We start from the raw sequence: 72,089 nt of genomic DNA, 5'->3' as shown, positions 1-72,089 counted from the left end.
CGTGAAATAATCTCACGTCATATTGACCGTTGTAGTTGATGTGACGAAGGAAATTATTTTATTTTTTAAAAGACAGTTCAGAACATATAGAAATGTTTAAGCACATTTAAAAAGTATTTAGTTTTATATTTACCCTTAAAAAGTATAGACACAGAATGCTTACTCTATGTCTGGTAAAGTCACACAAGATACGGAGCATTAAAATTTTTGCATTCATAATACTTACTACATAATAGGGTATACTATATTGTATAAAATCAACAGAAATATACAAAAATGTTTATAGAATAGTAATGTTCACTCGGATTTACTTACCGATTCGGTAAAACTATATTTCCTTGAACATTATGACGTTACGTAATCTAAAAAGACTTAGTAGAGTCCAAAAAATATTCATCCTGCATTTATTAATATTGATTGTCTTAAAAATTACAATAATTGAGATACACAATCATAGACCGCTTCATAAAAAAAAATTTGCGAGCTATATTTTAAGAGATGCATTTCAAGTATTTAAAGGTACCGCTTTTAAATGTCATATAGTCTTAAGGTACATGTCAGAGGGTTGCACCTGGTATAGGAAGAGATATTCGATTAACTTCTTTAGACATAAAATATTAAATATTAATTTGCTTTATTAAAAAGAACGTTCCGATGAATCTACATTCATTTACACATTATTTTGACGATTCAAAATTTCTTTGTCAACGATATTAACTTTTCACTCCATTAAACTGAATATTGTTCGAGTTACGAAATAATAAAATCTTACCGCTGAATAAAAATGTATAAAGATTTTTTCATATTTTTATATTAATGACATCTTAACAGCAGATTTCGTTCTTTAAGGATTATTTCACTATAATATTAATAACAATACATTAGGTACTCAAAGAATTTTCTCACTCAACGATTATCTATAATAGAGAGGCCAACTTATAGTGGTCACCGAAGATATAAGCTCCAAGATGTAAAAAAGTTTTATAATGAGAACCTACTTCAAGGGGAGCCGTCGTTTCCTTATTAAATGTATTAGTATGTTAAATAATTGTTAATTCTGTATAAACATTAGTATTTTTTCGAAGAATAAAAAAGCATAAATAAGTTAGAGTTACTAAAAATATAAAATAATTATTTATTAAATATACAAATAGCAACAATTTGTTGAGTAATCTGCTTACTGACGAGCTGAGACGAAATTTCAAGATAAAGGTAATTGACTTTACTTTCATTACCAAAACAGAGTAAAGTGTAAACGGTTTACTTAAGCGACTTAGTAAAATCTGATTTAACAATTTCTATTCATATTTTTATGGCCGGTTTAATTCGACACCAAAAATGTGGTAACTTTTGTTCGATATGACAAAATAAATGTTTACTTGCCTGGTGACGTATCCTGCCGCTATGTTTGACGTCTTCTTTAGATGTATTAGATGTATTTTTGTCACATGTTGGAATGATGTCACGATCCTGACATCTCTTCAGGAAATTCAAAGATGGTAATAATTTAGCCTTTTTCGTCTTGAGGTACTCCAACCGGGGAATTTTCTTAGCGATTTCCAGTTCGCACTGGTTCACTAAGACATCTAAGACTTTCGTGTGTATTCAATAAAAAAAAAACTAATATTTTCGGATGTTCTATGCGTATTTTATTATTTTAAACTAAATACTTCCGACGGTTCGGTTGCTTTGCAGCGACCGTGAACACGGACAGACTAGATTAAAATAATAAAAGACGCGTAGTGTATTCGAGAATATCAGTTTTGTTTACTTTGATTAAACTTGCAATGAAATTTATTGGGAAATTAAAATTTTATATGAAAACCTACATCGGATTAATAACCAACAAACGAGAAAATGTTACAAATTTTTCGCTATACTTACTTCTTATTTTCGTCGCTTTTGACAAATATTTGGATTATTCATGGTAACACAATTCAGAAGCTTGATGCTTGCCGTTTACTTTGTCAGTAAACGGCAGCTACTATACAAAAAAAAAATTAATTCTAGCATTAACAGTTTCAAAATACAATATAATTATTCGGTCATCTTGTATCTATTCCGCCCACATGTGGTTTTTTGATAAACAGCTCTCTACTCATGTTAAGGTACTGCCATCTGAAGGAGCAAAATAAAATACACAGTACATTTGTCGTAGTTGAATTATCTGAGGGGTATGTTTTCAAGGATACCTGTCCTAACAGTTAAGACAAATATATATGCAGAACAAAACAAACAACTAATGAAAGATCGTCGCAAATCGTATCTCACAGCTACATAAAATTGCACGTAATTTTTTTTTGCTAACGCTTTATAATGTGGCAACAACTGTAAAATTTACATATTAACACAGAACAGTATACATACACGACTAATATACATAAAAAGAGTTCTTTAAGTAAAAGAAGATTTGTATAAAAAAACGACAATTCGACGACGACTGGAAGCTTCCAAACAAAAAGCCTAAGCAGGTGTTACTAAACCAGGTCGAAAACATTAAACAATTTAATCTTTCGACCTGAAAAGAATTCTTATTTTTTCAGAACATCATATTTATGCGCAAGCTATTCCTAATTCCAATTTTTATTGAGTGAAAAATTAAATAATGTCTTTTCAGTTGTATGTATGAACATTGCACATATGTACCTACAACTTTTATAACATTTATATATTTGTTTCAGTGACGTCAATTTTCTAACGAGTTTAAATTTATTATCAAGCATCGTATTGGAATATAAATATGTGCAACAAAAAGTAGCCTATATTTTGTCAAAGCTGTACCAACTTATATATAATTTGATCTACTCGTTTTTGTAATATTTAATTTAATTAAGTTAAAAAACCGTATAAAATTTTGCGTTTGTGATAAAAAAATTGTAAATTTAGTATTCTAGGGCTCTGTGGGTCACGGCCTGTCAATTCCATGGAAAACTACTAAACTACGAACACAAATGTATATTATAAGAGAAATTATATTTCCAAAAGTTTCATCTGTACCTAAGAATATGTCTGGTGCATGTTCGATGTTAAGATTACAATACCTTTAGAATTCTCGTGCGATATTAAATCCTTTATTTAACGCGGGGATCTGATCGTCCCGCGGAGTCAGCGGCGTCACTCCTTATATGATATTTTATCGTAAGACTGTATGATCCGGTTATGTTCGTTATTTTTTTTATAAATATTAAACTTCCATACAAAGTATCTTGACTGTGTTTGTTGTGATCAATAATAGTTCTCATTCGGCCCAGTATGTTATGAAGGACTACTAGTGATGACTTGTCCTTCGGCTTTATGATATCCAATTAGCGTCCTCGAGACACGTCGCTGTATTCGACACGTGTTGTCCTTATTAATCCACTAATAATTGGGTTACTTTCTGCTCACTTAAAATATAATTTATATTTTTCTTTCCACTGTCAATGTTTTATAAATATATGGTTTATGACATAAATTATCACATCACTCTGTTATAAAGCTATTATTCTTATGTTTTTATTCATATAACAACTGATTAAGTAATGACCAAATATTGTATTTAAAAATTTATCTACGTCACACTCAAGAACTATGCTTTAGTACAATTTATATATTGAAGAAAATTCAACATAGTAGAAAATTCAACGTAGCTCGTATTAGAGACACAGTTTATTTAATTTAAAAAGTATTACATTGTAGTCACATGAAAGAATATTACTTTATATAAAAGTCTTGTAGCGAGTCGACTCACAATGTTATAAATCCTCGTTGTTTATGGGAAATTAAAAGGCGTGGGTGGGACGCCGTGTGCTTGAAGTTTTCAGGCCTTTGTTATGTTTTCAAAACTTTGTATTTCAAAAGAGTATTTTGCATCGATTTGAATGTATTCATAGTTATAAAATCAAATATTATTTTTAATATTCCATAGCTGTTCAATCCATCCATTAATGTTTTATGAAATAGATTCAATATGATCTGTGAATATGTGAGTTGAAAAAAATATTTTAATAAAACAAATCTAATAGGTTGGTACATTCAATGGAATCATATTGTAAAAAAAAATAACCAACATAGTTTTTTAAATAATTCAAACATGTGTTAGAAACACAAACTGTATTTAAAGTATAATTTTTTTTTATCAGATGCTTATATCTAATAAAAAAATACTTCCTTTGTGAATATGATATTCATAAGTATATATAAATGTTGCCATATTTTTCCTTAACATTAGATTCACTCGGGGAAAGTAAATGCCGTCATAATTCCCTGAAAGTGCTAAAACCTGAATAGAGATAAAATTGAATTTGAAGCCTTCCACCAGTTTCACACATCACAATTTACTAAATTAAAATGTCGAAAGCACGCCGCTTTTAGTTTTTTAGATATAAAATTATAAAATATTTTCAAGAGAATTCCGGAAAAGTGCTCTTTCGCGTAACAAAGTATAAATGAATGCTTGTATTTAGCTAATCTCCTATTTATAAAATATTAACATAGAGAACGTATGTTGTGTTTTGCAAATTGTTTTTTTTAGAATTAAATATCCACGTCAACTAAATATCAGACATATCATATAAAGACGTATAAATTGAATGTATGTATGTTCAATGCATGATAAAGCCTGCGTAGGAATATCCGCGCTAGTAGCTGTGAAACAAGAAGAATTACCAAAGTTATTGGCTAGTAATAAACGATCCTAAGTTACGGTTTCATTTTTTAGTACAGTATTAATGTTATATCCGTTAGGCCATATTTATATAACTTTTATCCTGTTTATAACCTGAAACCATGTATCGTTTTTAGTGTTAAACATGGACTACGTCGTATACAAGATACAAACTGTAAATGCATGTATACGCAGGTCTATTCTCATTGTAAAGGCGATTTAAGTAACATATTTAGATATGCCTTAAGATAAATTAACAATAAAAAAATATACTGTAAAATTATTTAAATAATAAAACTTTACATTTCGATATATTGAATTTTTTTTGTTATAGCTAATTAACTTCGAGCCACATCTTGGAAGCTTGTAGGAACGATGACGTGGTGGGTCACAATAAGGTATTTGATAAACAAATATGTTGATGTAGGGCGACCACAAAACGTCATTAGCAGACTGTTCAATATGGACACTTGATCAAAACGTGACAAAGGTTAGGTCGTAGCCAAATAAACGATGATATGAGACCACAACTTGTGTTTACTATTTATTTAACTTGAATCAATTTGTTACATATTAAAAATAAACTATTTTCATTTGTTTTTGTCTTTGAGCAGAATAGTAAGAATTCTTGTTTACGTGTATTAAAAAGTTTTATTTTTTTTTTGCTTTGGAATAAAACAGTATTAGAAGGGGCCTTTAAATATTAATGAATTGTATTACATGCACCATATACATTCCACAACTCTCTCAAGCGTTAAATCTGGTTTTCAGTTTATGAATTCAACCATTTTCATGTATTTAAGAAGATAAAAATTGATTCGGATGATTTTAGCATTTTGAAACTAGGTTACGTGGAACGACAATAAATTAATTTTTGCCCTTTGATTTGGACGTGAGATCGAAGGATGCCTTAGGTAAAGTGAGTAATTTACAAGCCTAACGTACATTTACAAAGTACTCTTTATAAATTTTCATTTGACTTTATCGCATAAAAGTCGTACATATAAAGCATATATAAGCAGTTCGATTTCTAATTATGAAAATAATACAGACATTATATAATTAAAGGAGTGTTGTTTTTATTTGCTTTAATTTTTTCATAATTAAGTGAAAGTAATATATAATTACAAATGAAGGTATAGAACGGGTTTATTTGGTTAGGTTAAGCTAGACGTTCGTCCAGAAGCATTGCAATAGTACTCTACATAATCCAGAGAAGAACTAAGGGTCACGAATAGGGATAATACGATAAGCTTATTTAATGGCTTCAAGTAGAGTAATTGAACCAATTGTCTTTAAATTTTGCATATTATGTGGCGAGCAAAGTTATGTTATTGAATAAATAGACATCAAAAATAGCCGTCCTCAAGCAAGCGACGAAAGTTTAAAGATGCAAGTCAAAATTAGAAATACGGCCTCTCTCGTGTAAAGCAGCATTACTTAAAATAAACAGATATTTAGAACAGCTGTTGCAGTACCACTCTAACGTTTTCACATATACATATGTCTATATAGGTATGTGTTTCTGGGTATCGAAAATTGCAAAAGTCATATTTGCGAGTTGGCACCGTACCTAACGTTCATTTATATTGAAAGCGGTAATTTGCAACAACTTGACGATCAACTAACGACTTTGGTTGAAGTGTAAATAATAAAGAATCTACAAGAACAGAAATTTTTACTTATAATAAAATCTGTGATTTATACATTACTGGAAAATGAAGTTTTCTTTAATTCTGTAATGTAGAAATGTAAATTAAAAATGACTTTTTTTGAATGTCATTATGGTGTTTCGAAATATAGAAACGGAACAGCACGGTCTGTCTGCGGGATTTATAAGACGAAAAACCAAAATCACTGTCTTCTGTACATGAAATAATCTATCAAATATAACTTTTCTGCAATCCCTAAATCGTCGGTTGTATATAATAAAATGTAATCGGAAAAAAATAATTAAATCTTGCTTGATGTGTAAATGCAATAACAAAAAAGAAGCGAGTTTTTCCAAAATATTGTAGTTTAAATGACACCTAACTAAAATAAAAGATAATTACAATTTATTAGATACGATTTAATGTCTGTCAGAACATATCTTGTCTTTGTGTTTAAAAGTTATTATAACTTCAAGGGACATCAAGGGACTCAGCCATATTTAAAATTGTATAAAATGTCACATAACCATAGAATTCAGGACGTTATAAACCTTTTACATAGTTGAGCAAAACACGAAACTTTTAAACTACATATTATTAAAGCTTGAAATAAGATATGACAAAAAGACTTTTGTGAGAGTAAAAAAAAATTAAACAGGATTTTAAAATTCAGTACAAACAAATACTTTATTCATATAAAAATATGTTCCACCAAAAATCCATCGTCATTGTCTAAGCAACCGAAATTATGTATCATTTTTTAATAAATAAATATTCCGACCTATCTCACAATTCAAACTGAGACAATATCTGACTTCAGTGAGACTCCCAATTTAGGAAGGAGGGAATTTAGAAGATTGTTCTGATATAGGAAATAAATATTTGTAGAGATTATCTTAAATTCATATCGTCAAAGCACTATTATTTATAATTTATCAATTCAAAATTTAATTTTCCAGTAAAAACCATCTAATAAATTAAAACCATTATCTCATTTTCTCGCTATAAACCAGGTCCATTAAGTGAATTAAAAGTGAACAAATGTGTCGCTAAAATAATAATTAATATATTTTTCATAGAAACTTTTTTCTATTTAAAAAATAAATATATAACCTATAAAGAATAATGAGATCTAAGATTTTCGCGAGTTTTATTCATTTAAATGAAACTAATATTTTTCGGAAATACTGCGCGGATTTTATTAATTTAAATAACTACATAATCACGACGTTTCGGTTACTTTTCAGCAACCGTGATCACGGGCAGACGTGTAGTTATGTAGTTTTTTAAAATAATAAAATCCGCGCAGTATTTTTATTTAAACCTATAAAGAATAATAAACAAATATAGAATAAAATACTAAGAGCAGCAACATTATAATTAATTAAAATCCGCGCCTACAGCCATTCGTTATATCGCTGTCGTTAGATTGTTTATATAAGATCCTTAAGGTGCTGAAAAACTGCCATTGTTTACCTTTTCAATCAACAATCGCATCGACAAATGACAACAATATTTTGTCCTTTGTGAGTTATTTAAGGGCTATTTTACAAAATAGATGTTAATTCAGCCAACATGTTGACACAATTATAATATACTCTCTGATTTTCACTCTGAGTGTTATCAGTGAGTGATTGGAATGGGTGATTGAAAACGAATGATGAAAGCAAAATTGATTAGAAACTTACAGTCAATATGACTATAACTTCAACGAAGCGTACAAACGATAACAGACGTAAGATCTGATTTAAAGATTATCCTCATCCGATGGAAATAATTATAACGCAAATTAATCTTGACATAAATTAATGTATCTAGTAAAAAAAGATTTATTTACCAGGGACTTTTAAACTTAACTTCAAATTTGTGTTTTTAGTTGTTTTCAAAATGTATTTTTCTATTCTTTATGAATTTTAACAGTGTGAAAAATAATCTGATTTATAAATAATAGTTATAGCGCTGCGAAGGCAATAAGGATCTTCCTTTTGTTGTAGTGAGTTTTTCCTCTAAACAAAACACACAGACGGCTGAAGCCAAGGACCTTAATTTAAAGTGGTGGTAGGGAATCCATCATAAAGTTAATCCAGAGTTTGTAGCAGACTCAAATGTAAATGGCTATAGGGATTAAGTAACTTAAAAAAAATTGGGCGAACAAACATCAAAAGACGCATCAAATTGTGCGATTCATTGCACAATCAAAACACTTTGCTACTGATAAGAAGTTAAGTTTTTCTATATCCGATATACTACATTAGAGCTTGTTCCAACAGACTACCACTTCCCTAGAGAATTCCGACAACGTATTGTAGGGAGAAACATTAACATGAGGCAATTTAAACCACTTTTAGAGCTTTTATCGATTCTCAATTTATATATTTTAAAGTAAAAAAAATATCAACTGTCTATTAAGATGGTAGTAACGCTGTATGAATTATAATTATTAAGATTATTTTTTATACCATTTCAATAGCAACGCACAGCCCGCAAGATTTGTAGCGATCAGTACCACCAATAGTTCTATGCAATATCATCGCTATCACGTGAGCGTTCACTCTTTTTTTTTGAAGAGCTTCATATAGCAGATTCTTATAGAAACCTGAGTTAATTCAATAGTGCAAGTTTTTCTGGTAGTAAATTCCTCCCAATCGCACTGTACGCGATCATTGAACAGCTCAAGTGTGAGGATTGTCTGTCAGCCGGTAGCGACTGTCGAGATGACAAAAAGTAGCCATTGTCTTTATAGAAGAAGTTACACAGGGAAACAAGACTTTAACTTAAGCTTAAAGGTACCACCTGTGATCCGCCTGTGAGAGCCAGATTATTACAAATTGTAACAGCTACTTTTAGAATGGAGTTAAAAAACAATTTTAGGCTTTTTTATTCATTTTTTGCTATGTAAAGTCCGATTTAAAGCAAAATTAACTATACTAATTTGAAAAGTCGATAAAATACCATTGAATGAAATTGAGAAATGGTAATACCACGTTATTAATATTAATTCTCAGGACTTCATATTGACATTAGAAAATTGATTAATTTCGTTATCAGAATTCCGTTATTAAATTAATTAGAGGCTTAAGGTAAAGCCAAAATTTATTACAATGGAATAACGAATATTTGCTGAAACAAACCATTTGATTATTATAAAATTATTCATTTCATTAATAGTTAATAGAATAAATCATTTTATATCAGAGAGATCCCTTACTTTTAATCCTATTAATATATATTTTATTTATTGTCATTTATACAATTGAGTTTATATCTTGCTCTCTCAGCAATTTAAAATCGAACAGAAGTCATGTACATATCATATATATCTGTTCAATAAAACTTCTTTAACTATTTACTGAAGACATTTTGTTATTCTTTTAAATATTTTATGGATGTTTTGAAATTTATTTATTTACTGTTACTGGGCAACTCATTTTCAATTTTTTTATATATTTTTCTGCTCACAAAAGAACAAAAGATAACATTTCTTTGATAACCAACCTCGGCAAAAGTTTTTTTTTTATTTTTTCGTTTTTCAATTTAATAATATGACGGTGTGTAGTTTTAATATGAGATATTTAATACGCACTTTATATAAAGGCAAAACGAAGCCTTGGCCCTGTTTTACATATTGAACATATATTCCATAGACGAGAAAAAATGTTAGTCATCTAAATAGTCTATTTACTTCCTGATAGTCTGCTGTCGTAAGATATGTTAGACCTTACTCAAATGAAGTTGATTCCTCATTATCTAGATCTCTAATGAAATGTTGAACGTAGAAAAATTGTACCAAAGTTTTTAACATTTACAGCAATTCCTACCGTACGGCTTTGTAATGCAAGTCATATTAGAGTGACCACTTCGGAACTAAGCAATTTCAAAGTCTATGATGTATGATAGAAGTTTATCCCGGATCACATAATCCAAGAATGAACATGAATTGAGTATAAAAGATAATGCTACGGAAAGGATGAGCTTGTTATGTCTGTCCTAAATATAAATTCTTTTACGTATTTAAAACAATGTTTTCATGCTTCTATTCCAGATTTATTAAAAGCTTTTAGATTTTTCTACAATCACAAGACTTAATCAGGGTAATAATTGAAGTTTACACTAACATCTTTATACAAAAAAGTAATTAAGCAGACATGGTTTTACATTGCTTGGTAAAATTTTCTTATATTATATTATAAAAGTGTTTTGAGACTAAGAAACCATAAACTGAGAACATTAGTAGAACAAATAAAATTTACACGTCCATATTCAAACGTAACTCATATTTTAGTAACGTATTTAGTATTTATTAATAATCCCTGAATTAAAGTCGGTTTGGATTGGTGTTTATTTAGCGATTATTTGGTGCTATGTATAAATAAGGTTTAGTTAGATATAAAATTGTAATGTTTTAATTTAACGTTTCCCTTTAAGTGATAATGTATGTTGTTTTATTATTTTATGATTATGTATAAAAATGTAACTATTTTTATAAACGCATTAGATAAGGACGCGCGCATGCGGACATATCTATGCATAGAGGTGGAACTTTAGCAATTATACACTATTTGAAAGAGCCAGGTCTCTTTATAGTTACGCTGAGTAGCTAACCGATCTACGCCAACTATTTAAATAAAGATTATTTTAATATGATAAAAACTTATATGTTTTTTTTTTCGTGTCGTTTTGTAGTTTCACTTTCTTAGATTGTAACTTACAGAAGCAGGAACATGTTCTTAAAACTGCAACTAAGGTCGCCTTATTCAGCTTCAATGTGTCATGTCCAATCAATAAATTATTCACTTATTAAAAAATATTTTCTAAAGCATAGAAAGCGTATATTTAAAGAAATATTTTATACATCCAACTGTCTTAGAACTGTCATGTTAGACTTTTAACTTGAAACTTCAAGGTATCGCAACTTCAGTAATATATCGATAAGTGTGCTACAACTTTGTGAAGGTAAAAGAATTTTTATTTCTCATCTATTTTTAATAATTTTTGTGGTAATATAATAAAGCTTTATATATTTTGAAACTATCATTTCTAAAATAATTAAGTAAGAGACATTTCGACATGATAGGACATGAAAAATAGCACTGCACGGCGTCAATAAACTGTCGATTGTTTCTGAAAGTCCATATTCATAATTAATTTACAAATCAAATTATTAACAAAATGCACTGTAAGATATTAAATGAACATGAGAAAAAATTTTTAATGACACATAACCTGTATTTAATAGAACCGGTGCAAACGGCATCAAGTATCGGCATATGTCCAAAGAAATAAATAAAGCAAATGAGTCTTGACCTAAATTGTCAAATTAAAATTATCTAATGAAAGTCGAAATTCAGCAGTAAAGTGAGAACTTAAAATTTATTTTTTGAGGAATATATTAGCTATTCATCACGTTTACAGTAGATATCTTGTTTGAGGTTATGGCGTTCAACGTGGGATTTTAACTTTCTTGGGTCGTAGTTTTATAAAAAAGAATATATTATTGTAGATAATAAGAATTATTGTTGGTTTAATTAATAAAATCTTGTTTTGACACTAACGTTATATCGTGTTTTGATAAAGAAACCAGTAACCGGTTCTCTCACTCATCGGACGAAACGCAGCCATTAAAGGCTATTTCACTCTGATCTTCTGTAAGAGCGTGGTATTTTCACGGTCGAGGCAGCCCATGTTCGAACTGTAGTTACTAGACCACAGGCTCTGAACTACCTTCTAAACTTTAGAAGGATGTAGAGCCCAGTTTTTACTTTATGTAGTTTTATGTAATAAAAAATACATTATAGAAATAGTATTTTAGTTTAATCACCATACTACTATAAGTGTTAGTAAAACAGTAAGATTAGATGCTGTTAATTGAATCGACTAATATTTTGTATGAAACTTGAATTTTGTAAATTGTTTTCGGTGCGGTAAATTGGGATATTTTTGTTGGATGCAATATTGTTTTTGGGTTGGCCGGTATGTTTACAGTATGATAGAGTAGTAAACTCAACAATAATAGGTAATGTAATTATTATAGTAAAATTACCTGGAAGACAGTCCATAACTTAAGTTAAATTTAATTGACTTGTGTTTCCCTCTGATTTATTTATGGCATCCTATATATAAATGGTCTGCGTTCTACATTTAAAACTTTTGATAAAACCATCAAGATGATACTTATAATGTAAATAAAAGAGTTTTTAACACAACCTTAGTATTAGTCTCGAAAAACTGAGCGATGAAAATTAAGTGATTACTTAATAATCTGCAAAATAATTATGTTAATAAATGTTTCTGGATATTTAATCAGTTTTTCTTATAATAAGACAGTCCCACGAAAATATCAATTTTTATGTAATTATACGTTAGTAACGGGAATTTATAAAAGAAATAAACGCGCCGGAGAAAAATTATTAACATAATTGAAATATTTTTTCTAGTTGATTCTTGCGTTTAGTCCTACATCAATTTGGCGTGAAAGCAACAAATCACTCCACTTCAGTATATTCCTACATTCAAGTAATGTCGCACTACTGCAGGCATTAGTGACGCAATGTGCAATGCGACATCAATTACAGTGACTGAGAGGTTTGGTTTACTCATGAATATTAAAAAGATAGTCTAAACTATAGAGAACTCCACTTTTAGATTAAAAAAAGAATGGGACACATCAATATGACTTCTATAAAAAAGGCCCTACTCATACAAAAGAGGAAGAAAATAAGCTATGAGGCACGATGAACTCATAAGCGTAACTATCAATATTTCAATTTTGGTATCTCAGTCATTAATATATTGATAAATTCTAATAAAGTAGCAGGCCACGATGCATCTCGTATAATTGCTCAATGACAGAAGGATCCTTTAAGTAACTTAAGATTTCAATTCCAACATTTTTTTCCTACGTTTTGTTGATAATAAATAACTTATTTCTCTAAAAAACACATCTATTTACGCAACGAATGAAATTACGGCTAATGTTTTAAAACCGTGAAAAAATAGTACTTCATTCCGATGAGAAAAAAGCAAAATTATATAAAAACAAATTATAAAAGCTTTAAAACCCTCAAGTTAATTATTTCGAGCTATTGAAATTCATAAGATAAATGTATAGCCCTAAACATAGACAATAGAATATTGTCTTAGTACCTACTTTATACTAGATCAGTATGTTAAACGAAATAATATTATAATTTGAAATTTCAGGTGGAGAAGGCACGCTCTTAGGCTAACAGTATATCTGTATATCTTAAAAAGTAACTGATGACAGTGGAAAATTCTAATTAAAGTTGACTTTACTCCCTCCCTTAACTGAGGTGTATTAAGTGAAGTGGTGGACAGAGAAGAGATGTTCGAAACTTTAAAATGGTTAAATATTCCTAATATTCTTATTGGTCTTTGTTATAATATGGGATAATGTTTAGCAACATTTTCCATAATTATAAATAGTTAAGCAGAACATTACATATAATGCTGTAAAAGCAAAACATTTTTTCCGGTAGGTTTTTCGAATGTGTTCAAATAATCAATAATATAATTACTCTAAAATGTTTGTTTCGTATCAAAATGAACTAATGCATGGTTTGGTTTTATTAATTTCTTTTGAATAGCCAAGGCTTATTATTTATCTGCGATTTCATTTTATGTACATATGTATTTTAGGTTGATACAAAGATACTTAAAAACTCAAGCCCTTCAAAATATATACCAATGAAAAGTATTTTTAATTATAAATAAAAATTGGTATTATGTCATAATTTATAACTATTTTTCTATACAGTAGTAACACAAAATGCTTTGTATACAGTTATCAGCAAATACATTTCAACTTCCGGACAATGGTCTAACTCAAACATTTCCCAACGATATTGTACAATCGCGTCAAGTGCATTCAAACAACTTTGACTATATCATCAATTCATCTGATGAGAGGGACAGGTTACTACCCACCTCTACCTATATATTGCTCCTCAAAAACATTTTGAGAACCTTTGGCCCCATTCAGCTCTCAATTTCTACGAGCCAGGTGCCTTTTATTACTTAATGAGCTTGTATTGTTTGAACTGACTTGTGATTCAGATTCTAACGAACATTTACTAACGATAACAAAGACGATGGAGGACAATGGTCAGCTGATTTAGAAAAGATATGCACTTGGAATCAGATCGACTATTTTATTATTATTCAAGCTAGGGCAGAATAAATCTAGGGTTCTGACTGTATTAAAGTGTGGTTCAATTCATGAATATGAATGTATACTGGTACTGTGATTTTGAAGATGCAAAGTATTCATGGCGAAAATAATCGTAGGTATGAAATTCCTTCATCATAATTGATCATCATCGTTTCCACAAACTCTTAATGACGTTAAGACTATTACCCTCAAAATACATTTTTTTATGTACAATGATAGTTTAAATTTATTCAATACGCGTTTTGATAAACTGTTTTACTTCTAGATTTAGTTCTGGAGCTACTGCTTTTTTAAAAACCTTATTAAAATAAAGTAAAAGGTATAACGTTTAGTTCCTCGGTTTGAGAACATTTTGTGTGTTTTTGGTAACTAAGGTTAAATAATTATTTTATTAAAAATATAATGGACTGATTAACATAGATTAATTTCTTTATTTCATTTTCGAGCAATTTTTGACAATCTACGTTTAAAAAGATATTTATCTAAAGAAAAAGTTGTTCGTTATAATAGTCTTTTTGTCATTATTCCATGCACATTTAAAATAATTTAATAGATCAATGAAAGATAAGTGATGATTATAACACACATTTGTATAATTCGTATTAAAACAACCCTTCCCAAATGTCTATTTCTGACTTTTTTTTAAAAAACTATCTATTTAAAAAAAATATCTCTTCTATGTAAGACACACTTATAACTTCAATAAAACAAACACTATTTGAAAATATGATTCTCAGAAAATACTACCTAAAGTAATAACATTAAAAATTACTAAAAGAATGGGACTTCAATATTTCTGATTTATTTTCGTAGTCATCCTTTATGTTTCTTTAAATAAACTACAGCGAAGAAAATAATTGAACTTAACACGAAACAAATTAATTCATCATCACCATTCAACATCAGCCTATCGGAGCCCACTGCTGAGCAAAGGCTTCATATCACATGGAGAAAAGGTTAGAGTATTAATCACCACGCTTGCTCAAGACGGGTTGGCGATTTCAATATTATAATTTAAAACTATAAGACCAGCTTTCCTCACGATGTTTTCCTTCACTGTCCGTCAGTGGTATCTAAATAATCTTAGAAAGTACATATGACTCGAAAAAAAATCACATTGGTACTTGCCAGGTTTCGAACCCGGGCCCTCACATATAAGAGGCGGGCCTTTAACCTCCAGACCACCGCCACCACCAAAAAATGTATTATATATGTATATATCATTCATAAAAGTAGTTACGCTATATTTTTTATAAGAATCCTATAAGGATTCATATTGCTTTTGGCGATTGGAAGATTTAAATAAATTTCCTTGAATATTATATTAAAATAATCAATCATTGATTTTCTAATAATAGAAATACAATAAACAAAGTTCATTTGAATGAAATCTTATTTATAATGAATATTATCACAGCTATTAATTTAACTTTCATAATATTATTTTTGGTTTTGATATAATACTCTTGGAGACGTCATTAATACGATAGCTGATTCGATAAAGATTCAATATAGTCGTAAAATTGACATTTGAGAGAGTCTAGACTTATATACGTACGGACCTGGTATTAGTGTAAATATTTCGATAGCCATGAGCACTGGGCAGAGTTTCTCATCGCCGCACTGTACGTAGGACTGTACGTATTACATGCTTTATATGTACCTTATAATCTTATTTTTCTGCATATAACATAAATCCTTATCGGCCATGGCCAAAGCTTAAGAGAACTTATGTAGAGAACTGCAGTATTCAAGATCATTCTCGGGAAAGTGTTATGTTAATGTTCACGACGAACATACTACTCGGCCTTGGCAATAGCAATGTAGATGAAATTTTATGTTGGATTCAGAATTATTGTCACAGAGTAAAATAATACTTTGTGGTCGTATGTAAGTATGAAGTATTTTGTTTTAGAGCAGCAAACGAGAGCGTATGAAAACTAGATGGCTCTATTTGAGATGTCGTTAATACGGCAGCTGATTTAACAACGAGATGCAAATACGCTGTACGATTGGGTCATTGACAAAAACTAAATTCATCTTTGCACAGACCTGGTGTGCCCAGAAAAACTTCGATTTCCATGCGCACCTGAAAGAGCTTGCCGTTGAGTAGACGACTGTATCTATGAGATATTTTTAGCTTAATATATATGTATATATACTATAAATAACATTTGATGACATTATATAAATAACATAGTTTGGCAAATTTTCAAATGATGATTTCAAAATTCAGAAATTAAGTTTACAATTTTTAATGTCGTCGGGAACGTTGTGAGGAATAATTATGCTTTCATTACGAAATCACAACGACGACGACCAATTAAGTTATTTTATCTTTTTAATTCAAGAAGAGACAGTAATATTTTTATATTATGACACTTTTTACTGCCGCATCATAGATAAGACCAAACATTTTATAATTATTATTTGTTTGCGTCTGTCGCTATATTTTTATGAAATTAAGAAAGGATAACCTAGCAAAGCTTTGGCTTAGTCATTGTGAATAGGTTGACGTTTTGTTATTTTTTTTAACCACTGTTTAAACAGTCGTGTGTTGGACTCACGTCAGTACGTGTTGTGTATAAAGTCTTTGTTTGAAAAAATGTCCCTATCATCTAACCAGGTCCATTTAAAATAAAGTTACTTTTTTTATAAAATATAACACTTTGTAAGGGGTTTTCCAATAGGGACGCTTGAACTTTGACAGCTGATTGCGGCCATGTTGTTTGAGTGACAGCTGTCAAATGCAGTGTGTTATATTTATTCCGTCCTCCCAAACCACCATGGCAGGTTACAGTGTCGAGCAGCACGTGCAAATCATAAAATTGTTTTATGAAAATGGGTCTTCAGTTCGAGCAACGTTCCGCGCACTTCGCCCGTTTTACGGTCGCGATGATCGTCCTGCCGAGTCGACTATCCGTCGATTGGTGGACAAATTCGAGTCAACCGGGTCAGTTAACAATCAGCCGGTTCCCGTGCGTCAACGTAACGCGAGATCTGCCGAGAATATCGCCGCTGTGCGCGACAGTGTCCTCGAAAACCCGCGGCAGTCAATTCCGCGTCTCGCACAGGAACTCGGCCTTTCGCAGACGACAACTTGGCGAATTTTGCGTTGTGACTTGAGCCTGCACCCGTATAAGATCCAGCTGACCCAAGAGCTCAAGGTTAATGACCATAGACAGCGCCGTGTGTTCGCTGACTGGGCATTAGAGCAGTTGGAAGTTGACGCCGATTTTGGCAAAAAAATCATCTTCAGCGACGAGGCGCATTTTTGGATGAATGGCTATGTCAACAAGCAAAATTGCCGTATTTGGGACGAGACCAATCCACACGAGGTTCACCAAGTGGCAATGCACCCGCAGAAAGTGACTGTTTGGTGCGGATTTTGGGCCGGAGGCGTGATTGGTCCGTATTTTTTCGAAAACGATAATGGTGTGGCCTTCACCGTCAATGGTGAGCGATACCGGTCGATGATAACCAACTTCTTTTGGCCTGAAATCGAGAATATGGATCTGGACAACATGTGGTTTCAACAGGACGGCGCTACGTGCCACACAGCACACGCTACGATGGAAGTTCTGCACGAGCAATTTCTGGACATGGTCATCTCGCGCGGAGGCGACGTGAACTGGCCACCGAGATCGTGCGATTTGACGCCGCTGGACTTTTTCTTGTGGGGTTTTTTTAAGTCGCAGGTCTATGCCAACAAGCCGCAAACCACCGATGCCCTCAAAGTCAACATACGCCACGCCATCGATCAAATACAGCCCGATTTGTGCGCCAGAGTCATCGAAAATTGGACCTTTCGTGTGCGCGCCACCAACCGAAGCCGTGGCGGTCATTTGAATGATGTCATATTCCATACATAATGGGGTCGATAGACCTTCCAAATAAAAAAAAAATTTCGCAAATATCTTTCCTACATGTATTTTTTTTTGCATCTCAAAGATTAAGCGCCCTTAATGGAAAACCCGATAATTGAAATAGATAATAATTATATTACTAACAAGTAGCAATCTTTTCAATCAGTTTCAACTATAGTAATAAGTTTGTCTGAGAATGCTAACCTCGAATAATCATTGCGACAATTTTTTTCCTTTATATGTTTTAAAATCTCTTGTTTTGGAAATAATAAAACGCAATAAAATATATTTCAAACAACGTGTCGTTAACCGTGACATTCTTTTTGTTGCATCCTATGTTATATTTTATAAAAAATATCCATATAAAAAGCGTATCAAATCATTTCACTCAATTTAGTATCTATTTTTATTTTTTACAGCATTGTTCTAGTTTGTTTTGCCAAATATTCTTTTCCTTTTTTGAAATCACTGTTACTGTTGTATAAAATCGTGTTCAATTTGAAATAACCTACAGAGATAGAGCTTTGCGAACCCATTTTATCATTCTTTTTTTTTTCTAAGAGTATTCATACAATATATAGTTATATTATAAAGTCTTGTTGGCCTGGAGGTTAAAAGACCCGCTTCTCATACGCGAGGGCGCGGGTTCGAATCCTGGCAAGTACCAACGGTATCTTTTCCGAGTCATATGTACTTTCTAAGAGTATTTAGACACGACTGGCTGGAACAGACTACAGCAAGCCATCGGATCTTAATAGCCCCAAAAAAGTGCTGGTGCAGAAGGCAAGGGGAAACCACTGCAACTATCTTCCCATGAAAGTCATCATGTATACGGATCACTGATACGTGATGACCACGACGAGTCTGCAAAGACTCTTGCGACGATTAAGAAATATTATATATGTTTTAAAGTAATTCTGAAATGATATTTTTTCTTTATATTAATCCATGTTTTTTAAATCGCAGTTACAAATATAAGAAATACTACAAACATATGCTATGCTGAAGATATAGAGATGGCTCTTTAAACGTAATTTCATTTTGCATTATATTTTTAATCCTATTTTTTTATCGTCACATTCATATTTCAATGTCAAAAAAAAAATTCAGTTAATATATAAGGTTTCCATTACTTTTTTATATTCGAAATTATAAAGGTGTAATCAAATTAATCAATAACATATTCAAGGACACTTCATATGATTTTAATAAGTTACAATATCGCAATATGAAACCTTATAGACAACTATAACTTTAAGATTGACAGCGACTCTACATAATTTGTTAGTTAGCTAGTTAATTTATAGTCCTTTGCCAATTGTCACAAAAGTCTCTAAAAGATTTCTTTGTAAAATTTCAAAAATATTTCTTTGCCAACAAGTACGTGTCCTGTATTTATTTATTTTGTGAAGATGATTACTAACAAATTATCTTTTTAAAAATTGTTCTTTTAACGACTTTCAAACATCATTCTTAGGATCAATTTTTTTCACTTTATAACTTTACAAATTATAAAAATTGATTAGATTAAATACACTATATGGGTTTATAAACTGAGGAGATATTTCAAAATAACTTATTTCAAAAGTCCTTAAAAATAATGTTTATATAAACGCAATCAACTTCTCAAAACTTATATTAAAGAAATTGTTGAAAATGTTTATTCAAAATTAATAATAAATAAAGGAAATTTCTTTTCGCCCTAAAACTGTTTAGAATTTGCAACGGCATTTTAACGCCTAGTTGACGCCTATCGCCAACATTACTTAAATATTACTTAGGATTCTTGTTTTCCATTTAAACATTGAAGTGAAGAATGGAATTATAATAATACAAACTGATTTTTGTGAGCAAAAAGAGAATTTATAACTGAAAAGGAAATATTTATAAGGTACTGTAATTATTATGAAAGAGAATTACAATTAATATTATAATAATTTAAAAATTTATAACTTTTTCATAATTTACGTTATTCTATACTTTGTTTTGGCAAGAATGTAGATAGAGGTAGTAATTAGAAAATTAAAATCGAGCGTGCCAATGCTCGTTAGGGAGGGGGTGCGATCAACAACAACAAAAGCAGCAACAGGAGTGGTTATTGACCCGAACTTCACGAGCAGAAGCTTCTCTTATCTTACAGCTTCGTTAACTACTCGAAAATATTGTATGATGTTAATTGCCCTATGAGTTGTTACCCCAAGTAAAACCACTTGACGTATAAGGTTAAAGAAGTGGCGAGATTATGTAACTAATTTTTATGATATGTTAAAAGGTCCGATAATAGCCAGGTTATAAATCGTGAATCAATTCCAGGCAAGGCGCATCAGACCTTGTCTAGATTCTAAAAGGTTGTTGGAATGGCCTTCCGGAGTGTAGTTGCGGTCTTAATTCATACATCTCTCAAAGAAAAATCACTCACCTTCTCCCTTCAAACTCACGAGAAGTGATCCAGATAGTCATGAAATTAGCAATTCTTAATTTATTGAACAATACTTTGAATTTTATTCTTGTAAATGAAATTTCTGAAAGCTATAGGTTTTTATATGTCTCTTAAGATTTAACCTTTAATAAATACTTAAATTCGAAATAGTTAATATCCAAAAACATGTGTCATTATGTAAAATCACAGAAGCCTGAAGCATTTGTATCCGTTATTACTCCTAACTATTCATGGATCAAAGCGCCGTTGTGCAATGTTCCATGTACACCAATTTGTAGCACTCAGAAGTGTTTAATGATAATATTGATTAATGTTTTTGATATATTTTGTATTATCACTAATGTTTTCAACAGAATTAAAATAACATATTCTTTATAATAAATTTTTTTTGACCTTATTCTTTATTGGACTTGGATATCTGCGAAAATTGTGTTATAATAAAATTAAATTTGCCAAATATTTTTTATAAGCTACTATTGAAATAGTTTTTAAATATGAACATTTGGGAGTCTCTGTGTAGTCCCGTCAGGAAGAAACACCCGCATGTTTTTGCTGACATAATCCGTTAAATACTCAGTTTACCTGATTCACTCAACCCCTTTTATTAATTCAATGTTGATTATTATCATTTACCTTGTCACGTTAAACTAACAGGCCAAAACTTTACTACTATTGTTTAACTGAACTCAATTTTTACAATTTTTCAGCAGAACTATACACATATGAACTCCTAAATAGAAAATAAAACAAACTTATTCCTAATTTTTCTATGTAATTAGATCAGTAATTTTAAGATAACGAAAATATGTCTTACAAAATAACGTTTGCATGAACCAAAAGTATTTAAAAAAGTTACTAATTTTCATTCTGTTAGTGGTTTTATGTTTATGAACTAAAAAATAAATGGTTTTCCAGTGTCTCGAATAATATAAGGAACATATGGGTTTAAGATAAAATATTAAAATTTTGTTACGTAATTGTCTTAGGGTCAAAACCGTTTGTAAAACCAATATATTTTTGTTTATAAATATATTTTTTTTATTCGTCGCAGGTATTGATACGTATTTTCCAATCACAAATATCTTCTTCAAATTACTGGGTGTTTGAATCAGTGAAGCACGCCGGATCGATATCTCCACTGAAAAACTGTTCAAAATGCTGAAATCAGCAGACCTTGCAGTTTTACGGCAGAATAAAGCTAGAGTAGTTTATAAGATGGATATAGCTGTATTTTATCGAGTCGCCATTACTAAAAATCTGTTTCCAATAACTTTGTAAAATAAAGATTTTGGCCTTTTGTGAAAGAAGTACGTTATTAAAAAAAAACTCGCATTTATTCATAACTTTATCCTGTTCCAGGAAATGTAGGTATGTAGCCATTTCATTTAAATTTAAATGTTAACATTCAAAATAATCTTAATTATTGTAATCTTTAATTCTGAACATGACACTTTATAATTTATAACATTTGAATTATGAAATAAACGTTAAGCAGTTTTAGAAGAATAAAATCCTATGTACGTGTCCTAGAAAATGAGCTAAAAAATAGTGGGTAGGGAAAATACATGACCATGTCATCATAATATGTTGGCATCACGTCTGCGTTCTAGTAAAATTAAATTTTATATTAAAGCATATATCATCATTTAATGGCCACATACGCTTGTAGCAATGAAATACCGATTTAAAAATGTTATAACAGAATAAGAAAAAAAAAACATCTAAGTGGTTTCCTTTAAACCTTTTATAAAAGATTTACTAAATATAGTTCCATGTAAAAATTGCGTGAGTATTTCAGTTGTGACATTATTATTTTTGATATGACGTTATTTCAAAATCACAACACGAAGCAATAGAGCAACATTTTTGGTATAATATTATTAATTTCGAAATTGGTTTTGTTATACCGGTTCATATTGTGTTGATTTCGTTCGGAAGTAGTGTTTTTGTTATGGAATACTTTCAAAACAAAGATTGTTAAGGATCCTCCAAAAATACTTAATATTAAATCTCATTGATTGTATTGTTTACACCGCCTCATTTAATACAGACAGAAGTTCAAATATATAAAAACAGTTGTTACATAGCAAACACTTCGTGAATCGTTAAATTATGTAAACAGCCATTATACTACAGCGAGGGTTATCATTTTCTCGTCACTCCAGAGACTCTTTATTCCCTTGTAAAGTCCAAGTCTCTAAGTAGGTTTCAATATATGTTTGAAGCGAACATTTTATTCATAAAGATATAGTTATATGTAGAGAAAGCTTGTTTTTCTCTTAAAAATAAACTACCAATAGCTAATATAAAGAGGATTTAATATTATTTTTTTTTACATAAAACAAACATTCCTGTTTAATATTAGCAAAGCTGTTATTAGTATGAAGAGTTATGGATCTTTGAATACTCACTTTCTTCTTTAATTCTGTAAAGGATTATGAAACACAAAACAACTTAAGGAAAATAAAATTAAACCGAAAATTAAGATACGTTTTGGAAGATGTCTAATTACGTTTGCGTCAAAAACCTTTTAACAGCATATTAGGGACATCAAATACAAGCAAATAGGGTTGGCAGTATTACATATAAAAAAGAAATTGAGTGTTGGAAAAGATTGTGAGTAAAATAATATATATACATTTATAAATCACGTTCAATGTCATAAACTGTGGGCCAATGTTGTGATCAGTAGTCGATATAAATAAGACCAACCAAAAAAATTTCCTATAATGAAACCGTATCCGGTATTTTAATTTATTTTTTTTGATTTCTTACTTCATTAATTTCACAACATCTAGTTTCTTTAGATGTTTCACCCCTAGCTTGTTTAGATAAATTTCCTTGTGTCAAATTAGTAAATTTTACAAGCCTAAAATATTTCACATTTGAGGAAAGTCTAAAAGGTTAATACACATTATATTACAAATTAGCGTTATAAGTATAATAAGGTGATATCCAAAAGCAATTATTATAATGTTATTATTTTGAAATAATGAATCATCTTAAAGTGATGACCGAAAATATAAAAGAAGTACCCACGGTTCGAACTTTTATATTAATTGCGAAATACGCTTCGTAATTTCTTTAAACACCTACAGTATTATTTTTACAAGTGATTTTTCTCTCGCTTTTTCAATAAAAAATCTCATTTAGATAAAATGTTATCTATAATTCAGAACCATCATTTAGATCGTCTGGAGAACGGATTTTAATAAGATTTATTTAGAGTAAACTTTTAAGACCAAAATGTAAAGTTATTTATTAGGATTTTCCTTAAGCTCAGCTTGTAGTCTCATGGATTAAGTTTCATAGATTTTTGGAACTTTGTATTCAAACACTACCGCAACTTTATATACAATTAAAGTTGTTTTAGGAGATGTGATAAAAAATGAATAAAAAGGTTCAAAGTTAAATCATTCAGAAATATAATACTAAAAAAAGATGGAAACGATATTTGGTTTATTTTCTTGACCCCACCATGTAAATAAAACATTATTATATTTTACTAATTTAATAGAAAATTTCAGGAGTTTAAGTTATTACAATCACATTTTTAACCTTAAAAGAATGATTACAAACAAGAACTATAATAGTAAATCAACTGTAGAAAATTACTCAACTACATTTTAAATTGAACTGATCAAGGATAGGGATAGGGAGAATTAAGGGATACGTCGGTTATTACTCAAATCACTAATTAAAACACAAATACCGCAAACTGTTTGCGCAAATGAGCGAGAAACCAGATGAGGCAATCGTCCAGTTGTCCCGTAATGGCCGTGGCAGCTCAGCCGAGCGCCTCGAACTTCACCCCACTCCGAGACAGTAATGTCGTGTGACATGTGATAGATAGAATAAAAAAAAAATCGGTTTATGTCAGGAAAAATAGTGTACATCTACTTTTACTGTAATATTATGATAATCATATTGAAACAGCATTATTGCACCTATATTTATCGTGAAATTAACAAGCGTGAATAAACTAACAAAATCAAAATAATCAACTCCATATTGAATTGAGTGAATTAGTAAGCAAACCACACGGCGTCACCCTGTCGCTAGCGTGTGCTCATATTTGATGACAATCGTTAACGATTTATGTAATCAACATAGTTACCGCGGACGTAGATCAGAACATATTCTAAAATATTACGATAATATAAATACTAAACACATAATCAGTAATTTGTATGACTTCTAACCTTATGTATATAAAAGATACATTTGATTAAACTTGGCTCTTATAGGTCAATAGTTGTCTCCAATGTGATGGAGTACAAAATAGGTTTAATAATACTTGAATTATATTATGTGATAGTTATAACTATTAAAAAAAAATTGGACATATTTTTGCATCAACGACAAGGTGGGTCTTGAAAGCAAAGTATGTAGATGAACAAAGACTAGTATTTGTTCGTGAAGTATATGAAAGGGCAAGGCTCCTTGGGGCTTCCGGCAGACACAGTCGTCAATCTAATCGCGTTTATTCATATTCAGCACTAGTTACGCACTATATCACATTCACCTGTGTTGAGATGTTTTATTAGAATTTTAGTGTGAGAAAACCTTTGACTAAGTATTTTATTTTTAATATCATAAGTATTTACCAATGTTAAAACTGTCAATATCAATAAGGGACAGTATAATTATACGTAATCATACGTGATATACATCGCTTTTCTTAAATTAACCACATGAAGGTGGGCAGAAAAGAGGATAAGTGTTTTACCGCAGTAAAAGCCTTTTCAATCTTTCCATAAAGATATATAAAATATTATTTGGGAGGGACTATAGACAGGCAAACTATTCTAATTCTTTGATATGGTTTTGAAGAAAGAGATTTCGCACGTGTGTGAAGAAGATCTTTGACGAAAGGGTCCTTATTTATCTTTAAGTCAGCTGTTATTTAAGAATATATTTAAAGCACATATTCATTTATACTCAAGTAGCAGCTTAAAAACTTCTGCAAAATTATATTAAATAACTATCCATGAACTATAATGACACAGAAGAATAAGCTAAACTTTTAAAATATTTTCCTAACAGAAAACCTAGTCGTTATCATTGCTGTGATGTGAAAAACCACCAAATCCGATATCCCTATGTATCAACCATATTGGATGTAGATTGCTTTCACTTAGCTTACTATGTATTGATTGTCATTGTAAATATAAAAACAAAATGCAAAACTCAATCCGTTACGAATATTTGTTTTTGGAGTTCTGTAAAATTTCAATACAAATATAAAAATAATTAAAAAAATATTCTTCTTGTTTACGCTTTTTATAAAACATTGTTAATATATAAATAGTTATAATAAACTTTAGTAATTTACTGATGTATATGTTTATCAAAACCGCGATTGAAATGACACAGAATCTTCGTTTTACAATTATCAAATGATCAAAATTAATCTCATTTCATATTAGTTTTTTTTTTATACAGTTTTCACAAACATAAAAAAAAATACATACGAACATTTAAATAATTCCATTAAATTAACATATGAATTACAATACTATGTTTATTAATTTATAAATAACTATTTAAATGAATACGTGTTCCAAAATACTAATTTTCAGTATCAATATTGTCTTCACCAGCCGGTTCCAAAGCGACGTCGTACATATTTAAATAAAACAGCTAATATTTGTAGTAATATACCGCAAAACCATAATATTTTATAAACGCTTTATTCACTATTAAATCGCCAAAAATATTTTATATGTTTGACATATACATACGTCCATGCATATATGTTATGTAAATATACATAGCACATATTATGAAAAGATTCTTACAGGAAACATTTTAGTGTCTGTACATACATTGGCTTAGTTAAATACTATGATAAAGTTTAGTCAGCTTTTTGCAGTACTACACTGCACCTTACATTGGAAAACTGTAACAGATATTATATATATCAACAGAATTAATTAAAAACAATTAAATTTTTTTCGAAGACACGTTGAAATATATCTGATTAAGATTAAAACGCCTCTCCGAATATTAAAAATCACTTATCCGATGTGATATCTTAACGTTAATAATAAAACAAAGTTTCGCGGTAGTATACAAAGAATTAATTTATATACTATGATTTAAACCACGTCCGGTCGACTGTTTTCATTTTGGATGCTCCCAAGCTCTTATCATTCAGCGCTATCGCCAAATAAGACTTCTCGCTCTGTTCAGCGGTTCAGTGAAGCTTCAGCTCCCGAATGGTACGCACGCGACGCCGCTGGATCTGATATCTCACTGGCGTGTACTCCCAATACATTTATGAACTTTTTATAAACCGAATTCAGTCAAGTGATCTTTGAAAAATTATTTTAAAACTCTGCTCTCATTGTTAAATACTTAATATTTTTTTAATTTAATAATAAAAAGGATTTTTTTTATTATTTTATCCTATTATTTTTAATAATTACGGTAGTTGTGAGACTTTTAGTCGAAATTGATTTGTGTCTGTCAGGAAACGTGACACTCCAGCCGTTGTATGTGAAGTGTCCTGGGTCTTGAGGATGTCACGTTAATGGCATTTGACATCAACGAGTATTGAATGTGAGTATTATTTCTTTTACTTATATTATTTTTACATATGTTGTAATCTTTTAAATAAAATAAAAGAAAATGAAACAATCTATAAATAAAAAACAATTTTAGGTTTATTATAAATAAAAAAAATATTGTGGTCATTAAATAACATCCGTGAATAAGTTCATTAAATGAATTAAACCAATAATAACATCTCTACTAATTTTTATAATTTTACAACACAATTTTATTATTATTTTTTATTTTTATATGTTAAGTTTGTTAGATACTTGGTTTCAGTTATTAGAAATGAGGGATAAGTATGTTATATTCGCGTACAGTCCTTACGATCTCTATAATATAAGTCGTGAGTGTTGAGATGGCTCTTTTCAAACGTGAATATGATTTAGAACGTTCAATCGCTCGAAAAACGGTCAAATGATAAAGAAAATTTGAAGTGAAAAAAAACAATTTTTCTATTGTGAATTTGTCGTTAAAAAAAAACAGATCTTTATAATATGTATAATATATATATTATTAGCTGCAATTAAGAAGTTAATTTTGAAAAAAATAACTTAAAAGAAATGAAATAATGCTAAATCAAGTTTGGTTGTTAAGTTACTACTTATTCAAAAAAGCCGTTAATATCAAAATGACAAGATTTTTTTGCGATATTAATTAATAACCGCACAAAAAATTCTACAAAACTGTCACATCGGTAAGTATCATTTTTTCCAGTCTGGTTAACAAAGAGGCTGCGGATGTGTAGTAATTAGAGGAAAATAATTCACAGATCTGCTTCGAAATAGATTTTATAGAAGAATTTCTTAGTATTTATATAAACCAGAGAAGAAAAGGTTCTAATAAGAAATATAACTTAGTTTCTCCGAGATCATTTAAGTACAATTAAGTTACACTAAACCTTAGGCTTGGTAACAATATTACAAAACACAAGTTAGGGAGAACTCTGGAACTGTTACGAGAAGTTAAAACATACGGGTGTAGGTACATATGTATATATGTTCTTACATAACTTTAAAATGTGATTTATTTCGATGAAGGGCTTACGACTTGATACTGTCCAATAATTTTATGTAAAACAGCTTGATATGTTGATGTGAAATTAATAATATTCAAATGAGAGTTCAATTTTTCGTTTATTTTTTACTACTATCGAAAATACGTCGTATTTGATTTTGTTTTGACGATCATTTATAATTTGTCAGGCTTAGTGAATATATTTTAAATATTTGTTTTAGTTTACTTATGAAGGTTATATAACTTAATGTTTCAATCAATTCTCAGTAGATTCCGAACGTTCTATAACCATACAATACTTGAACCCTTTCAAGTGATAAATACTTTCGATATCAAATTCGCTATTATTTTTTTAATCACTTCAAAAGCGAGAAATGAGTAGAATTTTCTATATACCTAACTATGCTATTTTAATAGGCTTTTGTTGTTGTATGTTAAATATAACTATTAATTTGTATAAAATAATCTTAATTAACCTGAATATATGATGAAGGATCCGTTGTTAAATAACAAAAGTATTTACCATATGGTATAAATTATCAACGATTCATGATAGTGTGTTTATTATTTACGAACGTCAGTTGTGTAAATACATTAATTTTGCCTCATTTTAATAACACAATATATCTATACATGTATGTACATATATAGCTGGGCTTTATCCTTACTGACAATAACCTTCTAAACTCTAATGTTGGGTAATTATTTATATGATTGAAGAATATATTAATTTCATGCATACCTTCTCAATTAAATTACATTGCTATCTATATCTGAAGTGCAATCCACAGATTCGGAATCCTGATGATAATTGAAATACTGAATTGTATTAGATATTATAAATACAACATTTACATAAACTTTTCTTATAATATCGTGAGTAAATTACTAAGCATATTATCATTATTAGGGGAAAACAAATTCGTATTGAGGTTTTCAGTTGTCTCCTTTGACTGCTTCTATAAAGCGATCTGTTAGAGAGTGCTTTAAGAGTCCCCTTTGGTATTAGCTTACTATATATGTACGAGTATAATCATACTTTCACAAAGTGATTTTAATTTGGATGCAATATTTATTTATATTTAATGTATAAAAATATAAGATTTATAACTTTAATAATTTCTTATAGTGTACACCTACAAATAACTTTTCACTAACAATTTTCTGCTACGCTTTACTAAGCTTATATCATTTTTTGGAAGTTCCAGCATGTGATTTAAAAAATATCTATAGCGGTCTTGGTTTAGAAAATTTTAAGTAATATGTCATTGGTTAAATAAAATTTCCTTTGCTTTTCTTCCTTAGTAGTAGGAGTTGTTCTCTGGAAAACAAAATGGATGGGTACGGATATAAATCTCCACTTAATGCTGTCAAGTCCGGGCAGTGTAAACCAAACAGGAGATACAAAGGGAGCTTTAAAAACAGTAGCCATCACAACAAATATAGCTTTCTACAGTTTTGGTTGTTTCCATACGAAAGGAAACTCAAGATGTGGTTGGCCAAGTCTTTTATGAATCAGATATACGGACGTTGTTCTGGAGCTTATTTTGTTCTATATGAACTGTTCTGGCCAAGTGAAAATGATCATTTTAATGGCTTTTTTCATATTTCATTGAACCTATCACTTTAGCATATATTTTTCTATTCTTAAATCGACTTAATATAAATAAAAGCGCTGGTTAGAAATATTAATAAATGTTCGAAAGAAAATACGGTTATGGTTCAAGTTTTTTATTACAATGTACCAATATTTTCGTATGACAAAATATTTTTTATACAACTTATTTTTTTATTTGACAAATTTTCTAATTTTTCACATACGGTTCTTTATTAACACATTATGAAACACTTTTTTTTATATTTTCGATTGCTTACTACTAATATTTTTTACAAATTGGAAAAGAATTCATACAAATAGTTTTAAAAAGAAAAACTTTAAATTGTATAATTTAGACCCGAAACTCGATGGCATAATTTTGAGTTAGTATGTCGTTTTTGATTTAGTTGAATATCAACAATTTTTTTTTGTTATTACAATATATAAAAATTGTTTTCTATGGAAGTTGCTTTTTGTAAAAAAAGTATAACCTGACGTGGCCAACATTTTTTTGAGTCTAAAGGGTCTGATTTTATTGAAATATGCAGCAAATAAGTTGCTGATACAGTCGTTGTAAAAAAAGGATCCTCCCACTATTGTTCGAAGTTATTCTTATTTGGCTATTCATTACAGGGCAGGAGATATAACTACAAGTAATGTTCAGAATTGAATTTGATCCTGTAATCCGAGCACCTGTACGATGGTTTAATTTACTTTAACTTATGCGGGTCTATTTATATTAGTTATTGGATATTCCGAATTCCTAAAACATAGGGCAACCTCAATCAAGTTAAAATTATTTTATTTGATTATTTATTATAACATATTTTGAATTATAGATTTCCACTCTGCGTTTATATAATATGAACATTTGAAATTATTTAAAGAATATATATTTTTAAAGAGGGACATGAATCTGAATTCATAAAATTTTTATATTAGATGTCCCATGTAAATGAGTCCCTTTCACCTTTGGCTTTTACATCTGTCATAAAAAGTTTTGTATTTCATTATTCGCTTTTATATTTTTTTTTTTTTTTTTTGCGATATATTAGTCAATTTAAATATATTTGTGATGTGAAGAAAAAAAAATCGAAAATCATATATTTATATATAGAGTACAATCATATTTTACTGCTTTCAAAATATTCACTAAAGAAATAAATTCTTCAGTTCTTTTGTAAGTCATTCATATTGTATAAGATCTAAGATTGTTGTATTTTTGATCATTTTTTCTTTATATATTTTTTATGTTTGAAACAAGCACCGTTATATTAAACTTCGAACCCTCATCATTTATTTGAATGTTCTAAAAGTGCCACGTGTGTATACTTGATTTTCTCATTTCATACCCCATTTAAAATTCAATCGCCGTTTTGGATACACGCTTTGAATTAATGTTTGATTCTTTTAAACTAAGTGTATCATTGATTCACTTAATAGTGAAATTAATTCATTTTGTTTTGCTAGAAAACACAGAAATAATGGTGAAGAATATTTTAATGTTCAGATATCGACTATATTAAATAGTAAACGTCCCCTTTATAGCGAAATAGAGAAATAGCGAACAAAAGTCTTTGATAGTTAAGCTCAACGAAAAACATACAATTCTTTTAAAAAACCACCAAAAATAACACATCCTCTGCTCATTCAAATAGAATGGTTGGACAGAACGGCTTATACAAAAGAGAAAATAAGAAAATTTATTTTTATCGGAGGCACTTTGAGCTGCAATGAAACGAATAAGCATTATCAAATAGAAAGTTTTGTTTCATTTATTATCTGATTCATAATAAAAAAGTTTTATTAGCTTTATAAAATAAGAAATAAAAAAGTATTTTTTTATTTTTACGAGTTATCAAATAACTATGTGACAAGCAAAATAACACGAGAAATACATCGACCAATATATTTAGTAAATTAAAGTCAAAACTTTACGAACTTCTGACAGCTGTGATAGATGGAGCAATCGGAACTCAATACGAAGCAACAACAAATCAAAATCGACTTGCAGATTAATATTGATATATTTTTGAAACGGGATGATGTTTTAAGATTATTTTTATGAAAAAAAAAATATACATATACACTTTGTTTCTCTCATATTCGCTCTAAAAACAAAGCCGTCAAACGGTTTGACTTTAAAATATTGTAAACAGTTTTTTTTCATTGTACTGTGTACAATATTTCACTGTTGTAACTATTTTTATTTGTTTCAATTAAATTCACTAACTTGAGTTTACAACATTATATTGGTCCATTAATTGTCTTTGAAATAACATCATATAGATAATTAATCAAGTTAGTCGTTGGAAACGAACTTGAACGTGTGTCATAGACTTAGTGTAAATTTTATTACCATTGAAGATAGATTTTTTTTTATTTACGAGTTGATACAAAGCATATGCATGAAAATGGATTATGGATAAGTTAGAAATTTGTTATTCATCAAGGTTAAATGTTTCCACAGCATTTTTTTCATAGACCCCATAGTATATTATTATTAAAAGATTTGGACGATGATTTATGGCACTGGTTGTTAAATAGGGCAAGTTTAAGTGACATACGTATTATGTACACATTGTATCAAATTTTTATGTCACACCGGTCATAAAGACGTACGATTAACGACGTCGTTATAATTATAGATGAAGACGCCGGGACTTTTATGGGGAGAAATGAATTTATACACTCGGTAGGGAAGTCATGCAAGACGGAGGTTAAATTGGAATTAATTTGAGCTATGAAGTACAGACTTTTGATGCGTATCTATTTATAGATGATGTACTTATAATTGGAAAGTTATACGTTTATATCAAGATCTCAAACTACGTAAATAATGTTCTTGAACATTACGTATAACTTTAAAACTATTTTTTTGGTATAAAGATTTTTTACAAACATAGAATATTTTTTTATTTATAAAAATTTTACCAAAAATCTATTACATAAATCTCATATAAAATTGCTAATAATAAGCTGTCTATGATAAAGTATTCGATATCTAAATTGATTGTGTCAATACAAGTGGGATTGACACGTAAAAGCACCCGTTATAATGGCTTTTTTCATACTAATGGGTTTTGACATCATCGAAGACTGACAAAAGGAAATTGCATTGATACAACGAGGTTCTGATATAGTCACAAAGTTCGTAGATCCATTAAAAATGTGGGACGGCATGTAAAAATAATCTTTGTGCTCGTGCATACACAACCTTTTCATAAATGTAACGCTTTCGATGTTTAATGAGGCTAGCAAAGAATTTCAAAACAATAAAATGATTTTTAGTATTTCAGTTAATAGTACATATTTAAAGAATATTTAGATTTTATAGTGTTTAATGAGGAAATTGTAGATCTCATCTCATCTTTTCATTGATTTTCCTGGCAATGTATAGTAATCGAATCATTCAAAGCGTTGAATTAATTACCAAAATATAATATATTTTTTTGACAATACCTGAAAGTAAGAAGTAAAATAACTTGTTTGGATTAACAACTAATCTCCTTAGCATCACATTGTATTATGACGTCCACACTTTTACATGAAAATGTTTAATAGAGGAACTTAAACACAAAGACATAAATTTTAACAATATCTCTTATCTTTCATTATTTTATTTGTTTATCTTTAGCGTTAATTATCTGACTTTTATGGAGGGATTTTTTATTTTTCAATAATATTATTTTTTTATAAAAATACCACAGGTAACCTGGACGTTGCCACCATAACTTTATAATAGATTTTGACTTTCCATGGTCAGCTTTTACGTTTTTAATTTTAAAACTTAGTTTACATTACAACCAGTCTAATTTATTAATGAACAACATTAGAACTCTTGTTTATACGATTAAAACTCACACTAAGAATACAGACGACTTAATACTCATAAATTTATTTAATAAATTATATCGGATACATCTTTCTAACTTGTTTAATTTAATCTCGACACGTTTCGTCTCGTTTTCTTCAATAATCATTTGGGAATGAGATCTAAATGTTTGTAAATATTTGCTATTTCTTTATTACATCTTAATATCTCTAATTAGTTTACCACACGATTACTGTTAAAGGAAACTAAATCTGTGGTCTTACTTTAGTAATATTTATGATCTTGGAAATAAAGATTATCTTTCAGACAATATATTTTAGATTGTAGCAAATAATTGATCATAAAAATATCGAATTGATAAGTCGTATGTAGATTTTCAATAAGTGTATTTTTTATTCGTTTTTACATGGCTTTTATTCTATTTATAGCTTTAATTCTATTTGGGAAGTTATCCTTACAACCAAAATAAGTGCAGACTTTGTCATGCAAATATTTAGGAACTTAGGTATCTTTATTTAATATTAAATACACACTTAAATATTATTTTTTTTACATGAAATTCGGCATATTTTGTGTTAAAACAATTATATATGAAATTTAAGTTTATATTATGGTTTATACTTGCAATACATAAAAAGAGATGCATCAAAGATTTTTAATTTTATTTTTTGTGATTTTATTTTTGGGTGTAATTTTTACTTTGTACATAATGGATTTTATGGAGGAAATTATGAAAATTAAAGTCATGAAATAACATAAAAAGGCATTTAGTTAAAGTTAATAATCAGTATTTCCTCCCCTTACATTAATTAGATTTCGGCATTGGTTATTCATGCTCAAAATTAAGTTATCCAAATCGAGCTGTGGTATCAGGTCCCAGGTTCTTATCGAGTGCAGGAAAAGTTATTCTTCTGTTATCAAATTTGGAGAAAAATTTACCATAGGTCTTCGTTGTAACATGTCCCATGCGTGTTCAATGGAATTCATGTCGGGGGACTGAGCAGGCCAGTCCATAGCCCTGATTTCATTTTCCCCAAGCACAGTTGATACCAGCTCAGCCGTATGGGCATGGGCATTATCGTGCATGAGTTGGAACTCCTGACCCGTTTGTACCCTGTGTGGGATAATCACAGGTTCCACTACCTCATTGCGGCATTTCAGTGCATTCATGTTCCCTCTTATCCAAATGAGATCAGTTCGCGCTCCGATAAGAATACCAGCCCATACCATAATAGTGCCGCCTTGATATGAATGGACATCTTGTGGATGCTAGAGATGGCTTTGACTACCAGGAACTCGCCAAACCATTAATCTTCGTGAATCCGAATGAAATCCAAACTGAGACTCATCAGAAAAAAGCACCATGGACCAATGCTCGTCACTCCATGCGAAATGTTTTTGAGCCCGCAATAGTCTCCGTCCGCGTCGCCACGCCGCAAAGCTGGAACCCAAAGTGGTCTGCGAGAATGAAGACCACCTTCATGTAATCTTCTTCTTACAGTTTGGTCACTAACCATTAATTGGTGGTCAGATTGTAGCCTTTGAACCATTTGCATAGCTGTAATATTGGATTGCCTCCTAGCGATATTTAAAAAAAAAACGGTTCTGTCTAGGAGTGGCGATGCCATATCTGCCTGAATGCCGTTCAGCGACATCGCCTATAGTACGATATCGTGACCATAACCGGGAGATTACATTTTGGCCGGATTGCAGAGTTTCAGAAATCACGCTTCCAACATGCCTACAGCTATAATCTGCTCTTCCCTTGTTGACGTCACGTAACAATAAATGTAACACACGTTGAAATTAGGAAAATTGAAGAAAAGAAGATAATGTGTAATCGCTTTTAATTTTTCAGAACTTCACTGTTTTATGGTAACATGAACTAATTTTTCGATTGCCAAATTCGAATAATGGACATTCTTTTGTTTCAAAATGATCTTTTTTTTAAATTTGGAAAGAAGTGGTGGAGATGAAAATATTTTATATACAAACTTTTTTTATACAGTAAATAGTTTTTAAGTTTAGAAGTCTTCCATGTTATATCCCTAGACAATTTTGATGTGTATATATAACATGGTAAAATTAATTATAATTTCAATCTTTATAAATAAATGGGTTAATCAATTAATAAAACTATTACTTAAACACAATATTTATAATAATGTGTTTAAAGAATGTCTAAAATATTCCATAAAATATAGGTATTTGATTGTTCTGCAAAACATTAACTTATTTTTCATTATAATTAATCCTCAAACATACCAACTAAGGCAAAATTTAATCTATGAAATAAAACTAATATAAAAATTATAATATAAGATTACATAATTTCCCAATAAATTAAAATGCAAGTTTAACAGAAGTAAATAAAACTAATATTTTAGGATTAATATTTTCATCTCGTCTGCCCGTCGTCACGGTTGCTGCGAGGTAACCGAAACCTTGACAGTATGTAGTTATTAAATTATTAAAAAAACTATTAGTAATCCGAACATATTATGTCTATTAAAAGGAATACCCGCGAAAGTCTTAGGTCATATAAAAATTTGGTCATAAGGTTGACGATTTTGGAGATATAGTTTATCGTTTTCTTGCTCAGTAAGCAACATGGTCAAATTAAAATTAATGATCAAATCACCTATTTCACCAGCTACGGTTTAAGTATTCTAATTTATGATTTATGGAAATGTTTTGAAGCTTTCTTAATACATTTTTTTTTGGTCCCATTAACTAAGGTTACGTCACGGTTTTGTTATTGTACTAAATTAATACCCATTTGCGTAGTGAAATTCTTTTTTCATAAAAACAATCCTTATAAATAAATCATTCAAAGGAAAGTATCGGATTTCTGTTACCGTAAAAGCTAAGACCATCGCAAAATGTCAAAGTAGAAGAAGGTATAAATTTTAAAAATAAATACTGACATTTAATTTGATAAATCGCGAGGTGTTATTAAATTTTGCTGTAGTAATAGTAAAAAGATAATAAAAAACTGGTGTTCACTTGAAACATTATTAAAAGCAGTAATATAATTTACTGGCACTGAGAATAACACTAAGTTATAAATGTTACTGGGAACGTTCTGATTTCTAGCGGGATTATCTCAGCTGTGTGTTCCTTTATACCAAATACTATTCCTGCAACTAATTATCTCTCGTGCAGACTTTTAATTCTACAATTGTATGCTCTAAATAATACGACGCGAAATTTTAATAAAGGCAAACTTTACATTGTAGGTCACATTTTAAAGGGTGCTTGACTGAGAATTATCTTCCTTTTGCACTTGTGTAATTCAAAAGCCTCTTCTAACATAATGAAAATGTAAAGTTTCATTATAAAATTATAAATCAAACTAATATTTTTCGGATTACTACGCATATTTTATTAATGACTGACATTCACATCTCGTCTGCCCGTGATCACAGTTGCTGCAAAGTAACCGGAACGTCTTGAGTATGTAGTTTTTAAAATAATAAAATACGAAAATCCGAAAAATATAAGTTACATTTAAATGAATACTCGCGAAAGTCTTAGATCTCATAAAATTATAATAAAATATCTTAAAATATATAATAATCTTTTTATATTGATGGTTGGTATCGTGAAAATTTAATTTCATTATCCTTTAACTAACCACGAACATCTTTATTCATTTAACCTATTAAAAATTGCGACAGGATTTTAGTGTCAGTAAACTTTTTATTGTCAGTCCATGTGTTGGTTCTCTCGATAAATATTAGACCAAGTAATTTTGCTTGATGTCTTTTGCTACATTATGGATAATTGATGGCAACGTGGACGTTCCAATGACAGCAATCTCTATTTAATGTAAATTCTCGATTTCTTTTCATTTATTATGTTAAATATAAGTTTTTAAATTATTTAACATCTTTTATACTGTTTTTATCAAAATATATATCTCTAAGATCTAAAAATGAAAGCGTATAGTATGTTCTGATGGGTATAAACCACAGTTAATATTTCCATTCATAAATGCCATGAAAAATGTAATAGTAGAATTATTATTTGTGTAAACAATATGTTGTACTCGTAGCTTTTGACTTTGCTCCTTACAGAATTTTTCAGTGTTCCGCTTATTTTGAAATAAAGCTGGGAAGGGCGTAAGGAGAAAGTGCGCTAAAATCCGTAACAAACTGTGCTATGTTACTTTAAATGTGAAATGTTTTGTAACACTGTAACCGAATAACAACTCAGCAATTGTGCGGAGAGGGATACTTCACATGGAAGCGACTGTACAACTAATGGGACTCTTTAGTAAACGAAACAAGTCATTGCAGTTAAAAATGAGTTTTATGATACTGCTAGTAAACCTAGAATTTTACCAACTGAAAAAATTATCTCATTCATCGTGTTACATCACCCAAAATTTAAATGAAATCTGCAATTTTCAAGAGTAGGTGAATTTAAAAGAAAACAAGAAAAAGCGGAGAGTGCTTTATGAATCGAATTACAAATCTGTCCGAAATATTTTTAGCATCCGATGACATTTTAAAGAAAATCACATTGCGATTTTTTCGCAAGTAACTTAAAACACACAGTATAGCTTTTTTCGTAGATTTTTTTCGTAAAAATATAACATGTAGCTATTTTTCTTTAACAGCTACATATATTGTCAAGATGATTTATTAAATCCTTTTATTGCTAATTATCAATACATATAAATACCTTTATAGAAATCATAGTATTTTAATGTTTAAAGCTAAAAGGTTAACCTTTCATTTGATTATTTTTTTAATTATTTCATATTCTTACTCCGAAATTATGAATCAAAATAATACACACTTGCTTTTACATTATTTGTATTTTTGGCTATGAGTTAAATTTGCTGAATGTAAAAGAACTATATCGTGGTGTATTAATGAGATAATACTTATACTACTGAATAGTTTTGAGTTTATTTATGTACACTCGTACATCGAAAGTGAACATATTTTTTAAAAATACGATTTCATAAGCTGCAATCAGTGTGGATATTCTTCTTTCGCTTATGTTTTTCACTGACTCGGAAACATTTGATTACATTTATTAAAGCGTCCAAAACAGGGTTTGTAATTATCTTGGGCATTTTCATGGGGTCGAGAATTTTGGGTAGGACATGACTCAGTTGCAAACCAAAATTTAACCCTCGTGAACCCGCTACACACGCGATTAGGAATTAATAATAAAAAAAGTTATTTTAATTAATAGAACTCTTAGTCTCGTACGATATTATTACAATGAAATACAGGTTTGTAGAAATAAATTTGAATTGGTGCAGATTAGTAGATGCACCAAAATAATTCGTGGTAAATAAAACTCTAGATGACTGAATGTTGTCAATAAAATTTAAGTAATTAAATTCGAAATAGCAACTACAGCAGTTCAACTTCATTGCGCTCTAGTTGCTCCTCTTTTTGTAATGTTTCATATAACACATGGCCTTTTCTCACATTAAAGCAATACAAGAATTATAAATTAACGAACCTTGATATTATTAAATTAAGGTACAATTCCTTTAGATAGCTATATGTTGATGAAAGATTAAGTTTTTTTTTTATATGGATGCAAACCGACCCAAGTATATATTTTTTTATTTAATCTAGCATACACTCGCACTGCAAAAATGAAAGACAGTGACTTAAACGGTTACATACACGCCTAAATACAGATTTGGAACAATCAATTTTTGGCTATGCGACAGTCAGGTTAAAAATAATGAAGACGACTTATCTGTTATAACATATTAATTCAATGACTGCTAATATGAAGGCAGAATAGGAATACTATAACGTATTATAAATTAGAACGTTAGCAGCAAAACGCAGTAAAAGACGCATCATCCTAAAAGTTTACGCCATAAACTGAATTCCATTAAACTTTCTTTATGAGTCTGCAGTTCTTGACGTTTATATAACCCATATGGGGATGATATCCCATAAAAATATTGTTCATAATTATAGATATAAATAATAATTATTCTATTTACTTATTTTGTTAGAAGTAGATCGCAGTCAATTTTGTCCTATGAACGGACTTCTTCAACAAACACCATTTACATAACCTTTGTTCTTTACCGTTTTTCGAGCACTGATATGATTTTGATAAGTGAGATTAAAATACAAAATATATCCGTAGTAATTACTGTAATTAGCGGTATTAACGAACTTACTGCCATATAGTCGTAGTGATCTGGAGGTTAAAAGGCCCGCCTCTCAGAAGTATGGGCGCGGGTTCGAAACCTGGCAAGTACCAATGTGATCTTTTCCGAGTCATGTGTACTTTATAAGAGTATTTAGACACCATTGGCTGGAACAGGCAGCCAGCCAGCCTTGGGATCTAAATAGGCCCCAAAAAAGTGCTGGTGCAGAAGGCAAGAGGAAACCACTGCAACTATCTTCCCATGAAAGTCATCATGTATACGGATCACTGATACGTGATGACCACGACGAGTCTGCAAAGACTCTTGCGACGATGATGATGACTATGAACGGGGAGGTTCGTTTGAATGAAATCTCTGTTAATATATGTAAAGAATGAATAAGGGAGCCTAAAATTAATGGAGCAAGATGATGATTTCTCCAGTCCAACAATTTAATTAACCCAAATTACATAATTAATGGTTTAGAAGCTTTTTTTTAATGTGATATTATCTTATATAAAACTCAGTGAAGAATTTGGACCATTGTGGATTAAGAGTCAAATATTAAATAAAATTCATTTAAAAGTTTCATAGTTCAGTTGATATAAAAGTGTTTTCATTTCGCGAAGAAACCGTATAATTATTGTGATATTAAAAATTAATAAACTAACTTTACTACATTCTCTACAGGAAAAAATTGTTCCAGATCTAATACTCGGAGAAAAGTTTGAAAAACTTTGCGAATCATTACAAAGATTATAATTTTTTTTAAACTGTTCTCCAACTTTTATTAATGTTTAAAAATTATTTAATGTAAATTAATATATCGTAAAATTTTATCGTATAACTATTGTTAAATCTCTTAATGGATGTTTTTAAGTCTAGTTTATCATTATACTGATTTTATTATAAACTATCTGTCATTTTACAAATGGATTTTGTATTGTGCAACCCTCAGATACGTTTCATTCTATTTCAAAATGATACAGAATATTCTGTGACATATCAAAATATACGGCGATATTTTTCTTGATCGCGTCTATTTTTCACATCGCAAACACGTGTAAGTAGTGGCGTGCAATCTTCCATACTTTGAAGCTCTTAACCCATTTGAAAAGTGTCAAATATTGATTTTTCTTACCTCCAGTTGCTGTGAATAGGAGGCGTGCTTTATTAATGAGATAGCTTCAACATTTTCAGAGGCTGTTGTTGCCGTCATTTTGAGATTTATCAAGGTCATAGTAATTAAATGTGTTTGTTTTCATTTAGTTCAGATTTTATTACTGTATCTCGTCTTTTCACTGTTCGTTTTTTCTTTCTAACATCAGCAATTACCAAGGACTTATGTATTATTGAATATTTTTCGATTTGATAGATTAAGACAGGATTCATTTACTTTAAATTTAATGTATATAAAAATAGAATGTTAAGTGAAAAAAAAAAAATATTTCACGAAAATAATTTTTCAACAATGCATTAAGATCAGTAAGTGGCATTTTTTCATAAATAAATGTAGTTTTTTTAATACATCTTAAGATATATTTCTCATCATTTAACTAATGTGAAATAACAATGATTGAGTATTCTAAAGTCTATAAAACTGAAATAAAATCTCATTTCTAACCGACCACGCTCAGGTGGTTCTGCGAAATAATGATTTTCCGGTTAAAAAGTATCCTTTGTAATTTTCCTGCCTCCGAGCTTTAAGCAGGAAACATGCCGTGCCTTGTCTACATCCTTACAGAAGATAATAATGTTATTACATGAGAGTAGATTTATAAGTAAGTAAGTTTTGTATCGGCAGGGGTATTTTATTTTCATTTCGTGAAATCTTAACTAAGACGTAGAATATCATTTTAATATATTTCGGCTCTTTAAAAAATTTTCGTGATATCGTTTTTAAGAAAAGTTTCTTTATAGTTATGTACTGGTAGTCCGATATCTTGTCATTCTCGAATTAATCTTGATGCTTTTAGATAAGAAACCGATGATGGAAACGAGTGTTTGAAATCCAAATTTAACTGAGCTGCATTAAACGTTCTGCATAACAGATTCTGTAAACAATTGCTAGGAGTAGAGTATCCATATAGTGTGTGCTTCTGCCGACCTAACATAATAGGCATTTTGTATTATACAAATTTCTTTTACGTTATATTTCCCTTTTGTATTGACTGTAATTTACAGCCTCAATTTTGAATCATATTTGTCTATAATATTTATTTTAGCCAGAATCTGCAAACTAAAACTCACTTAGAAACAAATATCCATTGAAATAAATAGAAGTAAAGAACAGCTTCTTAAATTTGGTCATTTCTATCATATATTTTTATAAATGTTTTCAAAACAGTTTTTTATTCAGCCTCCTCTGATAGAATGTTGATATAATTTATCGAAACCCTCATGAAATTAAATAGAAACCTGAAAGCTTCTGTGTTTTTATTCCATTTAACTGCAAATAGATTTTCGATAGGACAATGAGGGTTCGTCTGTCTTTAATATTGGTAAATTGAATAGTATCCCAATACATAGTTTACTAGTAACTTATCTCTACTATTTGTATCGTGTTACACCACGCCCTACAATTATTTCAATTGTATTGGCAAATATTTTATAAAGAATTATTTTAAACCAATGGTAAGTGAACCGGAGAAGATAATATGAATTTAATAAATTTTAATAATATGGGAGTTGAATTATATATTTAATGTTCATAGTCTTTTAAACCAACAGAGAATTCAATATTCAATGCATTTTTATCTTATTGTGTAACAATAAAATAAAACGCATGAGAACCCTTATTTTAGATCGTGAAGGAAGATGTCTATATTAAGCTTTCACTAGTACCATACAAACATTCCGAGCTTAGAAGACTGCATAGTTTTTATAAATAGACCAACATTTTATGAAGACTACTGAAAATAACGATAGCTTAATGTCATAGTTCAAATGATTTATTAATTCCGTTAATGGCGCGAGCCGTCAACAATTATTATTAAAATTTAATCGACCCTTTTTAACCGTAAAAGCGTTCCTAAACTCAGGTCATTAAATATAACGTCATTCTATATAATTTAAGTCAAGCCGCCTCATGTCCATTATTATTGGAAGGTTATGCGATATTACAACCCAATTTGTATGTAAAATTTTTAGTAACAGTGAATTCTATATTAAAAATTCTAGCAATATTCGTCTAAATTTATTAGGATAGCGTCCCTATGTATTTAAAAATATACGAAACTCTCACAGCAATTTTCAGCTTACGACATTTTAATATTTTAATGGCATATTTTATAAGACTAATTACGGAAATTAATTTATTATACCTTAATTAGATTTAATGTCACAAGACGGACAATAAAACCGTCCGTCAGTTACACCGTATCATCAGTGTCTTATGAAAATATCTGTTAAAAATATACATAGCTCACTTTGCTATGCTGATACTTTCTTTACAAGCTTAGCATCGTCATTGAGCTGATGAACTCGTACTTAAGACCGTGTGCAACATCTTGTATAATTGTTTTCGTTAAACACTCTACGTCATTTAAATTAAATTTGGAGACGGAAATATATATTAAAAAATAAAATACAATAAGAAAGCTAAATAATAGCATGAAATAGAAATATCAGTTACGGTTTATCAGTCGGAGCTATACCGTTACTTATTAAATGTATTGATTTAATTAAAATCCAAACAAAATTTCTCTTATATACTTCAAAGAGACACTCACAAGACGTCAAGTACAGCTTAAACGTGAAGAGTTTAGCAAAATCATAATGTTCATTATTTTGAAAGCCCACTTGATGTTTTTGGAAGGCAATATAGAATTAACATTCTCTATAATTAAAATGTGCTTTCTTCGCATAATGTGTTTTATATTTGTATAATTTTGAGTGAATACTTGAGAGACGGAACCTGTCAGCATTCCATGGATTCATCGTGCGGGAGACGGGTCGCGTTGCAGAGAGAGGAGCTTCAACAGTGCCTGGGACTTGCGACCCAGGTGTAGGTTTAAGGGGCCCCTATCTAACGCGCGTTTAACGTCACCTCCACCGTCCAAGCTCCTCTAATATAATTCTAATATAAAATGTGAAATTCATTGACTCTCGTTCTGTGCACAAGAGCTTAAATGGTAAAGTGGAGATGATACTCAGGTGGTTTCTGGTTGCTGTTTCTATTGTATACTGCGAACCTTCCTGTGGTTTGTTTATATATAATTTTCTCGACAAGTCTTTAGAACCGATAGCCAATAAGATACAAATTTAAAATTCCTTGTATTACATGTAATATTCCTCATTCAGTATGCGTTATACATGCAATGTAGATGATATAAGTCAGTTATAAAATATTAGTTTTATATGTTTTATCATTCCTAATATGTGAAATACTATTGATTTTCGTTTATTATTCTAAAATATACTGCTATGAACATCTTTTGAGATGAACATAATTGATCATTCTTTAAAGCTGTGTTTGCAGTGAGAGGAACTAGCATCTCTCCTACTTCATATTAAAAATATATAATTATACGCTTGTATTTTACATATAAATATATCTCATACATAACTGTATCTTATAATGTAACAGTATTAAAATGTCTCACACAACTTAAGATATCAAAATGTTCAAATTAAAAGGAGCGACTCCGTGTACTTAGTACATATAATTTCACTAAACTGTCACGGTTTCCATCTACGGGTGAAATAGCTCAATTACAGACATTCAAATATATACAGACACACGATAGTTGTCCAAAATTATAGAAGCCTTTTAGGTTACTTTTTTGGATATATTAAATAGGGATATTGATATAAAAATATTATAATGATATTAATTCAACAAATCTAATAAATATATTTTGCTTAATGTTTCAATCAACTGTAAAGGCCACAGCTACGAGATCAGTTCTGGTATATACTCTGGGCCGTAATGTAAGTATACTTATAAAGCGGTTTTAATATGTTTGTCCCGTCCGGTGTTCCACATTGTCACGCTACAGGACGCAAACACTGACGTCACGACAAATGAACTTTTGTGGCCATTTTAGTGTTACGGTACATTCGATATTATTAAATGGCTTGTGTCATTGTTGTTTATCAGAAATAGAATAGCGGTTCAGTGGAGCTCCGAACAAAAATGTTATAACACGTATTTTAATACAGGTATATATAAACTTAATAATCTATTAATTCACTTACAATTAATACAGGTTTGCTAATAATTATAGTATATGTCTGTATTATTTTATATTCTAATTTCACTGCATGGTAATTATGTATGTCATGTATCAGGGAGACGTTTAAAATCATTTTATGGCTAACATTCTTTTATAACGCGCGATATTTGTAAAACTCATAATATATTTATTGTAAATGAAGATTGTTAGAATTCCTTTGGGAAGAATAATAAACTACAGACGATAAAAGATGTATAAACACTTGAGTGTTTGTCTTACTGTTCTTTTTAGTTCGGGAAAAGTGGATCATATTAACGGGAATCCATTTATATATAGGAATCTGTTGACGCAGTTACTTTGAACAAAAACTATTGTTTGTTTTAAAGAGCAAATAAATTGTTTTTATCTAAATGCCTGCGTCTTTTATATTGATACTTATTTGATCTTCGGAAACTGTAATCACATCATATGCCACTTGCAACGGGCTACATACAGTTATAACCTAGTTAGTAACATAATTACTGAACTAATGATGGGAGAGGACAATTTAAATTGAGTTTTGAGTGTCTTGCCCTTAGGAAGGTCAAGTTTGAAAGGCACAATAGGATTGAACACATTTAGATTTTATAGAAACATAATAATTGGACTGAGTATATTTCAAATTGTAGTTATATTTGCTTGTTTGGAAATAATAGTCACCTCATAAAATAGTTGACTTATTTATACGTCTATCGTACATTTCCTCGGGTGTCTTAAATCCAATTTTGTCGAACGGAGAATACGAAGTAAATAAAATTGAAGTTATATTAAATGTATTTCACGTCCGGAAAAATATAAGCCCACCAAATAAATACGATTGTGTCAATAAATACAGAGTCAGACGTGAAATATCCGGGATATTTAATAGGACAATCGAAGCATTTACAAAGCAATCATCTGTGAAGAGACTTATCATAAAATCTGAAAAATTTTATATATTTATTTTTAAGAATATTTCCCAAAATGGAGGTAAATTGTTAAGATACAATTAATCATAACAATTTTTATGACAATTATTTTATTTTAGGTGGCTTGTGTATTTTTTTTTAATACAGCTTTACATTAGTGAAAGTGACATATAGTTTTACGAACTATATTTTATTTTCTTGCTACGAGGAAATCTTAACTGTAAACCTGTCACGTCAATAACTGCATCGTTTTAAACTTACAACAAATATTTTGATTCAAAATGGACATTTTTTAATTAAATAGATTTTGGTGCTTTCAAACAAATTACGAAAATCAATTTAATAAAATACTAGATTTTTAAAGCATGACGCCGTCAGGTTCATAGCCAATGGCACGGAAAAAGGAAGGAAGGGAACTTAAAAGACAAAATCCGGGTCACTGATTTAAATTACAATGGCAAAAGACATGCACAATAAAGCATCACTCGCCTTGAAGACGTCAAAAATAAATTATTCTCGTATATTTTGAAATCAACTGATCTCGAACACATTGAATTTTGAAAAGACAGTACATATCACTATAAGGAATAAGGAATTTCTTACACTCAAATAGTAAACAGTGGAGCTGTAAAATTTTATTACGAAATACAAAAACACTAGAATTTATATTTGTTAGTGTAGCGTCAGCATCACAACTCCACCTTTAGCCAGGATCTTATATTTCTTCTTTGAATCTGAACACCTTTCTTTTCCTTTGATTTTTTAAGTGAAATAAGAAGTAGGTTACTTTGTAAGTAACACCACACATGAATTAAGACCTAAAAGACTACATGCATTCATTTATTCAATAAAGATGCCGCATTTATAATGAAAAAATAACAATGAGTGGAAACTATACGTGAGGGACAACATACTCTCCGTTATCTTCATACGACAGTCATCATTACTTACTCTTATCCTAATCTGTATTAGAGTGTGGCTTTATTTTGAGGGGTCAGGGTCAATTAAGTTTTCATTAATCACAATGGTATTGTTTTATTGATTATATTAATATATTACAGTCCAGTCAAACTTACCTGTATTTACTGTATTTATCTCATTTATGTATATTTCCTTTGTAGATTAAATTTAAGAAAATCCTTTCTTTTCCACGTAGACAGTTATCTTTATAACATAAATGTAATTTATGTTGTTGTTTTATTAATTTAAAAAACAAAGTAAAACAATATTTATGTCATATAAATTTCTACTTATGTTTTTCCTAAAATAAAAATTTCATTCGCTCGAGCTATGTAAGATGTGAAAACACTTAAAATGTCCTAGAGTATAATTGATATGATTTTTGACGTCATTTTATGATGGGGGAACTTTATAAATAAAGAGCTACCGTCGCTTTGCTCGTCGACCTTTCACTAACTCTTTATCATTGAACAATAAAGAACAAAAAGTTAGCAAAAAAAGGTTATTAGCAACTTTTTATTGTTCGCTTGTCTTTGACGCTGTTAAAACAAATTTGCTAAATTCTTTTACTTTTTTGTGAGATACATTTCACTTCGCCGTTTTCAAAGGCTATATTTCTTTTGACTTTTCAACAGCACACTGCATACAACTCGACTTTATTAAAGAAATAAAGAATTTTCATCTATGAAACAGTTTTCTATAACAGAACAAATTTACTGTTTGATAAAGTATCGACAGATATTGCATTATGGAGAATGTATGTAATGTTTCTTGCTCTTTGACGCAAAAACTGCAAAAGTGATTGGGGTGAGACGTTACTGCTATACGAGCATAGTATACATATCAGAATAACACATTTATCCCTTTCCTCCGAGTAATTCCTGCGGGAGAATGTCACAATATTTGTATTGCGAATGAAGTCACAATATATAGATATCACTGCGATTGCTTACCACATCTATTGTTTATACATTTGTCTCTGAGCCAAATTCCAAAGTCCACACGGACGAAGTCATGGGCAAAAACTACTAGCTCGGCTACTTTGTTTCGATATGCTCTTTCTACAATGTATGTAAAGCTATAAAAGTGACGTTATAGCTTAGGATTAACATTTTAAAAGCAATTCAGCAAGTATGTGTCGCAGATTTAAAGCCACCGGAGGTTTAATTTAATTTATATAAAAATCCTGAAGGTTTAATTCGACTGTAAAATATACAGGTATATATATTTTCAGAATCGTTTTGCACTTCGCCTCATACTTTTTATGATTAGATGAATGAATTAATAACGAAAAATATAAGTTAAATATAAATATCTGTCGTTTATTAACATCATTAAATTTTACACGAAGTTACAAGAGATATGTTTAAAATTTGAAGACGTTGCTTTTGACATCAACTTCTCAGGATGTTCTTATAAACAATTAATTTATTTCTTGTTCAAACTATATTTTTTTTAAAGACATTTCGGATTATAACAAAAGTTACACCAAACTTATTCCTCATTCCAGAAACTTTTTGTCTTAAATCTCAACTAAAAAAGACTGTCACTGCCGTCGGGAAAAGAGATACTTGCTTGTATTTATCATACAATATAAACATATGTGAAGAGAAATCCTGTTCAAGATTAAAATACTTTTCCAAGATAAAGAAAAAGTTCTTAAGCTTTTATTTTGATTCGTTTACTTGTTCGCCTTCAAACTTCAACGATTAATAACCGTAAGACCCAGCAGACTACCCGCGTTTAAATTTTATTGCAATTTATCATATTATTATTATAAATGAGACATTCTTTTTTTTTCTACATATTATGTTTTTATAACTGATCCAGTGTACGGAGTTTGATACAATTTTATTAAAATCAAAAATTATTTCGAAATGAGACGAAACCTCTCAGCATTCCATGGATTCACCGTGCGGGCGCCGAGTCCATCGCGTTGCAGGGAGAGAGATTTAATTTTAATTAAAATTTAATATATGAATTTTAATCGGTTCTGATTAATTATAAAGCTTTCGTTTCGAGACTATAATGTAACAGTTTTATAACATTCCTTTTTATAAAGCCTCAATTATTTTAACAATTTTGATAATTTTTTATTCACCATCCTTGACGATAACCCTTCTTTTAAATACAAAAAAACATGAAACTAATTAATACTTATTTGAATAAGCTTTGCATTTAACTTCATGAATACAAATAATTTAATAGGACAAAAAGGAAAAAATAGTTTTCAATAGGATGAAAGTGTCGATACATTCTTGGGAATGCATTATGTGAATAATATTATTAAAACTATTTTAAGTGCTTATAGCATTAGTCGGTTTTAAAGAAATCTGTGTTGAAAATCAATTTATTAGAAGCAGACGTCTTTTTTACGTGAAAACGAAAAAATTTTTAATCTGATCTCTATTAATTATTTGCTTCTTATTTTGTCTTTCATTGGTCTCCACATTGTTTTAAGTTGCTGATTGTGTTGTTTGTTCGAATAAAACTTAAACTGAAATATGAGTTTTCAGAATCCTTCACAGTGATAACATGAATATTTAAGTAAAAAAGTCTCATAATCCCAAGTTTTAGGTTCAAATTTAATTGTAACAAAAATCGTTTTACAAGTATTTAACATTTTGATCTTGAATTAAGAATTATTATTTCTTACAATGTCTGAGGGATTCGAAGTTATCTCTTTTAAATTATTTAAAAGTTTTTTAGCTTTTATTAAATTCCAAGAATTCATTCAGACAGTACTAACGAAAGTATTGTTTTGTTCCTTAAGAACTTTGCTATAATGACATTGTAGTGGTTTTAATACCAGTTTTCTTTTAAAAGGTGTTTCGAACAATTTCCGAGTATTTTAACTTATACCCAAAATCTTAAAAGTCGGAAAAGAAACCATTTACCTGATATAATTCACTTTTATTCTGTTTTTATTATTATTTTTATTGTGTTTTTATTAATTACCAAAATTAATAATATCCTGAATGATAAGGATTATAAAGATGTTACAGTATTCAACTGAAAGAGACGAAACCTCTTAGCATTCAATGGATTCACCGTGCGGGTGCCGGGTCCATTGCGTTGCAGGGAGTGGAGCTTCAACAGTGCCTGGGACTTGCGACCCAGGTGTAGGTTTAAGGGGCCCCTAACTAACGCGCGTTAAACGCTCACCTCCACTGTCCAAGCTCCTCTCCCTACCTAACCATATTTGAAAAGAACCTACTAGGGCTGCCTTCGAAGTACGTTCCAAGAACGAATTGATGTGAGTTCTGGACAGGAACAAGTCTTTTAGTAGGTTGTAGAGAGATTTAGCCGTTATACCTCTCTATAAAAAAAAACCATGAAAACCGAAAATTGTCATTGACTGGATCACTTCAAAGGGAACGGTGACAATTGGTATTTTCAAATTAAATATTAATTCTGAAAATATTCATGAAAATATTAATTCTGTTTCCGCTTCCACGCGAAGAACAAAAAAACAAATAATATCATATTGTACTAGTATGTCGCCGTGATAACTTGGATATTCACTATTTGTTCGCGTATATTGGAAATTACAAAGAGGATAATCACATGACAGATTTAATAAAACAGATATATTTAGCTATCAGACGACAAATATTTTGTGATAAGTAATCTGTCACGCTTAATACAAGTGTTATTAAAAGCTTCAACACGTCCAGGTAACGCATTGGTTTATTAAAATATTTTTTACTTAGTGACGTTAGAATCGTATTTATTGTTTGAGCGTAATAATGTATAAACTAATATCACTTATTACACATTTCCATTTTTTCAATCGTCGTTTTCTAACTTATATAATTATACTTTATTGTACTGAAATTAAGGTTTACATCATTTTATTTTGATGGCATATTATTTTATATAAAAAAATTATTACGTTTTAAATTAAATTTAGAGGATAAAGTTTTATTGTCAGTTTAAGTTCTTTTGTCTTATTCTCAGAGCTGCAAGCATTTAAGATCAATGATAGCTTTGAATTACATTTGAATATGATAATGGCACTATCAAACATATTAGCAAAAAAACTGATGCCAAATCAATAGAAACCTAGATGAAATGCTTGAAAAATAATTAATTTATATATCTTATACAAGATAAAATTAATAATTAAATTTCTTGAAAACATTAAAAAGGGGCACTATTTCAATAACTTGACTGTAAGATGATAACTAAGTTTTTCGATTACAACGTTCTTTTTATTATTTTATATTTTTTATTTAATTATATCTTGTGTAAGATTTGTGTATGACCTGTCACATAAAATTAAATTGATATGTTCAATCCATCCATGGTCGGTGATCAACCTCAGGGCTAGAAGGTGGTAAAGAGGTAACAAATACTCTTAATGTAAACTTAATAAGAGTATGGATTAAACAATTATAATGTTAAAAAAAAATAATTTTCACCAAACCCGCCTTGTCGTATTTAATATTGTCAAAACTTTTCATAGTCTTTTCCGATTTCTTTCAACATTTGCTATAATCTTAACTATGTTTCGAAATAATTAATCAGGATTGTATATTATATATATATAAATATTGTATATATGTAGCAGCATGTTATGGTTTAAATATTCCCTTCGATCAAAAATACAAATAAAAACAAATTCACAACATCTCATATAATGATAATAGATAAAAGGTAATTATATATTATTGATGAACACGTAACAAAAATCTCTTATCCATTTTCAAACATATCTGGGAGGTTTATTTTCTAACCTACATGAGTTTATTTAACTATTATATATATTAGTGCATTCGTATAGTTATCTAATTATAATTTCTTGCTAGAACGATCGTTATTTTTCAACTAATCTGAGCATTGAAATTATAACTTACCGACATATATCTGAGTGAAAACGACCCTTGATTGGTCAATGAATGCAACTATTACATGCTTATAAATCCATCAATAAACAGCGTTTTATGTTCGTGCATTAGAGTTGAAATGCTCTTGAAAATTTTTCTATAGTTTAAGTTTTCTTAGGCACCATCACATAAAACGTTAAATATTGATGTGAAAGCACATGAAGTTATTTCTTTCAGAATTATCGTTAAATAGAATTTACTGAAATACCTACAATTAATAGGAAAATAATAATATACAGCAAAATATCATTTGAGAGAGTTAAACGTAGTTGGAAAGGCAGTTGTATTTATGCCTTTACCGCAAATTTCGCCTTCAGTTCAGTTCAAGGAAACTCGACGTTTATAATCGTTTAGCAAAACTGTACCTTTAACAGCTTAAACATTTTTCTTTTTGATTGATACATCGAAATTAACATTTAAAATTCTTTGTGTTATACATTTAAACCTAAATGAATAGTTTTAAAAATGAACAACTGAGTCTGTTACTATTCAAAATTAAAAGTGAGTTATATACGATCTCATACTCATGGAATATAGCTGATATAGATTTCCGTCATAACAAATAATAATATAAATTTATCGAGAATAATAAATTAACGACCAGGAATTTTTTATTTCTCTTAATTATATTTTACCGTAATCCAATACATTAGCTACCGTAGAATTCCATTAAATGGAAGAATAAAATACGTTTATAGGGAACGTTATATTTAAAATAATAAAATACGTATAGTAATCCGATAAACATTAGCTTCCTTTAAATGAATTCTGGCGAAAGTCTTACATCCCACTATGAATTTCTACCAAGTAAATGAAATATTTCGTTGAACACAAAAAAAAAAACTATTCTTGGAATAAAACCTAAGCTTTTGAAATTATTTTGACTCATTGAAATTTTCGGTTCACTCGACTCGTTTATCATTTTTTCAGCTAATCCCGCACCCATCAATCATCGGATTACGTGGAATATTTTTAAGAAATATTTGAATATTGTGAATGTTTTTCAATTCTTACGGTTTTATTAGAACATCAACCTCTTTTGCAATACAATGTTTTTTTAGTCTAAAGTACGCAGAGGTATTTTAAAATTCATAAGTGTTTTGTTTAAAATTATAAAAAACAATATTTTTTTAAATAAAATGATAGTTTTTAGATTTATTTAATAAAGACCTTTAAGTATTTAAATTCTTACTAATTTTGTAATGGTAGTCTTGTTCGTTAAACCGATCACGTAATTGATCAATCAAAAAACAAATGATTACAAGAAAATAATTGAAATTATGTAAATTGACAAAGATTTAAAGTGTTTTTCACTACAAAAAACTACAAAAAAATATTAAATAATTCAATTATAATATTATAAATTCAATAATAAGTTGATTATTAAAATTATTATTATGTTATACAAATTATTAATTTACTTTCAAAGGACCAACACTTCAAAAGACTTTGTATGTCACAACAATTTAGAATATCATGAATATTAATAGACCGACAAATATTAGTTTTCAATCGATAAGGAGACCGAAAGCCTTTTAGTAAGCCGTTTGGTTATATTATAGTCATGAAGCAAATTAAATTAAATAGACATATCAAATCATATTAAACTAAATTGAAATATTCATGCTATGTTATAACTTTTGACTGTACGAAACGATTTTAATGACTTTTTTTTTATTTGAAAGCGGATGCTCCCGTTTGGTCCCATTTCAATTTGGTCCAGTTCTGACATGCGATGTCATTATTTCGCTACGGAATATTCGATCGCATATCTTGTGGTCTTACTTGTGTTAATAATAAAAGAAATTTAGTTTAGTTTCATACTGATTATATAATATTTATTGAAAATTTTCACTTATATCTGAATAAGTGAAAATTAATTTAGGTGTAGGTTACTCCTAAGTTTCTCTAATTTAATATTCTATTATGATATTATATGCATTTGTGTTAAGCTACTTAATCTGTAGAAGCCACCGGCTTCAAAAGGTGATTACATTTTAAAAATAGTGTATATATTTAGTTACATATTAAATTAGATGTTTAGTCGATTATATGGACACATTTAGAATATATTAGTAGATAGATTATATTAGGAAATAGTATTTAATTGTAAAATTATTTTGTGCCTTTTAGTTCCTATGGTGATTTTTTAAGTCTTTTTTTTATTGTACTTCAAATAATTTTATTGTACTGAATAGGCTCATATTTGCGTTACTAAATGCGTAGAATGAAATTCTGTATGAAACAGTCAAGAAGAAGTCAACGAAGAAAATAATCGCTTTATTTTTTAACGATTTTATAATCATTTAGTAATGATTCAAGATGCCTAGTGATTGCAAAAAAAAGTTTCTCTTGTATTATGGTTTCAAAAAACCACACCACGATTTTTAACTTTAGTTACCATACTGATATTTACGTAACTATGATATTATTTAAACAGTTGATATATTGGCTGAGGAAGTCTAGGTGGTCACAATTGAACGAGGTCAAGAGACAGGAGTTACAAATCTACTAGTCAAACCAGGCCAGGCCAGGTGCCGTAAACATATTAAAGTGGTCCACTGCAGATGGAACGGTTGGTCGAGCACATTGTCTAACACGTCCCATTGAGATTGGTACTTCACACGCAAGTTGAAGATTTAAATTATTACTGTTACTAAGAAAACAATCAAGAAGCGTAAAATATGATTCAAATATTATATTTACAACAAACATTATGTGAATTTATTTCAATTGTTTAGTGATAGTTATTAATCAGTTAAAAGCAAGCCTCTTGTCAGGTAGAGTTTTCCTGGTGCACATTCTTTTTGATCTATTTTCACGAGAACACAGTGCCTTTCTTTCCTTACTTAAAATATATACACAAAAAACAAAATATTAACCTAATATTATATTTAGTACATGACATTTTCTGACTTTATTTTGATTGTTTGCTAAAAACCATTATCGTCACATATGAATTTTGCATTAAAATGTTTCCCGCCTGCATATGTGGGAAAAGGTACATTAATTATAAATATTTGTTATTATGTAATTTCATATTCGCATTTATGTAAAGAAAATAATTGAACAAGTTAAATTTGGACATAATTTAATCACTCTATATTTATCTTCTCCACAGAGAATAAACTGGAAGTAGTAATAACGATGTCAGCTTAGCAATATTACAAAATGTTGATAATAACAATTTTCAATCAATTTCGTATCGGTTTAATTTGTAGAAACTATCAAACCGTAAATAGTAAACGTAATACTCTCTGGTTACATCAGGAAATAGAGTTTGACAAAGCGAACCGTTAGCAGTAGTTATTAACATTTACGAATTGAAATGTTTTTGATTTTGTTTGATATAAACAAAATTTTATGAAGTATTGACTTTAATTATAAATTATAAAGAATAGGATTTTACACGTGTACGTAATATATATAAAAAACTTTTTCGTCTCAAATCACAGACAATATGTAACCATCGTTTTACATACCTGGTATACACAGACACGGTGATGGGATGTGTTTGCTATTGCTATTTAAAAGTATATTTATATTGTCCTATAGAATAGAATCTCTCTTATGTTCGAGCCTGAGTCAGATTCAACTTACATAAATTACACAATTACCTACTAGACTATTCTGAGTGGATTCTCATCGCGGATGCGGTTGGTTTACGTGTCAGTGTATAGTCTATATAATTTATTAAATAGTAGAAAAGCACTTAACTCAATATCACTCAGTTATCGATTATATACAAAAGTTTATTTTGAATGTAATAAAATAATACATTTAATTATTATTCTATCGATATAAACTATTATTACATAACTTACACAAAAACTTCTTGAGGTTTATAACTGAAACTGTTACATTATTGCATTTTATTAAGAAAAAGCTGTTTTGCTTCATACGAGTTATAAATAGATTAAATGTAATTTTGTAAGATTTTAACTGAAATCATAAAACTAGGACTTAAAGATCAAAAACATTTTAAAGCTTCCATTGAATGGGAGAGCCCAATTTGTAATAAACTATATGGCACGCATTTTATTTTTGTTACAGATTATTAATAGAACTAATTCGTTTAAATTTAATCTTGTAATTCCTTTTATGTTACATAGTTGTTAGTGTAGTTACTAGTTACATAAGTTTGCAGAACTTATTATATGTACCTAATTGTTTCCTAAAACACTGGTATCTATTATTCGATAATAAAAATTATGGTTGCCTCTATAATCGATAAAAAATATTCTATTAATATATCGACGATATATGTATTGTTAGAAATAAATTAGGCAGTACTTCCACTTAGATGTTTATTGCTCCACGACTCGTAACAGAATCCCCAGTCTAACACGTACATCCTATTTTTAATATTCAAAGGTAACATTTTTAGGTGAGGGTAAGTTACAATATCATACAGAGGGCGCTAGTTTCCCTCATAAGAGTTTCCATTAAATTATAAAACACTGAACATTATGTAAAACATGTAAAAGCTCTCATTACAAATTATAAAACCAATCGTTAAGTATTTGGACATTTAAATTACTGTACAGAAACATTATTAACATTAATTTACACTATTATAACAAATATACAGATGGCGCTAGTTTAACCATCATAAGAATTTCCAATAAATATCAGAATATAAATAACGTTAAGCTTAGAATTATCAAGTATATCACAATTTAAATAATTATAACTAACAGTATGTATAAGGATATTTTTATGTGATGAAACCTTAAAAGTGATTATGTTTTTTTAATTTATAATAATTTAATCAATGGATATCAAATATTGAGACTAGTCACCCACCCGTGGGCGCCTCTGACGTAAGCAATCAAACTTAATTTGCATCATGGCTTCACTCGGATTGCGTCAATGAATATTTACTATGAAACTTTTCTTGTTCTAAAAATATACTTGATTAAATAGTGATTGATAAAAGTACATTGGTTTTATTTTAATAATTTAATAGGTTTACACATGCTTGAAATACTTTTCCTGTAACTTGACACATTATTTTAAATTAAAAAAATCAACTGATGAAACTCGACCTTTTAGCGTTTATCGCACAAATAAAGAGACCTATCGAAAAGAATACGATGACAAAAGTGTTCGTCCAGCTACTTAGTTTTCTACTTGGCTTGTAACATACACAAAAATAAAAAAAATAAAACATACACAAAAAAAGAAATTTATAACAGCTATGCTCGAGTTTAAAAGATGACAAAAGAGAAAATTATTCAAATATTGTTAGCTGTTTCATTCGACTGTAAAAGGTTTGTATCAAAAACAGGTCATACTTCAATAATTCATGCCAAATAATTTTAAATAAACAAACAAAAGTTAAGCCAAGGCTTTGTGGATGATTTCGATTAAAGATTGAACTATTTAAATAGAGAGGTTACATTGAAAAATTCGTTAAAACAGATTAAGTGCTTATTCTTATCCAGTTTTGATAAAAATAGTATAAAATCAGCAATGAAATATTAGATACTTTTTTTTTTATAGTCCTAAGCATTTTTTTATGTACCACCAATTGGATTAAATAATGAAATTGATGAACGTTCCATTAGCATAGCTTTATGCCATTAATTTTTATATGAATTATATTTATTATTCAAAAAGGTTTATTAAAATTTTAATTAAAACAATTAAAAATAACTTTTATATTAAAATTCACAAAAAAGACTTGATAATTCAAAGTCTTTAAAAGTTATCTTTGACATTTCATTTTCAATACACTAAAACCTTCTTACTGTTACATGATCTAGGTTCTATGTAATGCAATGTTAAAGTAATGTTAAATATCTCATTAAAAGCTATTATTTATTTCTACTGATGATTATCCAAAAAAAAATTAAATATTTTTATACGGCCGTTATGATATGTATATATATATATGTATATTTTAATAGTTACTGTTCAATTTTCAAAATTTATTTTATTAAACTACAAATTAAAATAATGTAAAAAATTTAATCAAACATAATTAATTAATAATAAGTAATCTCACATCTTTCCCAGCAAAGTTTCTTAATTTTAATTAAAATCTGTATTATTCAACTTTTAATTTTGTTTCAGGTAAATCAAGCAAAAAAAGCATCGTTAACCTAGAAGAAGATTTTGATAAAAATGGAACGATAATATTTTAAAAATGGAGTCCACCGAAGATGAGTTTTACAGCATATGTCTTAATCTTACAAGTGAAAAGATTGCTAGTCTTGGGGGATGTAACTATACAACGGAATTCGAAAATGGGGAAATGCTTGAAAATATCGTGTCCAAAGTTGTTCCAATTTTCTTTGGTTTCATTGGAATCGTAGGATTAGTTGGAAATGCCTTAGTGGTAGTTGTTGTTGCTGCGAACCCTGGAATGAGATCTACCACAAACCTATTAATCATCAACTTGGCTGCAGCTGACTTACTTTTCGTTATATTTTGTGTTCCATTTACTGCTACAGATTATGTCATGCCCAGATGGCCTTTCGGAGATTGGTGGTGTAAAGTAGTCCAATATTTCATTGTGGTCACTGCTCATGCATCGGTGTATACACTGGTACTTATGTCTTTAGACAGATTTATGGCAGTAGTCCATCCAATAGCATCAATGTCTATAAGAACAGAGAAGAATGCTTTATTAGCAATAAGTTGCATATGGGTTGTGATCCTTACTACGGCAATACCAGTTGGAATATGCCACGGTGAAAGAGAATATTCATATTTTCATAGAAATCACTCGTCATGCGTGTTTCTTGAAGAACAGGGTTATAGCAAGTTGGGCTTTCAGATGTCCTTCTTTTTATCTTCATACGTGATACCATTAACGCTTATTAGTGTGCTTTATATCTGCATGCTGTCCAGGCTGTGGAAGAGTGCTCCTGGAGGACGAGTGTCCGCTGAGAGTAGAAGAGGCAGGAAGAAAGTAACAAGAATGGTTGTAGTAGTCGTTGTAGTATTCGCTGTTTGCTGGTGCCCAATACAGGTAAATATTAATTTTCTTTCCATTGTTTAACAATTAAAGATTTAATAGCGGTTTTATTACAAATGTAATAATAATTTTATAACGAATTAAATCGGTCTTGAACATACTTTCGATTGATAAATGAGATTTAATTAAATTTCTTATTAGAAATCATAAAACGAATAAATGAAATGATAACTTTGAGTTGAACATTTTAATGAAATCTGAGATAAATGGCACGCGTCTTGCCCTAGCTAAATGGCAAACAGCTCTCACAATTCAAATAAAATTTTGATTAACTTTCTTTAGCATTTTAAGAACCTATAACAAATTTTTTATGAATTATTGAATTAAGCGCTTTTGCAAAGAGTGTTAAAAATGTAATAAAAATGTGTACATTGAACCCTTAAAATGTATTTTAATAATTGGTTCTTTCCAACATTTCAATTTTGTGTTATTTTCTAACTATTACACAAAACATTTATTCTTACACATTTTTTTATAACTAAACGATAGCTCCTCCGCAAAATGACACTCAAATCTTAATTCCCCACTCGAGTAAGAACACGTTTGCTAAATTGGTGAAGCGACTAGGACAAGGGCGTTTTAGCTCAAATCGTATCGTAAATTATTCTTTTATTCTCATTTCATTGTTTTTATTTTATGTATTCCTTGATTAATACTTAATATTTAATATTTTTTATTGAATTTATACTTTAATGGAAACACATTTCGCTTAAAGTATTTATCAACAAAACAAGGTGTGTCCATAAAAATAATATTTCCTGTAACAAGTATTTTGGTAGCTTTTGTTTTCTTGATCAAAATTCCATTTTATTAATTTCAAAGAGAATTTTTGTTTCAGATAATACTTTTGATGAAGGCTTTAGACAAGTACAACATAACCTACTTCACGGTGACAGCACAGATCGTCTCCCACGTGGTCGCCTACATGAACAGTTGCGTCAATCCTGTACTCTACGCTTTTCTGTCCGAGAACTTCAGGGTCGCATTCAGGAAGGTTAGCAGAATTATATTAAATTATAGAAAATTAAACTTTTATTATCTGTTAAGGTTTTGGGTTAAAATTATTTTATTGGAGTATGTTCACAGATTTTAGGAATATTGTTATAACTGAAATATTTAATGAAATGTTTGCATAACCAAATTTTATTTCATTTTGTTAAGCAATTCAATAGTTTCATTAAAAATCTCTTTCACTGATAGTAATTTAAAAATTACATAATGTAATATTGCAAAAGTTGTACTTATAATTTTAATTTTTTTTATACAAATAAATTTTCTTTATATGTGTTCTCATATTATTTAAGGTCTTGAGAGCAATCATTTTGTCTTTCTTTGGGCTTTACATCATCAGTCAGAGCCTTGTGCTCTTTAAGCCTGCTCACATGAAATACTAGACTTTGAAAATGAAAGACCAGGATCACTTCAGTCTCCCGACACATGTTCCTAATACACAAAGCAAAGATACTACACAATTAATAACGCTCTCTCCCTTACAGTGTCATAATAAATCATTCTTACATTTATTTCGCTATTTTCAAGAAAATCTTTTGAAGCTTATTTCATATAGTATACGTAAATTAATTTGAATATACTCGGACTTGTCAGTTTATAACAAAGGAGTGTGAGCTCTGCTCTCACATACAATTTTCAAAATGTTTTTCTTTACTAATCTCAATATTTAATGAAAATATTTTTATAAAGATTTCACTTGAAGGATTTATTGATGTTATACTAATAACTGTTACTGTTATAAGTACAAACAAAAATTTAAAAGTAAAAGTAAAACAACTCGCGTTCTCGAGTGTAATTGATAGTTAAAGAAATTGCGTAAAATATTTTTGAAAATCAACACAATGAACAATTTTCGACAGCACTTTTCTAAATATAATTACAGCCTGCCTTTCTTTGAAGTGTATTTGTATACAAAGTTAATATTAGCAGAGTTTTAAAAAATAAACTAGAACAATGGGATGTTATTTATGAGGTATTATTTTTAACTTCAAAGCTAAAGTCCATTAGATGAAATATTGCAAACGGATTATTTAGAATAACTCACTTTTAGGGCTTCACTTTTTTTCATAAATTTAGTTTTTAGTTTTTAAAATCTATTTCAGAAAAAAATCCATCTTAAATATGCGGAACCCTATTTCAAACTGATTAAAGGACTTAGCTTTTAAGCAAAAAAGTAGTACCTATACCTAATATTCTTTTACTTACATCTGGTATTCTTTTGAATACACTAAATGATAATCGACACTCGCATCTTGTCTCCCCGTTATCGCAATTACTGCAAATGGATCTTGACTAATATATTGATATTTATTTTATATTGATATTCTTTTTCTTATCAAAAACGTACAAAACCAATATTACATAGAGACACTATTTGATTTGTCCATAAGCAATTTAATAGCTCAAATTAAAAATGTATCGTGCCCAAACTGTAATTTACCATAGTCTTAGTTAAATAATAGTACGCAGAGTTATTTTAGCTTACATATTTTGAAACGAGTTTTATTAGTCTGTGGCATTTCAATAAGCTTACTTACATACAAATCGTTTTACATTAATAGCCTTCAGCGCTTTCAAAATTTATTATAACTTTTGAGTAAAGTAATTTAAAGGTCATCAGATTTAAATTTACTTTATGCTAATATTTTAATATTTTTATTTCCATTGTATATTCATTACACAGGATAAAGCATAAAAGTAGGATCTTTAATCTTACTCGTAATTAATTAAAACAGAACAACAATAAATAAAACATTCAGTAATGAACGACACGCTGATTTATTGACTAAACGACAAAGCCTTATGTTTACGTCATTAACATCGAACTGTTTGTTTGGTTGGTTTGAAGTGAATTGGAAAGCTGAATCTGTGTTAACAAGTATTTCTCATTTGGAGTTTTATATCTTGAATAAACTTAGTTAATAGGAGGTATATAAGTTTTAACCTGGGACCGAGACCAAGTTTTTTAGAGCTGTATTATTAAATATACTATTTTGTTTTAGGTAATGTACTGTCCACCGTTATATACGGAAGGTATGTCCGGACGACCTCAGCCTACCAAGACGACACGAACCGGCAACGGGAACTCTTGTCACGATATTGTCTGAGAATCGTTACGTAGTCGCACGCATGTCGTATCCGAACAGGCTACGATTGTATAGAATAAAGCGTGCGGCTATTGATCTACATTGAAGTATAAATAAAACTTGACAATCATAACAAATTACCTTTTCAACTAAATAATTACGAAATTACATTTAACGTACTTAATATAATGAATGGTAGAGTCTGTTTTTCATATATATAATATAATTAGTGAATTTTCAAGCTAAAAGTTATAAAATTAAAACTGTAGCAATATCTACTGTCTTTGTCTATTTTAAAACATTATAAATGTTATTAAAATATAATTCAAAGTTAGGTGATAGTTGATGTAAATATACTCTGATTACGTAATTAGAGATTAATGAAAAAAAAAACTTAAATTATTCAGTTTATTGTAAATATTATAACGAAATAGTTTTTAATGTAAATATTTAGTCGCTCTCAAATACATAGTTGCTACAAATGTGATTTTAGCTTGAATAATTAAGTTAATTGTATGAAACACTTGTATATTTCCATATTTTTGAGCCCAAATATGGAAATACGCGAATACGATTTATTTAATAAGTACGTATATTAAATTAATGTAATATAATTACAATACCCACAGCCTAGTATATAATATAGAGTTTAACATCGAAATAAATGAAGGCTTAGACTTAATCGTGAGCAGTATATAGAGAGTAGATAGATGTTTATGTAGGAATAGATGCAGATTTTATAAAAAAAAAACTTGATTTTTGCTTTTATTGTTTCTTATAACGATGTAGACATAAAATGTCTTTTGTGTAAATTATATTAACTGTATCGTTGTTTGTTATATTTAAAAATTATTTACGTTTCTATATTCAATAAATTGAATGTTTCCAAATAAATTTAGTTTCATTAAAACAATTATATAAACTATTTTATTCATAGATCTTGTTTTACGATGCATTTGACAGTGAAGCATCGCTTATAATAGGTCGGGAGCTAACTAATTCTACCTTTCTTATCAATTTACAAGGAAAAAGCAGTAATATATTTTCCTGCGTGTATCAAGACTGAAATCATTTCCGTTCCTCATAATGACGAGAGACTGTTTTAAATGATTGATAGCATCTGATAACTAACACACCCACTATGTTTAGGAAGGTAACTATACTTGGCGAGGAATATACATATATCTTATTTAATACAACATTTTAGTCACGAATGCTTATGTAATGATAGAAAATAGTAACTTTATATTCTGGTAATTATATTAATCGTAAAATATTATTGCTATATAAAGGCATTTATACTAACTTTTATATATACTATCTAAATCAATTCCTTTAAAAGTTTTATCCCATTCAAAATAAGATTTTCAGAAGAAGAACTAAAATAAAAAGAGATATCTTACAGTGGGCGCATTTGCAAATTTGAGGAAAACCGTTTGAAAGAAAGCGTTTCTTAGGACTGTGTGAAGTAGATGAATGATTTCTTTAGAGAAATTGTATAAATCTCAAACTGCAGCATTTTTGTCATTATTCATGTACGCAGTGTATTTATACTCATGTAATGTTTTATTCATAAAAATTGAGTTTATTATTTAAAAAAAAAAGTAACATTTTAGTATTATATTATGGAATATGTGACAGTATAAGTTCCTAAGTCGTGGTGGCCTGGTGGTTGAAAGGCCCGCCTCTAATACGTGAGGGCGCGGGTTCGAAACCAGGCAAGTACTAATGTGATCTTTTCCGAAACATATGTACTTTCTAAAAGTATTTAGACACCACTGACAAACGGTGAAAGAAAACATCGTGAGGAAACCTGGTCTTATAATTTCTAATTATAAGATTGAAATCGCCAACCCGTCTTGGGCAAGCGTGGCGTTTAATGCTCTAGCCCTCTCCATGTGAGAAGAGGCCTTTGCTCAGCAGTGGGCATCGATAGGCTGATGATGATGATGATGATGATGATAAGTTCCTAATGTAAAAAATCTAATTAACGAGATCTGAGACTTTCGTGAGTTTTATTCATTTAAATGAAACTAATATTTATTGGGATATACTACGCGTGCTTTATTTTTGTACAAAACTGCATACTCCCGACGTTTCGGTTACTTTTCAGCAACCGTGATCACGGGCAGACGAGATGTCCATCTAGTAAAATAAAGCACTCGTAGTATATCCGAAAAAATATTAGTTTTATTTAAAAAAAAAAACTAATTATCTAAAAAAAACTAGTTTATCGTATTTGAAGTTTAGCGTGCACCTTATCCATTTTATTCGTTATTACGAAATATTTGATAAATAAAACAAAGGAAAACTTGGTTGAGCAGATAACACTACGTACTATGGTTAGTTTGTGAGGGCATATCTGACTATGGTGGCAAAATAATTATCCTATGTGTGTTCTTGGATGGAGTAAGGTATTACTTTTTACATTAAAAGACTAATTAAATTATCGAAAGTCTGTTTTTCAAAAAATGCTTCCGGCATTCATTGTTTTACTGTTATTATGTCACCTGTAACATCATCGAAGTGATATTCGTCTTATTAGACTGTGATTAATTCTTAATAATTCGTTCATTCCATTTTCGACCGATGATATTTGAATTTTTAAGAAACTAAATTCAGCCAAAATATTGTCTTTGTGTCCAACAAAACTTCAAAAAAAGTTGTTTCGGAAAAGAATAGAATATTCATACCGTCTCTGTCAACCCGGTTAGTAATGATATCTAAGATTTTCGCGAGTTTTATTCATTTAAATGAAACTAATATTTTTCGGATAAACCCGGTTAGTGTTTTTAATATTTTTTTGATTTACAGACAATACTATCTATTGCTTTATTGGAAACATATAATATATATATATATATATATATATATATATATATATATATATATATATATATATAATATATATAATATATATAATATATATAATATATATAATATATATATATATAAGATGCATTTCACTGAGTCGTTTAATTCCAAAAACTGTCAACGTTATTACTTCTATAAAAAAACGTAAAGGTATAAAATGAAGTAGCGAAGAATAACGACTCTTATCACCTTCACGCAGGCGGAATTTTGTTACTCTAAATATGTGTGGAAGACATTTGAGGGACTTAGCGAAGCGAATTTAATATTATTCAAAGGTATTCAATATTTTTGCTAGATGGTAACTTTTCTTGGGTATATGAAAAAAATAAATAAAACTAACATTAAACCATAGCTTTAAATCTCATTCAAATATATTATTGGTGTAAAAAAATCCTTGAAACCTACACGAGTACAGAAGTAGTGTAGACTTCGTTTTAATAAAATGCATATTACACAGTGTAAAAAAAATCACAAGAATCTGAGTTCAGCTACTATTACAAGGTGTTGATAAAGCACTGATTGTCAAAGCCAGTAAAACACCAGGAAAATATAGAAAAATGTTGTTAATTTACAGACTTTCTTTGTAAATTATTTCTTTTCATCCATGAAAGCCCGCAATTTTTTTCTCTCAATATTTCAAAACCACAAACTAAAATATAAAGTTCCTTGTTACTGAGACGATTACGTTTTAAATTCCATTGTTGTTCTACGATACAGTATGTTCCGTTCTGCATGAGGAGACGAAAAATGTTTATTACGTAAATAATAACATAATTTCTTAAAGAAACAAATTAAGTTACGCTATAAACTTGGAATACAGTATGGGCAAAGAGCTTGGAGAATCGAAGACTTTAGATACTTGTTTTGAATAAGTTTGAGTAAGTATGGTTCGAACAAACAATAACTTACTAAAAAAAATAAATGCTTTATGTTACTTAATATATAGATTTAAATGAAACTATTATATTTCAGATATATAGGGTTTTCCATTAAGGGCGCTTGATCTTTGAAATGCAAAAAAAAATACATGTAGGAAAGATATTTGCGAATTTTTTTTTTATTTGGAAGGTCTATCGACCCCATTATGTATGGAATATGACATCATTCAAGTGACCGCCACGGCTTCGGTTGGTGGCGCGCACACGAAAGGTCCAATTTTCGATGACTCTGGCGCACAAATCGGGCTGTATTTGATCGATGGCGTGGCGTATGTTGACTTTGAGGGCATCGGTGGTTTGCGGCTTGTTGGCATAGACCTGCGACTTAAGAAAACCCCACAAGAAAAAGTCCAGCGGGGTCAAATCGCACGATCTCGGTGGCCAGTTCACGTCGCCTCCGCGCGAGATGACCATGTCCAGAAATTGCTCGTGCAGAACTTCCATCGTAGCGTGTGCTGTGTGGCACGTAGCGCCGTCCTGTTGAAACCACATGTTGTCCAGATCCATATTCTCGATTTCAGGCCAAAAGAAGTTGGTTATCATCGACCGGTATCGCTCACCATTGACGGTGACGGCCACACCATTATCGTTTTCGAAAAAATACGGACCAATCACGCCTCCGGCCCAAAATCCGCACCAAACAGTCACTTTCTGCGGGTGCATTGCCACTTGGTGAACCTCGTGTGGATTGGTCTCGTCCCAAATACGGCAATTTTGCTTGTTGACATAGCCATTCATCCAAAAATGCGCCTCGTCGCTGAAGATGATTTTTTTGCCAAAATCGGCGTCAACTTCCAACTGCTCTAATGCCCAGTCAGCGAACACACGGCGCTGTCTATGGTCATTAACCTTGAGCTCTTGGGTCAGCTGGATCTTGTACGGGTGCAGGCTCAAGTCACAACGCAAAATTCGCCAAGTTGTCGTCTGCGAAAGGCCGAGTTCCTGTGCGCGACGCGGAATTGACTGCCGCGGGTTTTCGAGGACACTGTCGCGCACAGCGGCGATATTCTCGGCAGATCTCGCGTTACGTTGACGCACGGGAACCGGCTGATTGTTAACTGACCCGGTTGACTCGAATTTGTCCACCAATCGACGGATAGTCGACTCGGCAGGACGATCATCGCGACCGTAAAACGGGCGAAGTGCGCGGAACGTTGCTCGAACTGAAGACCCATTTTCATAAAACAATTTTATGATTTGCACGTGCTGCTCGACACTGTAACCTGCCATGGTGGTTTGGGAGGACGGAATGAATATAACACACTGCATTTGACAGCTGTCACTCAAACAACATGGCCGCAATCAGCTGTCAAAGTTCAAGCGTCCCTATTGGAAAACCCCATACTACGCGGATTTTATTATGTTAAAACTACATAATCCCGACGTTTCGGTTACTTTTCAGCAACCGTGATCAGACAAGATCAGAGTGAGGCAGACGAGATGTGATCACGACACGAGAATCACATCTCGTCTGCCCGTGATCACGGTTACTGAGGAGTAACCGAAACGTCGGAGTATGTAGATTTAAAATAATAAAATCCGCGTATAACATCCGAAATATATTAGTTTCACTTAAATGAATAAAACTTGCGAAAGTCTTAGATCTCATTAAAATATAGATTTTTGGACCTTTTGAGTTTAATAAAGTACCTTACTGATATTGATGTCAATGTAGAGTTATTTTTATATTATATTTCTATCATACTCGAATAACTCCATACTCCATATTGGATGAACCGAGAACACTGTGCTCATCTTATAATATTTCTTTTAAATTGTTTTTAATTTGAACACGACTGTGTACGTACTACACGTATTACGTACTAGAAACGGAATAATAAATTCTTTTTTTTAATTATATAATAGGCATAACACTCACAATGTCAGTAATTATTACAACTACACTTCACAAGGCGCATCCTCAACCACCGTTTGCTGTGAAGCCCAAAAAACGAGCGATGACCCTAAAGGCGGGTAGCTCACTTTTATAAAAGGTCAAACTTTGTAGTAAGGCCATCCCTGAGCATCGGTGTACTGGTCTACAAACGGGTTTATTAGAAAATATTTAGTAACACTTATAAAAAAATTGTTGGTCTGATTTAAATTTTCGTATAAAAGTTAATATTTCAAGTCAGTTAAGTTTTTATATATTTTTTTATTTACATTCGGTAGATCAATAAATAGCACATAGTATTTACCTATTCATTTTAAATAAGTATTCCATCACTTACAACTTTTCCAAGTAATCTAAATGTTCTGAAGCCTATTAAAGAAATCTATTTGAGACAATAAGGTCGCCTTTTACTTGTTATTTTAGTAATAATATAATGTCTGATGATGTACTGCAAAATTTTTAAGTGGTCCCGTTCCTTAGACAAGATATAATAGACAAACGCATGTATATATACGTCTGCACTTTTGCGCTATAAATCGTAAAAAATTAACACATTCAATCAATTCCACGTTTATAATAGAACCAAGTAAACGCGCTTGAAACTTTTGGTTCAATACCAGAAAAATAACAATACAATAATATTCAATGTACACTGCCTACAAATTAACGAATAACACTTCCAAACTTTGCAATATTTGTTACATACGGTGTACGTAAAGTTACGAGTATTCAATAAAATTCTATTAGCCTGCAGACGTTTCAACGGGCCGTACCTCAGTCGTTTTACAAGTATTTATGTTTTTTCTATTTCAACGTTTACGTCACTTCTTCTGTAAACACTCTCATTGTCCATAATATATGAGGGGCTAAAAAACTTATAATTCCAATGGTTTTCAACATCGTGGAGATAGATTTAGACATCTCAATTTAGCTTCATATAAACGCTGTAGAGTTTTATTATTAAACGAACGTTTTTTTAAACTTCCTTTTTAATCGAAATACGATTTCCATTTCGTTTTCGTGTAACTGGCAAGTTCTATTACGTTGTGGAAATTTGATATTTGCGTCTGGTGTTTTCTCTCCAAAATAACAACGCAAAAAGGAGGCACTCTCAATGTATATAAGTAGCCATCTCTAACGATAACCACGAATTACTCTGTTTAAATTTTAGAATACAAAAGCAGAAAAGAAAAGTTATTAAAATTGGTATTAAATATAAATTAATAATTTTGCGCACCTTCATAAACGTAGTCTATTTTCCTTGTCAAGAGAGAATTACATTTATTTATTGTTTTAATTATAAGATTAATTTATATTTATTATAATCATATGAACACACAAAAGCTTTTCCGTGATTCCCGAAAGTGATTTTATTTTTAAGGCGATTTCAGTAACCGGCTGGCACCAGGTCACGTCATGTTCACTTCATTAGTAGAACAAACCACATTCTGATGTCCCGAATTGGTTTTTCGATCACTCGTACTCATCACCGATATCACAATTTCCTCTGAAAGTAGTTTAATAGGCTTCACAAATGAATACAGAAACTAAGAGAAATTATATTTTACCTATCTAAACTATAATAATTTATTTTAGTTTTATTCGATATAAATTCTAAACTTAAGGAGAATCTTAATACAGATTTTTTTTTGGTTTCTGGTAAAGTCATTTTAAATTAGTGTTCACTACTAAATAAGTAAAATAATATTGTAATATTTATATATGTATATTCGATCAACGTTTATAATCCAGTATTTTTGAGCAAATATCTTTGCAACGAGCTAACCAGCCAGTAAATTCGCGTGCCGCGTGATAATATACGTCGTTGATGGTTCTGTCTTAATGCATGTATTCTGTTTATTGTTGCTGTTTGTGACTGAGAAAAGTATTTAATATTTGTTTTTGTAACAAAAAATATTTTTTTCGTACACTGCACGAAAATTTTACATTTTTGTATTAAGATTTTATTGTCTTATGTTTTATATCTGTAGGTGTTATGTTTTTAGGATTTTTATTATTTTTCATAACTTCTAATATGTTTGATTTATATCCTAAACAAACGGATTATTTTAGTTTGTTTAAGTTTTATAAAAAATATATATCACGCTTACTTATAGTTTTAATTGTCAAATTAATTGTACACTACAGTACCGTTACTATAAAAAAATATGAGGTATTCTATCAAAACTATTTATAGATTTTATAAGAAAAGATAGTAAAAATGTGTAATAATAATTTCCTTTGTAGGCTTTTATCTCTCTGTATATTTTTGCCTTAAGCATCCCACTGTATTTATCGTAAATAACGTGTAAGGATATTTATAACATTGTTACTCAAAACATATTCGACTACATTATCTGAGTCTTCCTTTGTCATATACCAATCCTACTATTGTGTACTTCAAAAGAATAGACTTTTGAATGAAACATTTGTTATAACGACTTACAACGGTTTTTAACACCCTCGAAACCAAACCGGTTTTTGATCAAAGCAGCAATGTATATCAATCACTCTTATGTGTACAATACTGAACCACATTGTTCAAACGATTTGTTATTACGGATTCAAAGAATCACTTATTGGATGATCGCAGGTAGTTGGGATCGACTGCCCTATGTTATGCGTTTGATGGCCTTAAAGCTTTTCGCCGATTCTGAATTGTTAAATTTGTAGCCGCATTTCAAACAATTTACTGAAATGGATTTAGTAAGCTTATTTTACTTTTTTTTTTTGTTTATTTTTATTGAATAGTTGTTGTTAGTGATTTTTTTTTGAATAACTTCATTTTTATTTCGGTCATTCCCGTTAAATTTTTTTTAAAGTAAATAAAGTCTAAATTATTTGAGTGTTTTGATAGTGGTTTAAAAGGCGAAAATAAACCTTCTCATAATGTTAACCCTTACATTTTAATATCTTATATAATTCGGAAGTAAAAGTTTGTAGAATGGTCCTAATAATTTCAATGAAACTAATATTTTTCGGATAAACTACGCGGATTTTTATTATTTAAAAAACTACCTAATCCCGACGTTTCGGTTACTTTTCAGCAACCGTGATCACGGGACGAGATGTGTGCTGTGTGTGTGTGTGTGTGTGTGTGTGTGGCAGAGAACTCACGAAAATCTTAGATCTCATTATGGTCCTAATAACTTAAAAGTACATTAAATAAAAAAATAAAAATAATATCTAGATAGAATGTAATTGTAAGCTTTGAAATTTTTTTTACTTTAATGGAACTCACAAAAAAATTAATAGTGCCTGGAGTTCTCCCCCGCGAAAGAAGTGAAACTTCGTTATGTTAGAATGAAAACAGGGAAGGTTAGAATTTGATTTTTAAGGGATTTTTAGTGTTTGTCTAACATCAACTTTATTAACATTACTCACAAGTCACAATTAATTGCCCGCATGCGTTCGAGCGTCAAGCATTCCCTCTCGCTCTGAATCTTTTACCCCCCCCCCCTCCCACAAAAGCGTTAAACGTTTAAAACATTCTTGTTGGAAGTAGCATAAGAAGTTTCACTTCAATAAACTGTCTTTACTTAAATAGACTAGGGTTTATCAATGGCACTCAAACTGTAAAGTTAGTATTTGTGATATACCCATATAACAATATAACAAATTTTGTACAACCATAAATTCCTGGTACCTATGCATATTGAAATACAAATATCTCTGTTTTATAATATTTATTTGACAGAATGAAATAACAATATTATATTATACCTACTAGTAGGTTAATTGAGTTTATTTTAAAAAGTTTGCATATTTTCAGGACAATGTATTACTATATAAACATAAAGTTAGTCGAAACAAAGAAATTATTAAATATTTTGCTTAAAATTTATATCAGTTTTTATACAAAACAAAGTTTATTACAGACTTTGAGAGTCAAATTAGCAAGAGAAAATGATCGTTGGGTACATTAATGTACAGTATTTTTAAACAAAACTACGTCAAGTCAAAAATTTTCTTTCAAAGTTATCTCAGAAAATTTTACATGCAGAAACTCACCTTATGGACTTTACAAATATAAAATATATTGAATATTTTGAACTTGTTTCTCTTCGTGAACTAATACACCTTAAAATCTTTTTTATTTTTACAAAAAAGACAAATTTTTATACCAACCCAAATATACATTTATTCCAAGTAGCTCAAAGTTGATATTTGATTTAATCATAAATTTTTCGTTCGCAAAAAAAGGTATTCGAGAGAGAAAATTATTAATAAAACTTTGCATAATTCTGCTCTGGAAGCTGCAAAAATTTTTTAAGGGTTATTTTAATTGGAATTATTAAATTATCCCCATAGAGTACGCTTAACGATTACTATTTATAAATTCGATTTCAGGTAAAAATGAAAAAAAATATTTGTAATTCTTTTTAAA

At 29.9% G+C, this 72,089-nt stretch overlaps 1 protein-coding gene across 1 annotated transcript; it reads left to right on the top strand.

Annotated features, from left to right (window-relative positions):
• Positions 1 to 27,014: 27,014 nt before the first annotated feature.
• Positions 27,015 to 62,816, top strand: LOC116775467 (allatostatin-A receptor). Its single transcript, XM_032668372.2, has 4 exons — positions 27,015 to 27,355; positions 57,992 to 58,892; positions 59,737 to 59,892; positions 61,913 to 62,816. Exons 2-4 carry the CDS (start codon positions 58,065 to 58,067, stop codon positions 62,015 to 62,017), a joined length of 1,089 nt encoding a protein of 362 aa, XP_032524263.1. The 5' UTR covers positions 27,015 to 27,355; positions 57,992 to 58,064; the 3' UTR covers positions 62,018 to 62,816.
• Positions 62,817 to 72,089: the final 9,273 nt, after the last annotated feature.

The sequence above is a fragment of the Danaus plexippus genome, chromosome 8, assembly GCF_018135715.1.
Source record: "Danaus plexippus chromosome 8, MEX_DaPlex, whole genome shotgun sequence".
Lineage (NCBI taxonomy): Eukaryota > Metazoa > Arthropoda > Insecta > Lepidoptera > Nymphalidae > Danaus > Danaus plexippus.
This window is presented reverse-complemented; position numbering and strand designations above follow the sequence as displayed.

Excerpts from the sequence above, each read along its gene's own strand:
- LOC116775467 (XM_032668372.2), top strand. The coding sequence starts at position 58,065 with ATGGAGTCCACCGAAGATGAGTTTTACAGCATATGTCTTAATCTTACA. Across the intron at positions 58,893-59,736 it reads TTTGCTGGTGCCCAATACAG|ATAATACTTTTGATGAAGGC; the intron begins GTAAATATTAAT and ends TTTTTGTTTCAG. Across the intron at positions 59,893-61,912 it reads TCAGGGTCGCATTCAGGAAG|GTAATGTACTGTCCACCGTT; the intron begins GTTAGCAGAATT and ends ATTTTGTTTTAG.